General features: G+C 40.4%; 1 protein-coding gene across 2 annotated transcripts; it reads left to right on the plus strand.

The window, feature by feature from the left end:
* Positions 1–10194: 10194 nt before the first annotated feature.
* On the plus strand, positions 10195–37071 carry TMCC2 (transmembrane and coiled-coil domain family 2). Of its 2 annotated transcripts, none has more exons than XM_074222484.1 (4): positions 10195–10424; positions 29200–30134; positions 33014–33149; positions 33949–37041. In XM_074222484.1, exons 1-4 carry the CDS (start codon positions 10398–10400, stop codon positions 34258–34260), a joined length of 1410 nt encoding a protein of 469 aa, XP_074078585.1. In that variant the 5' UTR covers positions 10195–10397; the 3' UTR covers positions 34261–37041. The 2 variants fall into 2 exon arrangements, with proteins under 2 accessions (XP_074078585.1, XP_074078586.1); XM_074222485.1 differs by lacking the exon at positions 10195–10424 and adding an exon at positions 11342–13292 and having other exon boundaries at positions 33949–37071.
* The last annotated feature ends 35018 nt before the right edge of the window (positions 37072–72089 follow it).

The raw sequence follows: 72089 nt of genomic DNA on the forward strand, positions 1-72089 counted from the left end.
GGATGGAATGCTGGTAGCATGGGGGAAAACAAAGTCCCAGTGGGTTTAGGGAATACAAATCTAAAGGATTCTGGAGAATTATTCAAGGGCATAATTGGCACTATGGGACTGATCGAGAGGCATACAAGTTACGCCATCTCCTTTGAAACCCTAGTGTTGAAAGGGAACTGAGATCACTCTCAGTCTTAGGGGACCAGGCAGGCAAAGGCGGAGCTTGCTTAAGATACCCTGACTGGGCTTTTTCTAACATCCACACCAGGGTTTTATCTCCAGGACCCATACAGGGAGACTATAAGGAATCAGTAAATCAGTAAATAGGGGAAGACCTCAGGTTTCCTGGACTTTTAATTTCCTTCTCCAGCTTTAGCAACTGATTGAGATTTTTTTTTCACTGCATTGGCATAAACAAATACCCGTGTTTACCATGAGAGATGGCTAGTGAGGGACAGGCCCCCGGTTGGAAGCCGTTGCCAAGAAAAGGCTAAGATCTTGGCAAGGCCTGAGGGATTCCTGCTTGTTTATATATCTAGAGTCCAATGGGTGGGGGAAGGGTGAGATTGCCTTTTTTGAGAGTTGTTTTTGAACATCCTCCCTCTTCTGTTTGGGATGGGGGGGGATGGGGGGCTGGAGGAGAAAGGGGGCTAATGGTGTAAAATCAATGGTCACAGAGCCACCCAAGTCCAACCTGGCCATATTGTCATTGGTAGCATCCAAACCTATAAAGCCAAGTTGCTTATTAAGCAGCTTAAGTAGACATCAACCTCAGCTACTGAAGGTTGAGAGAGCAAAGTAATTTGGGCTGAAACTAGGACCTCCTGGCCTAGATTCGGGTGGGAAAAGAGCTGTTCAGTTACTGTATACATATACACATGCATTGTACAATAACTGTAACTGTGTAAGTGCTTTCATGTTTATCACAACAATAACCTTTTTGAGATGCTGAAGGAGGTAAGTTCCTTCCTTCTTCCTCTCCTATGCTTAATGGATGATCTGCTTTTCCCCTTTGGAGCCCTTTCTCTACATAGAATCAGGAGAGTAGCATCCAGCATCGCCCAGTAGGCAATCTTCCTTGGCAGTGCCCTGCTCCTACTAGCTAGGGAGGAGCAGTTTCTTTGATCTGCCAGAAATCCTTATTCATTAGTGATTAAAAGCTCCTCCGATTCCCAGAGGTCTTCAGGCTCCAACACAACGGTCTGCCCTTTTGAGATTTAATGGCCCTCACAGTCAGAAAGTTCTTCCTTAAATCTAAATAGCACCCCTCATGCTTCAGTCGAAGAGATCTTAGAAAGTGGAAAACTTTCCCTTTCCTAAATAGATAAGCTTTGAGGATCATAAATAACTCTTTTGATTTTATAGAATTTCACTCCCAAACATAGGTTCAGTTCCTGCATCTGACATCCTGGCTGCCCTTGGGCAAGTTATATAAACGCCATCTCAATGTTCTGGGCAACTCTCTAAAGCTATAAACTTGTGAAGGGACACTTCTAAACAACTTCTTTGTCCAGTGACAAAGAAATAATGAAATTACAAGGCCATTTTCTACTTCTATTGATCAGTCCCTTGGTGATGCATGCTTCCTGTTCAACCAAGCTTCTAGAATTAGGCTGCATTCCTCTCTTCTTCTTCCTCTGTCATTCCTGATTTTCTGCCCCATATTGTTCTGAATTTTTTAAGAAGACTTACTTCCCAGCATCCATAAAAATATCATGTCAAATGAGAGAATATTTACAAAACACAGAACCTATCACATTAGTAGCTGTTTAAATGCTCTTTTCTTCTTTTCTTCCTTCCTTCCTTTTTTCTTCATTCCTTCCTCCTTTCTTTCCTGCCTTCCTCCTTTCCTGCCTGCCTTCCTTTTTCCTTTTCTTCCTTTCTTCTTTCCTTCCTTTTTTCTTTTTCCTCTCTTTCTTGCCTTTCTCTCCTGCCCTCCTTTCTTCCTCCTACCTTCTTATCCCCCCTACAGAGTCATGGTTTCCAGAGAGGTATGGAGGGGGAAACTTGGGGTACAGTGGCTGGCTTATTCCCAGCAATCTGGCCTAGAATGGGTTTTGATCCAAGCTGTTTATTTCCCGAGTCCTAATCTCTTAACTCAAGTCCATGATTCTTCAGAAGAAGCTACCTTGACTAACAATGGCAATGGAGATTTGGAGGTGAAGCCAATCCAAACACAGCATTGAGCTGTTGAACACTTAGCTCTCTAGTCTCCTCTCCAGAGTTCCATCTATTTCAGCTTTGGCTCCCTCACCACCCACCAACTCTCTTTGCCTGGGAGGAAGGAATACTGGAGTCTCAGGTGTCAGACCTCTCAATGCCAGAGCCAATAGCAGCCAGGGGTGAAGAAACTCTCTGGCATTGAGTTTCAGACCAAGTGGAGCCTGCTCTGGAAGGGTAGGTGGGGGCCGTGGGAGTTAGCTCAGTACTCCTGGTCACCAAGGCAAATTCTTCCCTGGATCCAGCCACATCTCTGAGAAGTGAAATGTGACCCTGGACCCTTCTGCTGTCTGATGAGGCAATGGAAATACAGTATCATGAACCTGATCCTTGCTTTTCTCCTTCCACTCCACCCCCCCCCCCCTTTTTTTGTATAAACTATGTTTGGACTTTCTCTAGTTATGCTTGGAGGAGAATAATTACTTGAAATAGAAACAAAGATGGACACACATTCATAAGTCCTTCCAGTTCCCTGGGAAACTAAGGCATTCCCTAAGCTTCATTGAAGTGATCTAAGCTTCCAAGGATAGTAGGCCCTCAGCAAATCTACAGCAGAGTTGGGGGCTGGGCAGGGGATGAGATTATTTTCTAGGGAGTTGCTGCCATTAACTCATCTTACAGTTATTAGAACTTTTTGGCATCTTTGTCTAAGTGACCAAGACATTCCTTGTTCCTTTGGTCCCCTTTAACCTCCCTATTGGTCTATCTATTAGAGGGATCTGAATGAGGGAACATTGAGTCTCTATTCTTCTCTCTTTATAGCTCACTGCCTGGACCCCCTCCCCCAAATCAAGGTCTATCTTCACATCTGGTGAATTATTTAGTAAGTCTCACAGCAAAATGCAAAATCAGATCCAAGGCGATATTGTGAGTAGGAGGCCTCCTTAGGGCTGTGGAAAGGTGAACCCTGTCCTAGAAAGACAACTGCCTGTAACATTAACTCCATTACATAAGGTTTCTCCATCACCCGAGAAAGACAACTTCAGCCCTACACATAATCTGGGCTCTTTGCCTTTCTATTAACTCCTTGAGGGATGGATGGCATTGTGAATATATTCCCTACTAGGCAAACCCCTTTGATAGTGCCCCCAGCACAAAGATAGCCTGTGACAAAAAGCTGAGATGCTGAGTTGGAAGGACTTTATAAAGGTCTATCTCCAGACTGAGTCCAAGAAAATGATGTTAATGGAAAGATTCTCTCTTTTCTTAAAGACCTCCAGTGGGGCAGATAGGTGGTACAGTGGATAGAGCATTGACTCTGTCAGAACAACCTGAGTTCAAATCCAGCCTCAAAACCTTAATTGCCTAGCTGTGTGACCTTGGGCAAGTCACCTGCCCATTACCTTGAAAAAAATTTTAAAAATAGAGGCAGCCAGGTGGTGCAGTAGAGAGAGCACTAGCCCTAGAGTCAGGAGAACCTGAGTTCAAATCTGACCACAGACACTTAATTACCTACCTGTGTGACTTTAACTCCTTTGCCTTGCAAAAAAAAAAAAAAAAACCAAACTAAAATAAATGAAATAAATTTTTAAAAAGACCTCCAGGGAAGGAAATCTGGCTTCCTCCCTGGTCCTTGGCTTTTGACCAGCCCATCCTTCCCTTTGGTAGTTTCTGTGTATATGAAGGGCGTGAAAACAAGGATCTTTTCCCTTGCCTGGCACAAATTTTGCTTTGCTTCTGCCAACTCAAGTGAGTGACTGTTTCTATGGAAGAGTCTTTAGTACCATGTAGGTGTTACACCCTCCCCTACCCACACATTACCCAAGAGAAACGTCCACAAACAGAGAGTTCTGTCCAAGACACATTTGTAGATACAACTCTCCCTGTATGTCCCTAGTCAAAAACCTCAACATAGAGAGCTTCCCTACCACCATTTGTTTTGAGCGTGCGTTTGTTGGGTCACATGTGGATAGGGTTCCTTGCCTACTTTTGGTACAACTTTTGCTGTCCTAATTCACTTTGAAGGATATATGTGTATATATATATATATATATATATATATATATATATATATATATATATATGTACACACACACACACATACAAACACACACACATATCCAAATAAACACACACATACATATGTGTGTATATATATATATATATATATATATATATATATATATATATATATATATATATGTATGTATATAATTCCTTGCTGGATTTCTTTGGGTGATGAAGAGAGCTTCAGATTTACTTATTGATAGTCTCCTTGGCCCCATTTTGTTTCTTCAGGAAAAAACCATTCTATTTCTCTTTGTATCTTCAGTGCTTAGCATAGGGCTATGTACATAGTGAATGTTTCCTAAATTATATTTGATAGCTTAAATATGACACAATAGAAAAAAACACTGGCCCTAGAGTGAGAGAACTGAATCCAAATTCTGCCTCTAAGCATTTCTGCTTGCGTTACCCTGAACAAATGACTTAACCCCTCTGGGCCTTGGTTTTCTCATCTATAAAATGAGGGTGAGGGCTCTTGAAGTTTCTTCCAGCTCTCTATCTAGGATATCTATGAGATTCCATTTAGGCAGATCTGGCTGCAACTGTAAAAAGTATGTAGAAAAGAGAGAATAGAATGAATATTGATTTTCAGAGAGAAAAGAAAGTTAAAAGTTAAAAAATAAATAAATAAAAAGGATTGATTGATTTATCATGTGTAGACACAGAAAACACAATCCAACAAAATCCTCCAAAGTACATTTCCTAAAAAAATTATGCAAAATAACCTGAGAGAACAATTACCACTGGTACTACATAACACTTTCCACTTTTGTCAGTGATATTTGTCAACAGAAAAGGATAATCGCTTTCACTCTTATTTTGTGAATCCCTAGCTTTTGAAGGAGGAAGCTTAGGTGGCAGATTTCCTTGCTGTGGTCCAGACTCCTGGAGCTCCAAACTGTCCTGTTCTCAACCACTAAATTTAGCATCTTTGGATGCCATTTGCTCCCACAGCCTGTGTTTTCTCCTGTCCATTCCCCTCTCTTGACAATGACTTGTGTCTTGGTATATTGTTGAAAATGAAAAAAAAAAGGAAGGGAAAAACAGACAGGAAGTGGGGAAGAGGGAGGAAGGAAAGGTCAGGAAGGAAGGAAGGAAGGAAGAAAGGAAAGACTGAAAAGGATGGAAGAAAATGAGGCATACTGCTTGAGCTGAAAAAGACCTCAGAAACCATCTAAATCCCACCCCTCATTTTACAGATTAGGAAACTGAGACCTAAGGAGGGATTTGCCCAAAATCATAACAGATGTGAAGGGAGGGAGAGGCTGAAAGAAAAGTGAAAAATCAGCAAAATAAAGAAAATGGAAAAGCAACAAAGGCAATAGAAACCAGGAGATTCTGAGTTTCTGTCATCCAAGATTCTGTCATCTGAAGAATGACAATATTTCTGGGAAGATACAATCAAATATAACTAAAACATTTATTAAGGTATTTAAATAGTGCCTACTCTGTGGAAAACACAGCACTAGGGAAGGGTTATCATTTCATTTAGTAAAGAGCTGAGGAGCCAGTAGAATATCACCTTCTGGCTAATAGTTTTGATTTTTTTTTCCCTTCGGGATCTTGAACCTAACAGTTTCTTGCATACAGAAGTAGGCTATTAAAGGTTAAATTAAATCTCTTCTAGTCCCCTCATTTTATAGATGGGGAAATTATGACCAATAGAGATAAAGTAACTTGCCCAGGGTTGTGCAGGTACGCCAAGATGAAATTCAAATCCAAGTCTTTTGATTCTCTGTTTTTATGCCACACTGCCTTGTCTCAGGTATCCCTCCAAGGTCCTGCTCTGAGGTAGAGAGAAACCCATTTATTTTATTCACTCTCACTTTCAGGTAAGTGAGATAATGTGGAAGCTGCAGTACCTTCCTATAGCCACTGGTAAGGAAATCAGATCATATTTTATTAAAATTCAGTTACATCGGAGCGGCTAGGTGGTACAGTGGATAGAGCACTGGCCTTGGAGTCAGGAGTACCTGAGTTCAAATCTGGCCTCAGACATTTAATAATTACCTAGCCGTGTGGCCTTGGGCAAGCCACTTAACCCCATTGCCTTCAAAAATCTAAAAAAAAAAAATTCAGTTACATCTCTGAGACCCTACAGCGTTGTGAAGCCCATGTGTTTTGCCTGAATCATTGCAAAAGAGAGACAATAGGCCATGGGATTTCCATTCCAAGTTCAGATCCCCAAAATTAGGAGTTACAGGGTTAGAATTTCCAGTAAATAGCACTTTTATTTGCAGAGCTACCATTATTCTATATCTTATTACATTCTTCTCTATACCAGTTTGCTTTGCATTTTTGTCATTTTTCCAAGTCTTCCTCATTCTTCCTTCTTTCGTTGCTGTTGAAGTTATATTTCTGACTCCCTCTGACTCACTTAGGTTGGGTCTTAGTAGATAACTATTGTCTCCTTCCCCTCTCCCAGAAAAAAAAAGTTATGTAGATGGAACCTCAGGACAGATTAAAACTAGCTTGTAGTCAATCAACAAGCATTTAAACCTTTTTTTAGTGGCTGGAGAGTCCTCTGACTCCAGAGAGTGTACCAGACCTCCTCTTTGAGAATGCTACCCTGCCTAATTCCCTGTCAATCCCTAAGCAAGAATTTACTCTTATGTAGACTTCTGTTATTCTTTTTTTTGATTTTTCTTTATTGTTAAAATTTTTTTTCAATTAATGAGTAATTTTTTCCTTTCTCCATCTTCCCCTCTCCCACTGGAAAAAAAGAAAAAGAAAACCCTAGTAATAAATACACAACCAAGCAAAACAAATTCTTACATTGGACATGTCTGAAAATATGTGCCTCCTTCAGAGCTCATCATCTTTGAGTCAGAAAATGGGCAGTTGACTTCATTGTTGGTCCTCTGGAACTGTAATAGGCTGTTTCATCAATCAGCATTCTCAATATTCAAAGTATGAGTTCATAGGGAAGAAGTTGGTGAGAATGACTTTGTTCTGCCCACCTTGAACTTTGGCCTGCCTGCCTTCCTTCCTTCCCTTCCCTTCCCTTCCTTCCTTTTCTTCTTTCTTCCTTCCTTTTCCTCTTTCTCCTTTCTTCCTTTTTCTCTTTCTTCTTCCTTCCTTTTTCTCTTTCTTCTTTCTTCCTTTTTCTCTTTCTTCTTTCTTCCTTTTTCTCTTCTTCCTTTTTCTCTTTCTTCTTTCTTCCTTCCTTCCTTTTTCTTTCTTCTTTCTTTCTTCCTTTATCTCTTTCTTCTCTCCTTTTTGTCTTCTTTCTTCCTTTTCTCTTCTTTCTCTCTTCCTTTTTCTCTCCCTTTCTCTTTCTTTCTTTCTCTCTCTTTCTCTCTTCCTCTCTTTCTTTCTCTCTCTCTTTTTCTTTCTCTCTCTCTCTCTCTCTCTCTCTCTCTCTCTCTCTCTCTTTCTTTCTCTACTCAACATATATAGAATCCCTGACTCATTTCAGGAGCAAGACATTCTACCACCTTGTATTTTAGATCTTTCTCTGCATCTGAAAGAGAAAACCAACATTTCAACATCACGTTAATGCTTGTAAAAAACATAAATATATGTTACCTCATGTAATCCTTATAATTACGTATCTAAGTATCCATGGAAGATGAAGGAACAGAATTTCAGGGAAGTTAAAAGTGTCTTTCCACTGATCTCATAGCTAGTTGATGATGCTTGTCCTTTAAGACCATGACATCAAGAAAATGATGCTATGACAGGCAGAGAATTGGATTTGGGGGGGGGGGTGCTGGGCTAAGTTACCAACCTCACTTTCTTCTGCGGAGCCATCTGGGTGCAGGGACCAGATAGAAATCAGAATGATTGGAGACAGCCTTGTATTTGAGGCAAACAGGCTTAAGTGATTTACCCAAGGTCATCTAATTAAAAAGGGCCTGAGGTCACATTTGAAGTTAGGTTCTCCTGACTTCAGGGCTGCACTATACCACTAGTTTTCAGGAAGTTGGATCTCAGTTTCCCCTGATACTCAGGAAGGGAACAGAGCTATGGAGAGAAGTTTAAGATAAGTAATGTTCTCTCTCCTGTTAAGACTGTCAGTCATTACCCTATTGCTTCCTTCCCTTTTAGCAGATGGTGATTTCTTTCTCCCACCTGCTGCTGAGTAAATGTGCTGAGCAGAAAGTTCTCCCTAGGGTGGAACTGAGACTGCCAAACAGGGTGATGGCAAAAGCCTAGGGGAGGCTGGAAAAAAATCCCCAGAGCATTTACTGATATGCTGTGGGCTAGGTTGCTGCTTAGGAATTGTAAGGATCCCTAAAGCAGGTTCTTAGCATAGTGAGTGAAGTCTCTGACTACAAAGATTTTCTGCTCATTCAGCCCTTCTGTCTTTTCCCAAAACTGTTGCTTCCTTTCAAGAGGTTAACAGTTAAAGGTAACAGTTTTGTAGGACCTGAAAAAAGCAGATGTAGGGGGTCCCTCTGACCTCTCTTAATCAGGAAGCTAGGTAGTGCAGTGGACAGCCCACTGGACCTAGAGGTAGGGAGATGTGAGTTCAAACCCACCCTGGGTAGACACTGGGTATGACCCTGGGCAAGCCATTTAATCCGTTTGTCTTAATTTCCTCAAGAGTAAAATGGGGATAATACACCACCTACTTTGCAGGAGTGTACTGGGGATCACATAGTTGGAATATTGGAAAGCTCATAGGTCCTATAGAAATTGAATTCTCTTCTCCCCACCCTGAGACCTCTTTGAAGCCTTCCCAGGTCCCTAATGTCAGCAATGATCATTTTTCTTCTGACCTTCATGTAGCACTTTTGGGGGATCTAATTTTGTGTTTTATTGTTATCTGCACATCTCCTTCCCCCACTAGACTATAAGCTCCATAAGACCAGGCATCCCTGCTTTTTCTAAACTTTGTCACCTCCAGCACCAAGCACTTCATACCTTTTGACTGAATTGAAATTAGCTAGGAGTTCCTAATCTGAGACCCCACTTTGAGAGTTTATTTATAGATTTCTGGGGGTCTCTGAATTTGAATGGGAAAAATATATCTTTATTATAATATAATTGATTTTCTTGATAATCTAATGTAGTTTATTTTATGCAACTAAAAGCATTACTCTAAGAAGCCTTCACCAAAACCAAAATAAGATAACAATGCTTGGAATAGATTGAGCTCTAAGGTCCTCTCCAAATTCCATGAGACTGTGGTCCTCGAACATAGATTTCCTTGTGATATTTCTTTTGTCATCTTTACTATTTATGTATTATGTATTTCTTTTACTATGTTTATGTCTTCTTTCTAATCCAGCTGTGAAGATAGGGATCTTGTGTTATGCTTCTTGTGGCTCCCACAACATTCTAGGCCAGGTCATGTCACCCAGTAAATACTCAGTAGGTATGTGAGAATGAGCCATTTGATTTGGCTAAAATTCCTGCAGCCATTGCTCCTCTTGACTTTACTTATAAATATTTGTCTTATAGATGAATTTGTGGCATACATTTAACCTAGGGGTCTTTAATCCTTTTTGTGGAATACCTTGTCAGAATCATGTTTTAATATGTAACATAAAATACATAGTATTACAAAGGAAATCAGTTATATTGAAATGAAGACATCATTTTTTCCCATCCAGTTTCACACATTCCTTGAAATCTATTTGTGACCTCTGGGTTAAGACCCCCTAGGTTTAAAGCTGTGGTAGTTTTCTGGGATTTGGGCACTCTTCCTTTCCATACTCTTCACCTTGACTGAGTTCTATTCTCAGAGTGTTGTACAAACTAACTTTTAACCCAGCTCCTTGACCTCAAGATATCCCAAGTCATCATCAATGACAAATATTTATTGGACTCTGTAAAGCTTATGACTCACATTTCCAGGTCATCATGGGTGCAGGATGATCTTTCCTCATGTACCCCCTACCCCCACCCTATTTTTTGGCATCAGGGAACCCAAAGATATCAACCAGTACCTCTTATCTCCCTGCTCCTTCTTGAGCTGTTGGATACTGACAGTCAACGTCATCTCACTGACTGTATTTAAGGACCGAGTCCCTGGTTGGGACCTCAAGTGCAGAATTGGATGACTGCGTGGCCCTGTGGATCTGTGGTTGAGAGTTCATTATAGAGACCTGGAAATTCCAGCCTGTCAACTCGGCTACTTTCATCTCTTGGCTGTCTTCCCTCAGTTCTGTGGACTCCTGGCCCCCTCTACTGGCTACATAGAGTTTCTTTTGCTGATTGAAAACGTCCCGATGAAGTCCAGGGAAGCAGAGAAAGTTGTATGTTGACCTTCCTTGTTTCTTCTCTTAAGCTGCTTTGCTAGACAGGGATTGGTACAGGTCAGGGAAAGCTAATAATCTCTTGAGAAAGGGTCAAAGTGAGGGTGGCATTCCAGCCTCAGCAGCCCAGTATGGAGGAGGTGTTAGGACACTGGATTGGATGTCAGGAGACCTGGGTTCTAGTTTCAGCTCTGCTACTTCACTACTCATTTACTTCACTTCTCTGGACCTTGGTTTGCCCATTTGTAAAAGGAGGGGGTTTGGATTAAATGCTCTCCGAGGTTTCTTTCAACTCTTACATTCTCTAGTTAAGAGAAATCTTGGGGTCAAAGGAAATTGGCTGTCTCCCAGAGGTCTTGATATTAGTAGGATACTTTGGGTCCAGGTTGATCTGCTGAAATCAGTTGGAAGTCACTTAATTTCTCACCTATAAAAAGGTAAGAGTTGGACTAGAAGGCTTCTAAGGACCCTTTAAGCTTTAAAACTAGGATCTTAAGACCACCCTATGGCTCCTAAGACTTAATATAGTAGACATTTATTAAACACCTAATGTAGGGAAGTCAGCAAGTATGTAGTCAGCTTGATTCAGAGACGATCACTAGCATCAAAGAGTTATTGATCCAAAAGGAAAAACAAGTAGAAAGTGGGGTCAGGAAAATCTGAGTTCAGTTCTGTCTCTGACTCTTACAATATCTGTGAACTTAGACATCACAATTAATTTCTCAGTGTTCCAGGAGACTCTAAGTATATAGAGTTTGAGGGGCAGGTGGTGGTCTGCATTGGTGAGGGATTTCCTCATTGGGAGTTCTCTACACCAATGAAATCACATAGATGGTCCAACCCCCCAGCCATATCAATAATACACAAGATTATAGGATATGTGAGTTATCAAAAAAAGGGGAGGGAGGGATGGGGAGGAAGAGGTAAAGTGAAGGCAGTGGGAAAAAAGGTATTTCTCAGAGGAATAAGGAAAGATTTTCTTTAGGAGGTGACATTTGAACTGAACTTTGATAGACAGAAATTTGGCAGGTAAAGAGAGGCAGGGCAGATATCCCTCCAGGACACAGGGGATAGAGAGCCAGAAAAAAGGAACAGAAGTGGGAGAATAGAGATTGTTGGTAAACTGAAGAAAAGGAGAGACGAATAATTCTGGTTAGCTGGAGCATATGTGCGTGGAGAAGAGTGATATGAGATAAGGCTGGCAAGGTAAGAGGGTCCCCTATTGTGGAGGACCAGAACTGTGATCTTTGGGTAAGGAATATGTATCTGACAGGAATGCCAAAGGCAGACTGGAGTTGGCAGAGGATGAGAGCAGGAATAACACTTACAAAATTAGGTCAGCATTTCTCAAACTTTTGGGTCTTAAGAACCCTTTATCCTCTTAAAAATTACTGAGGACTATCTAAAGAACTTTTGTTTACAAGGCTTCTAAACAGTTAACAATTTGGAAATAAAAATGTATTGTTATTATTAGAAAAATCATTTTGATCTTGTGTACCCCCTGAAAGAGTTTTAGGGACTCTCCAGGCTCCTTAGATTTTATTTTGAGAGTTGCTAATCTAGGTAATAAGGGCATGTCCTAGGATGTGGCAGTGTAAATACAAAAGAGAGGGGGGATGGATATAAGAAATATGACTATGGTCAGCCTTCAAAGTTTTGAGACCTTGCGGTATGGTAGAAAGAGTACTACTGGTTATTTAGTCAGAGAACCTGAATACAAATCTAACCTTTGATGCTCATGGCCTTGGGGAAGTCACTTGACCCATGGCCTCAGTTTTTTTTATACTAGAGCAGGTTTATACTAGAGCAGAAGTTCTTAACTTGGGGATCTGTGAACTTGCTTTTTAAAATATTTTGATAATTTTATTTCAGTGTAGTTGGTTTCCTTGATAATCCTATGAATTTCATTTTATGAATTAAAAATATTATTTTGAGAAGAGTTCCCTATGCTTCATCCCAAGAGGTTCAATGCACAGAACAGGATCCAGAACCCCTAGAATATATGATCCCTTACAGGGTTCATTTCATTCTATAGTATGGTGTAAGCTCTCTGAGGGTAGAAATTGCTTCTTCCTTTGTATTATTATCTCCAGCCCAACATAAAATAAGTGCTTTATTAATACTTGTGGTTTGATTGATGCAGCTTTACAGAGGGAATCACAGGTGTATATATGTCAATGAGTGTTTGTAGGGCTTTGAGGTTGAATGTGATATGTTCCTGTAAGAGGCTGCTTCTATGTCATAAATAGGAGTGTATATGTGGAAGTGTATAGGGCTGGTTTTGCACATACATTTGCATATGTGTGTTTGTGTGTGTGCATGTATGTGTGCTGTTAGCTGGGAGAAAGAATTGTTTCTATGAGTGGTGTATTATCCACGTGTTCCTGGAAGTAGCTTTACTGCTCCCACCTCAGTCAGGATGGCTGATTGTCACATTTATTCATCCATGTGCTGGCTGAGTTCCTAGTCCAGCTAGCTGGAATTAGGGCTTGGGACAGCCCTACTTGAAGAACCCCCTACTGCAGAGCTAGGTTCAACTTCCAATGATCCCTCCTTGGTGACCTGCCAGGAGGCTGCCAGATGGAAATGCACAGTACCACCAGTGCTGGGGGAGGGGTGGGGGAGGGATGGGAAGGCTTGCAGATCAATCCGTCCCTAATCCCCCAGGGCTGGTACTCAGATGAGACAACCACGGGACACATCAGACACCCTGCTGTGCCTGCTAGAAGGTCCCTTCTTCCCAGGGCAAGGCTGGCGCTTCCCATAGGCAGTGATATCCTGAGCCTGACCCAATCCACAGAGAGCTGGGGGGTCCTAGAACCTGGGACCTCATCACCAGCACGACTTTTGGAGATGGTACATGGGCAGGTGAGGTTCTCAGTATTTGGAGGAGAGATGCGTTCTGAACTCAGGGGGGATGTGGAGAGAAGCCACCTTAGATCTACAGGCTGATCCATCTTAGAGGTGTGTGCATGGGTTTGCGTGTATGTGTGTGTGTGTGTGTGTGTGTGTGTGTGTGTGTGTGTGTGTGTTCGTGAAGACAGTGTGGTACATGGAAGAGACAGGTCCAGAAAGATATAGGAGACAGGGAGTGATTAGTTTTTTTTTTTTAATATCATTATCCTAGGAGAACCTCAGCTGTAGCCTTATCTTCTCTTTGAGAATGTTAGAAGATGATGGAAATCAGAAAGCGGTATGACCCACTGAATATTTCCAGGATGTGAAATCTAGATGGACCAGGAGAGACAGGACCAGAAACTTAGGCTGAGATAGGTATGGTAAGGATGAAAAGTGTAGGAGAAAATTGATAAGAGCCATGACCTGTCTTAGAGGAAATATGAAGGTAAAAAATATCCTGGCAGGATTGATGGGGGTGGGGATTATGTGGGGGATGAAGGGAATGGTTATTTGGTACACAGAGTACAAGTTTAATAAATGTTTGTTAATTATTGACTAGATGAAATGTGAAAATGATACTCCTGGGGAGGGATGTCAGTTGAGTTATTTGGGCAGGGGGGAGTTATGGTAGGACTAGCTAACTGTTCTCTCCTTCTCTATGAGATCTTGTGATCAACAAAAGACATAGCCAGTCTATCTTGAACTGGAGAAATGAATTGTAGAGAAGTGAATGATTATAATGTTTACCAGAGAAGCACCATCAGATCAATAGGGGACTGGAGATATGGATCCCTTCAGGGCAATGTGTTTATCTCTGTTGGGAGACTGGATAAACTTCATAATCAAGTCATTTATTAAGGACCTACTGTGTGCCAGTGACTATGCTAAGCCCTAGAGATACAAGGAAAGAAAAAAATAGAACAAGGAACTCATGACTCATAACTTGATGCTTTTAAAGGATAAAGGAATGGAGAATTTTAAGAGTTCCACAATGGGTGAATGGAGATTGGTGGGGGCATTTCAGGACAGCTGAACAGAGCCCTGTTCAGAAGAGAGATTAGTTTAGCAAATTCCTGGGGTGGGGAGAGGAAGTGGAGTCCACAGGACAGCTGAATTGGGGTTCAGGTGATTATTAAAAGAGCAGATTTTTCTTGAAACTGATGATTGGACTTGGAACTCAGATAGAAAAGAGCCCTGCACTTTCTTGAACCAAGGGATTGGAGAGGAAGAACTCTGGCCATGGACTAGAATTAGCAAGAAATGACGAGAGACCCTCAGAGCTAGGGGGAGCCCATGGGAAGAAGGGTGAAACCGGAAATGCCTAGAAAAGATTAATTCATGTTGGAATCCTGGGTCAAATGAATAAAATAATGTGAACATGAACCTCTAACAGAGTAGACATTGAATAATTTCATTTGTTGTTTTGCCTATGTTGGAGGCTGTCAAGGCTTTTGATCCTCATGCACCTAATAGAAATAAATATGACATTGATAATTCACATTTATATCTTGCTTTAAAATATTGATGGACTTGATCCAATCCACTGAGTGTGCATTAGATGTCTTGGGGGGGGGGGGTGGGATAGGTCCAAATAAATTAAAGGGGAAAAATCTCTCAATCCTGGTGGGATATGAGGGGGGCTCTCCTCATTTTCCAGGGCCATGGGGATACTTAGACCAATCCTGGTGAAACATCGTACTCTAAACCCCAGACTTTGGAAGAGAAATCTAGAGAATTTGTAATGGAAAAGATAATAAGGACTCATGATGCAGAATAAATATGCATTTTTGGACACAGGCTTTGTAGGAATTAATTTTTCTTGACTATGCATATTTATTACAAAAGCTTTGTTTTTTCTCCACCACCACCCCCTGCCACTCCCATCCTCAACCCAATGCAGGATGGTGGGAGGTAAAGGACAAGAGGATAGGGCAGTAAGATAAAAAAAATAAAATGATCATTGAGGAATCTTTTTATTTTTTAATTCAAAATGGTCAAAGGGAAACACAGACAAGCAGGACAGCTTCTATTGTTTGTCTAGGTTGTATATATTGAAAGGCTGGATGATTGTTGTATAGGGTTGTATATATCGAAAGCTGTTGTATATTGTTATATAGGTTGAAATTATTATTTACTTAAGAAAAGAAAAGCAGGCTATGCAAAATAGAAATGCACAGTTCCATGCACAGACCTTTTTCTGTTCTACTATGTATATGAAAGTATGTCTAGTGTATATACATAAATAAACGTAGTATATATCCATATAATAAATAAACATCATGCAAATACATATATACATACATAAACAGAAATACACATAGTGTATATACATATTCAAAGTGTATATATAAAAATAAAAATACATTTTTTAAAGCTAAAATACCCTCGGGTTTTAACCATCTGTAAGCCTTCTCCTTGAGAATACCTTTTGTCTGACATTATGCTACAGGGAGGGACTGTCCTGCCTTAAGCTTGTCTAAACAGTTGATTCCCACACTCTAAGGAAGAAAGCTTCTTAAATTTCTAGGGCAATCTCCTGGTATCTGGGTAGTTCAATGTCTCCCTCCCAATCCTTACTCTCTGCAGTAAAATCCTGGGAGCACTTTTTAAGTCAATGTTTCAGAAGCACCTGGCTGTGGGCCTTTATTACTATATGGTGTCCCCACTGGGAGTGAGATGGGATGTCTGTTCCCTTCTCCCTCAACAAAACCAGGCCAGGAGAATGCCAGAAGCCTGGGCCCTTTTCTGACTTCAGGACCGGGCTCCAGAAATATTTGCCCAACCCCCATCCACAAAGATATCATTTGATACTGGAATTAACAGACCTTCTCTTCCCTCTCTCCCAGCTGTTCCTATGGAGCCATCAGTCGAGATTATTAAGGGACGAATGATTTCTAAAGCCAATACTTTTTTTTTTTCCAGTCCTTGATGTGGTGGGGAAAGAACCAGATTTGAAGTCATTGCATGTGAAATCAGGTCTGTGCTCTAAGTCTCTTAACTAGCTTTGTGACTTCTCTGAACCTCAGTTTTCCTCATATAAAAATGGGGAGACTTCTTCACACTAACAGTTATTATGAACAAATGCTAAAAACTATAATTGTGAAATGCTATTATTACTCATTTTTCTAACCTTTTCCCCCTATGAAAGGAGGAATAACAGGGAAATGACAGCCTTCAAAGTACTTACATTTCATGTAAATCTTCACATCACCCTATAAGGGAGGCAGGGAAGTTATTTCCCTTTTAGAGAAGATGAAAAGGTTTTGGAGCTGTCATTACTTTCCCAAGGTTACATGGCTAGTAAAGTGTTGGGTTTGGGGAGGGTGGGCAGTTAATGGCCTGAACTTTTGCTATCATACCATAGAGCAGAGGTTTTTAACCTTCTTTGAATCACAGACCTCCTAGACAGTGTGATAAGGTTTACAAACCCCTTCTCAAAATCATATATTTAAATGCATAAAATAGTTTTGGTTTTGAGTCATTTTTCAGTCACATCCAACTCTTCTTGACCCCATTTGGAGTTTTTTGGTGAAGATATTGTATTGGTTTGCCATTTACTTCTCCAGCTCATCTCCAGCTCATAAAAAAAGAAACAAAATGGTCACAAGGAGTCTTTTTTTTAATGCAGGATGGTCAAAGGGAAACTCAGACAAGCAGGACAGCTTTGAAATCTATTGTTTGTCTATTGTATATATTGAAAGGCTGGATGATTGTTCTAAGGGTTGTCTATGTTGAAAGCTATTGTAAATTGTATAGTTTGAAATTATTTACTTAAAAAAAGAAAAACAAGCTATGCAAAATAGAAATGCACAGTTCTATGTACAGACCTTTTTCTGTTCTACTATGTATATGGAAGTATATCTAGTGTATATACATAAATATACATAGTATATATCCATATAATAAATATATATCATGTATATACAAAAACATATAGTATATATGCATATAAAAATATATAGTGTATATATAAAAATAAAAATGCATTTTTCAAAACTGCATTAAGGAAACTGAGGCAAACAGAGTTAAGAGACTTGCCCAAGGTGGCACAGCTAGTAAGTGTCCAAGGCCAGAATTGAACTCAGCAAGATGAGTCTTCCTGATTCCAGGCCCTAAATAGAATTATAAAATAGAATATCTAGGAGTAAGTAGGAGCTGAAATATAGCTAAGCAAAGATTTTTTTAATACAACAAACAAGTACATGGATTCAAAGTTAAGAGATTGATGATGATGATGATGATCTCCACTGAGAGGTGAGAAGTTAATAATAATAATAATTAGCACCTTAATTAGCTAATAATGGCAGCACCTTAAAGTCTACAAAACACTTCATGTATCTTGTCACATTTGTTGATGGTCATAACAACCTAGTGACATGTCATTATTATCCCCATTTTACAGATGAAGAAACTGAGGCTGAGGAAAGTTACATGACTTGCACAGGTAGGACGTGTCCAAGGCAGGATTTGAAGTCACATCTGTTCAGCTTCTTATTCTAACTTTCCAGATGACATCAGCTCATTTGTCAGGTGGCTGGTAATGGGAGGGTGAAATTTTTTTTGCCAGTGTTTGCTCTTACTGCCAGACCCCAGAGTCAGTAAAAGATGAGCTGAGAAATTCCTTCTGAGTGAATCTCTAGGGATAATTCCAGCTGGAGTCCTGTACCTTGGAAGAAGCCTCTGGCATGGACCCTATGTCCTTCCTGGCCCATTTCTGGCTCTCCAGGAACATCCTGCAGGTTCAGAGCAGCAGAGTCCACAGCAGACCTTGAAATCGTTGTTCCCAAACCCTAGGAGGCACAGCCAGGTGGCTCACAGACAGTACTACCTCTTTCCTGAGATCAGTCTTGACAGACTGAAATGAGAAAGGCCAAGCGAGCCCCACATGGTTTTTCTTCTTGGTCTCAGATTTGCTTTTGATGGGAAGCTGTTCAGTTCCTAATAATAGCCAGGATGACTGTCTGCCCAGCTCTTGGTACAGATAGTTAAGGTACACAGCTCCCTTCGTAGCCTTGATACACAATGTCATAACAAAAATATTGAATCTAGGTTCAGCTCCCAGTTCTGCTACTTGCTAACTGAGTGATCTGAAGCAAATCACTTCCCCTTTCTGGGACTGTTTCCTCATCTCTAAGGGCAGGGTTCAAGTAAATGAACTCTAAGATCTCTTGCTGATTTAAACCTGTTTTTCTTTCTTCCCTATCTGACCTCAAGAGAAGTTGACATCCTTGAGAGGTTGAGGAGTTTGCAGGAAGCCCCTTCTATTAGCCTATCATCATCAGAAGGACAGTAGCATTTAGTGTCTGCCACTGTATAGATCCTTTGCTCAGGGCATGTGAAATTTTTTAAAAATTATTAAAAAAATTTTAAAATATAAACTAAAAAAATCACCACAAACATTGAGAGTTTACATATATACAAAGATCAGAAAAAGATGGTTCAATATGACCTAATGAATCCATTACAGACAGCTTGTTTTTCAAAATATTTATTAAATTTGATATGATAATATCAGTACTGCCCTGCTTCTCTGTTTCCCCTTATAACTTCTTTCTCTCCTCTGTGTATTTTTAAATGTTTCATTTGGTTTTTTTTCTTTTTTAATGTCATTTGGCCACCCTCCAAGTCTCCCCCACAAGAAAAAGCTCTCCCCTGTAACAAATAAGTATAGCCAAGTCAAATAAATTCATGTTGAATTGGTTGTCTGAGGATGGCTCATCCTCCATCTTTCTCCAGCAAGGGGTAGTAGGTAAAGTTCATCAAATTCATCTGGAGTTGTGATTGGTCATTGCATTAATCAGAGTTTATTTTATTATTTTTTTAAAAAATCAGAGTATTTCAAAGTTTTCCTCCTTTGATGGTGTGATCATATAGTTCTGCTAGTTCTGCTCCCTTTAATCCTCATTAATTCATACAAGCATGATGCAAATGTAAGAGATGCAGGAAGAAGCATGGGGTATCATATAGATGGAACTAGGTTAATACCAGGAAACAGACCACACCTTAGGAGGCAGAGGATGGAGGAGACCATGTGAGCTTCTGAAAGGACCATGCAGGACTGGGTAGGCAGGTCTGACTGTTCCTATGTGGCAGGGTGCCTCGTTTGTTTTCTTAGTGCCTCTGGGAAGGAATCCCTATCCTCTGAAGAAGCCAGGTGGCAATATGGATAAAACCCTGGAATTGGGCTCAGGAAGATGCTAGTTCAAATTCTGCCCACTAGTAGTGTGAACCAGAGACATTATTTAACTTTTCAACCTAAGTTTCCTCATGTAGAGAATAAGGATGTTGGACTCTATGGTTTCTAAGGTTTTTGTGCAGCTCGAAATCTATTAGGTTGATGTTTATATGAGCTACACTGGACAGGGCACAGCTCCCCTTAGCAAAGAACACATAGAAGAAGGGTACTTCACCTCATGATAGGTATTTCTAGAGCCTCAATTGGATTCATTTCAATTCATCAATTCATTTAATTTCAGGCAAACATTGATTAAATGCCTACTTTGTAGAAGGCTTGGCCCTAGAGGCATTATAATGGGACACTAGTAGCCCAGCCCCTCACCTTTATGGAGATCATCAGCCCCAATGGTATCATTGGCCGCCACCCAGAAGCTGGTTTCAGGTATTATGGTTAGAAGAAGAAGCTGGTGCTGGGAGAAGAGACTTGTAAGATTTGTAAATTAGGAAGCCTTGAAAGAAACATTTTCTCTCTAAACTAGGACTGTAAGAAGGGCTGGGGTGGTAAATAAATCCTCATGCTGGAAAAGAAGGAGAATAAAGAAAATGATCCTTAGTCCAGATGGCTTTCCTCTGTCAGCAGCCAGACATTGGATGGAGGTACCCAGGAGGTTGGCTCTCAGAGCCTGCCTGGCTTAGCAGGTGGGAGTTGTCCAGTAGGACTTATTGCCTGCTCGGCATCTCCCGGGAGCCTCGTCTTTATCTCTTGTGCAATATCACTTGGATTGGACTGGGGAGGAGGGAGGGAGTGGTGATAAAGGAGAGTGCATAGTATTAGTAGAGACAATTCCAGATATGGAGGCTGACAGCTGGGTGCAGGCATTTGGTGGGATTTATTTCCAAGATTCATGCAGAGAGCTGAACTGCCTATTGGGTGTATATGTGCTAATCAGAGGAGCTAGAAGGGGATGATTCTGCAAATGTGTGTGCCCAGGTGTCTGTGGCAATGGGGGAGCCAGGAAGGTTCACTTCCAAAGCCCCGGTAATCAGCTGTAAAGCATTGCAAGATCCTGGGAGCTCCTAACCTTGACTGTATTAAGGATTTGAATTGAAAAAACAAATGTTTGTTGCTCATGTTTCTTCTGATAAAAGTTTGAATTTATTATTTTAATTAACATTAAATTATTATATATCATAACCTTGCTTATGATAGCTCTATTGAAATAAGTTGTGGAAGTGTTATTATTCTCATTTTTTTAAATGAGAAGATTGAGGCTTATAAAAGTGAAATGAATTGTCCAAGATCACACAGTTGGTGAACAGAGTCAGATCCAGAATGCAGTTCTCCAGATACCCACCTAATCCAGTACACACAATCTTTTATCTGTATCACACTGGTTTTGGGGAGAGGGGTGCTCAAAACCATCCACCATCAAGGTACAGTTTTTATTTCTTCTAACTCTTCCTCTCCCCACATCCCAACAGTGTTTCAGCTTTGCCAAATACTTGTCTTTTTCCTCTCACTGACTTATTTCGTCACCCTTTCCATCTGTCTCCTTTCCTTTTCCTATTTTCTCAACTCTTGCTTTGTCTTGGAATGTGGAGCTCATTGCTTCCCTCTCCTCTTTATCTTTCTTTGTTTCCCTCTGTCTCCTCCCTCCCTTTCTCCTTCTTCCTTCTTTGTTCTTTTCCTTTCTCCCCTTTCCCTTCCCTCCCCCTCTTTTTCTTCCATCTCTTCTTTCCCTTTCTAAACTTCCTCACTTCCCTCCCCCTTTCCCTTCTTTATTTCTCCCCATCCCCCACTCTTTCCCTTCTCATTCCTCTTTCCCCCTCCCTCCATCCCCCCCTCCTGTGTCTGTGATTGAAAAGTTTAGAAACAATTGCCTAGTGCTATCCTCAGCCCAGCCTCCCTCCCTCTTGCCCATCCTGGGAGAGGAGCTGTTGGCAGGGCTACAAGGCTCGCAGCTGAACACTGACTTGTTCACATTCTCTTCGAGCTTAGCCAGGCACAGCCAGTGGTTCTTTGGACTCCCTCTGAGATGGAGGTAGGAGACCCTGAGCAGAGGGGTGGGCTTTTGGTTAGAATATATGGAATTTTTTCATTCTCTAGAACCCTAAAATGGTCCCCTTTCCAGGTTCCAGGTTCCTAAGTTCAGATAGTCAATTTGTCTTGAGTATGGAAGAGAGATCAATGTCAGGGTCTATGGAAGACTGGAACCCTGGAACTTCGAGAATAACTTAGCTCCAGGCTAGGGAGCTGTGAAAAGCTCTGCATCTCTGTTTCTAGAGCTTCCTTCCTTCTCCTGCTCACCAGTGTGTTCAGTTTAGCAGTGACTAATGGAATTAGTGACATATTGCCTGAGAGCTCCTGATGGGTATGGGTGGAACTATGTGCACCTGGGAAGGGTTGGAGTGGATGGTGGGGGAGGATCTGTCAACTTCTGTGAGATTTTTTTTTTTTATTTAGCCCTTCCCCTCCTACTCACCAAAGGTACGGCTGTCACCCCATATGCCTAGGCCACCAGGCAGGATAGTGGCTGAAATGTTGAATCAGGAAGACCAGAGTTCCAATCATACCTCAGATACATACTAGCTTTGTGATTCTGAGCAAGTCACTTAACGTTCATTTGCCTCAGTTTCCTCATTTGTAAAATGGAGTTGATAATAATAGCACTTTCCTCCCAGGATTGTTTAGAGGATCATATGAGGTAACCTATGTAAAGCACTTTGCAAACTCATAAAGAGCTATACAAATGTTTACTATTATTGTTGTATTACAATGGGTTACCTCCTAAATGAAGGACCTTCCCTTAAGTAGGGATGGTAGAGATGCTCAGCTGTCTCTCTTCCCCTTTTTGCAATTGCTGTGTCACTTGGCACACTGGCAGGATACAGTAATGCTGGCTTCTGTAGAGTTTTCCTCCCTCCCTGTTTCTGCCTCATGAAAGCCCAATATGGTTGTGTCCTAGCACAGTCTAGAGATGGCTACAGGATGGCATCTAGGGAGGCAGCCAAGGAGAGAGATACTGAAGGAACCCTCCGGACAGTTTACTTTCCTGCTTCCAGGCCAATTTAGGGGCAAATGACAAGCAGATATGACTTAAAAGGGGATTCCTCATGCTGCTAATAGTTACAAAGAAGACTTTTAAGCATGGGAGGATAGAAAGAGACAGGAGACCTGGTTCTTGTTCTGGCTTGACTACTTGGATCTATCAATAAATTGATAAATTGATTAAGCACCTACTTTATGACCAAGTCCTCTGCAAATCTCTGAGGATTCAAAAAGAGGCAAAGGAGTCCCTGCTCTCAGTGATGCTAATCTAATAATACTGATGATTCAAATTAGCTCTTGGACTTTGAGCAAACTCTTTAACCTTTCTGAGACTCAGTTTTATGTCTATAAAATTAGGAGTTTGGGTTGAGTCGTAAGGTCCTTCATAATTTTAACATTCTATAATTTTATTAAGGGAGGAAGGATGGTACAGTGGGAAGAGCCCTGATTCTGAAGTCAGAAGACCTGGATTCAAATCCTGTTTCTTTTTTATATAAATATTTATGTGTTTTCCAATTATATACAATAGTAGTTTCTACTTATCAGTTTTGTAAGGTTTTGAATTTTACAATTTTCCTCCATCCTCCCTTACCTCCACTCTCCCCCCCAACAGAAAAACAATATGATAATCTTTACATTGTTTCCATGCTATGCATTGATCAAAATTGAATGTGTTGAGAGAAAAAACATATCCTTGGGGAAGAAATCAAACATTAGAGATAGCAAAATTATGTAGTACATAAGACACTTTTTTTAAAAATTGAAGGTAAATAATCTTTGGTTTTTGTTTAAACTCCACAGTTCTTGGGGCGGCTAGGTGGCTCAGTGGATAGAGCACCAGCCCTGGAGTCAGGAGGACCTGAGTTCAAATCCGGCCTCAGACACTTAATAATTACCTAGCTGTGTGACCTTGGGCAAGCCACTTAACCCCATTTGCCTTGCAAAAATCCTAAAAACAAACAAACAAACAAACTCCACAGTTCTTTCTTTGGATACAGATGGTATTCTCTATCACAGATATGCTAAAATTGTCCCTGATTATTTCACTAATGGAATGAGCAAGCTCGTTAAAATTGTTCATCACCCCCATGCTGCTATTATGGTGTACAATGTTCTGGTTCTGCTCATCTTTCTCAGCATCAGTTCATGCAAGTCTTTCCAGACTTCTCTGAAATCCCATCCCACATGAATTACTAATAGAACAATAGTGTTACATCACATACATATACCACAATTTGTTTAGCCATTCCTCAATTAATGAACATCCCCTCTATTTCCAATTCCTTGCCACCACAAACAGAGCTGCTATGAATATTTTTGTACAAGTGATGTTTTTACCCTTTTTCATAATCTCTTCAGGGTCAAATCCTGTTTCTAACACTCAATTCCCAGTGTGACCTTAAGCAAGTCACTTAACTGTTCCTCCCCAGCCTTAGTTCACTCATTTGTTAGATAAGTGAGAAGAACAATTTACACAATAATACCAATATTGGTAAAGAAAACCATCTGTGGGGCAGCTAGGTGGCATAGTGTACTGGCCCTGGTGTCAGGAGGACCTGAGGTCAAATCTGGCCTCAGACACTTATTAATTATCTAGCTATGTGATCTTGGGCAAATCACTTAACCTCATTGCCTTGCAAAAAAAAAAAAAGGAAGAAAAGAAAACCAACTGTGAAAGACTTAGTAACTCTCATGAACACAATGATCCACCATAAGTTGTGATTAATATTCTCTTTTTCCACATAGAGACCTAATGCACTCAAGTACAAACTGAAGCATTTTTTTCTCTCTTAACTTATAATATGTCTAAGATGGACTTTTGTTTTGTATATCTTCATATTTATAATGGGTTTCATATTTCTTGCATTCTCAACTGGGGAAGGAAAAGAAGTTAGAAATGAAAATAAAATGGGGGACAGTTTGAAGGATTGAACTGGAGACCCTCTGAGATCCCATCTAAGAGCTTTGATTTCAGTATAAGCACTCTTCCCTTAAGAGGGCAAAATAAAGAAGGGTAGAATGTGAAGGTGGAATTGAATGCCTTTAGTTTTCCTTGTTTCATTCTATGTAACATTAAGTTGCAGAAGAGGGTTAAAGCCCATTACACAGCATGGTAGAAGGGAAAGAGCATTGGGTTTGAATTCTAGCTCTCCCATTTATTAACCATATGACTTTGGACAAATTGTTGTTTTTGAACCACTCTAGGACTCTGTTTTCTCATCTTTAAGTCAGGGAATTGGAAGGCCCTTCCAACTCTCCATCTATGATCCTCTAGCTTCGGGTAAAAAAGGGAGAACTGAAAAGCTTGTAGGAGCAAGAAAGCCTAGTAGATAGAACCAGGTTCAGAAATCTAAGACATCAGTTAGCAATAACGGTCTAGGACCAAGGGGATAGTTTTTCTCCACTTCTGAGGTTTCTGTTGGTCTATTCATCTGGGATAGTTTCAGGGCTCCTCCCCTTTTCAGGGCAGCTGTTCCTTCCTCTGCTTCCAGGACACTTAGAATAGCAACTCAAGGAGAAGAACAAAATGCTGACTATGGCAGTAGGCAATCATGGTGCTTGTAGGAGTTCTTCATCCCACTCTCTATATCCACATTGAAATCCTCCCTCAAAGGAAATAGCTGCATGAGTAGGGGCTCTTTTGTGAATGGAGACCTCAAGGGCAGCAGCAGCAGCAGCAGTTTAGTGCTGGGGAGGAGCAGTGAGGTTTTAGCTTCATCCCCTCTAAAATACAGTTGAATTTGAATTGCTTGTATTGACCTTGGTGTTTGAGCAATCTGCTCTCTTCAAATCCCAATCCTAACCCACTTGGGGTCCACTTGTCCCCTTTGGAAGGAAAAGGATGCCCAGTAAGATTGATGACCAGATGTCTTTCTTTGATCTCCAGTCTTCTACCAATCAATCAATAAGATTTTATTAATTATTATTAAATTTGTTAAATTAAATAAGCACCTATTAGGTGCTAGGAACTCTGCTAAGTACAGAGGTGTGAGACAATCCCTGCCTTCAAGGAGTTTATCCTCTCTTTAGTTGGTTTTGTATAACTCTCAACCCTTCTGCTCCTTCAACCTAGCCACTGAAAGTAGTGTGTGTCTGACCCACAAATAGACAAGGAAGAGGACATGTGTGTTAGAGAGGACATGGGCCAAACTTGGGGCTCTGCTTTCTTGTAAATGAATACAAAGGGTTTACCAATTATCAAGCACAAGCACAAAAAGATTGTCCCTCTTCACAGCAACCCTGTGAGGTCATAAGGACTTTTCCCCCATTTTCCAGATGAAGCCCCTGACATTATTAAGTGGCGTGCTCAAAGCTCATTGATTGTAGGATTGGGGAAAGAACACAGAACTAGATGCTGGAAAACACCCAACTCTGCCACTTAAAAGTACCCAGACAAGCTGCTTTACCTCAAGAACCTGGGTTTCCTCATCAATGAAGTGAGGAATTAACTCTAGATTCCTTTTAGCTCAAAAATTCAATTATTATGATGAATTAGTTAATGAAAGGAATCAAATATTTATATCACTCCTACTATGTATCAGTCACTGAGTAAAGCTCTTTACAAATGCTATCTCACTGGATGGTCACAACAACCTTGGAAGGTAGGTTTTATTATTATTATCATCCTCATTTTACAGATGAGAAAACCAAGGTGGGTAAAGCTTAAATGACTTATCCATGATCATAGAAGTACTAAGTGTTTGGGGGCAAGATTTGAACTCAGGTCTTCCTAAATCCAGATCCACTGTTCTAACACACTTATCTGCCCCTAGAAAAGGAAAAGGATTATTTATGAGAATAATAAGAACTGACATTTACATAGCATTGTATATGACTTTAAAAGTATTTCTTATATATGACCTAATTTATTACCTTGTATTTCCCTCATATAGACATATATGTATGTGAATATATGCACATATATCTATATATGCTTATAAAATATGTGTGTTTATATTATGTGTATATTGTATATGTGTATATATATAGTATCCATATCTATATATATAAATATATATATATATATACACATATATGGAGAGAGAGAGAGAAAGTATTTATATGTAGACACGTTGTTTCCCTGAAAGAATGCAAGCTCTGGGGCAACTAGGTAGCACAGTGGACAGAGCACCAGTGCCGGAGTCAGGCAGACCTGAGTTCAAATCTGCCCTCAGACACTTAACAATTATCTAGCTGTGTGGCCTTGGGCAAGCCACTGAACCCCATTGCCTTGCAAAAAAAACAAAAAAAGAATGCAAGCTCTTAACACAGTGCCTGGCCCTTAGTGGCTATATAACAAAATTTCACCTATTAATGACTTGAGTCTCACAACAGCCTCGTGAGATAGGTAGTGTAATCAATATTAACCCCATTTTATAGAGTTGAAGAGCAGCCAGGTGGTATAATGGATAGAGTGTTGGACCTGGAGTCAGGACAACTTGCATACAAATGTGACCTCAGATACTTGCTACTGTGGGACCCTGAGCAAGTCACTTAAACCCGTTGGCCTCAATTTTCTCATCTGTAAAATGAGCTGGAGAAGGAAATGGCAAGCCACTCCAGTCTCTTTGCCAAGAAAACCCCAAATGGTGTCACAAAGAGTTGGACACAATTGAAAATGACTGAACAACAGCATAAAGGTGAAGCAACTTGTCCACAGTCAAGAAGAAAAGCTGCAATTCAAACCCAGGTCCTTTCACTTCAAATTAAGAAACTAAGGAAAAATTCAGTCTCCTGGTAGTAAGTGATCAGAGAGTCTGAGGAGCAAAGACTAGTTATGTGAAAGGTTGGAGGAGGGAGAGTGAGAAAGAGAAAATATCAAAAGAAATAACAGGAAGGAAAAGACTTGGGGTCTTGTTAGGGAGCCTTGTTGGGGGTCTTGTTGTCCAAGGCGGAGCAGCAAGTTAATGACATATTCATCAAAGGCTAATGGGACCATGAACTAGAAAAACTGAGGGGTCTCTGAGGCCTCTTGTCTCAGGGCATTGACAAAGCCAATTTTTCCAATAATTTTGCACCTTGGTGGAAATTAGGTCCTAGTGGCTTCAACATTTAATTGGAATGAATCTATTTCCTGTCACAGGGTGTGAAATGGGGCTTTTCTTAGCTTTCACCCCATTGTCTCACTCACCTTACTCCCTCCCCCAACACATAAACACATAGAAAAAGCCAGCTGACATGGCAATGTACGTAGGGTGTGCTGTGCGTAAAAATACCCGAGTTGAGCCATTTCCTTCTGCTTCCGTTGTTGCTTATGATAAGATACCCCAGATCCTCCTAATAGGCTGATCCAGGCAGCCTAGAGTTTGGTGCCACTCGGAAAAGTCTCCTTTTGGTCATTTGGGTGGGTTTTTTTTCCCCCTTTCTTGGGTCCTTTTTTTCACATTCTTTTTCCATCTGCCTGTGTTTTTTTTCCCCTTCTCTCTAACTGCTTTTTTTCTTTGTTCTCTTTTCCTGTGGCTAAGTGACATTCTTGATGTTCTTTTTAGAGCTCTGGGGTATCTTAGAGGGGAAGGGAACAGTGTGTCTATTTTTTCCCTTCAATTCAGCTACCTCCCTTAAGAAACTGATTCCTTTGGGTCCTCTGAGCTGTCAGGAACCTCTCACTTGACTTATCCCACCTGGTCTGGGAGTCAGTCTTTTCAACTTTAGTTCTTGGGGGCTTCTAACCAGCTGACTGGGTGTTTCTTTGTCTGAATTCTTCCCAAAGCCTGGGGTAAGGGGGAGGGACTTGGATGCACCCACTACCATGAAGCGGAAGATACTGGTGACTCCGTATTTGAACTGGAAGGTAACATCACTCATATCCCAGAGTGCTTCAGGGGTCACATACAGACCCATCAGCAACTGGAAGCTTGGTGGGGATAGCAGGAGGTTGAGTCTGGGGAGGGCAGGCCTTTACTGTAATTACTGGATTGGAGGATTGGAATAAGTTTGACAATATCTTTATAATTCTCCAACAAAGAGTTGGACTTATCCGGTATCAGAACTGAGATGTAGGAAGTTTGTTCGTCCTTCCCCAGAAGTTTCTAGTGCATATTTTATTTACATGGGAGGAAATCAAGACTCCAAAAGACCATGTGTAATTTGTTTTGCTTGATTATGTATTCTTGTTAGAATTTGGCTTTTCTTTTTCTTTTTCCTCATGTGGGACCTATGGGAGAATGGGGGAGGAATAGAGAGTTGATAGTAAAAGGAAGAAGGAAGGGAAAAAGGAAGGAAGGCAGGAGAAAAAAGGAATGAAGGAAAGAAGGAGGGAAGGAGGAAGGAAGGAAGGAAGGAAGATCGATTTTTTTGTTATAAGATATGGTTCTCTGGGAGAGTGAGAAAAGGATATAGGGAGAAATTGTAAAAACAAAAAATGTCAGAAAAAAATTATTTTAGAATAGTAAGATGTATATAGTAGTTATCTGTAGTTTTAGATACAAGTCTTTTTTCTGTCAATATAGATTTATATTCCTATTTTATTTTGTGTTTACTAAATTCAGAATAAAGATAAAATTGAAAATACAATAAAAATCACAAAAGAACTAAATAAGTGGAAGCCACATCTCCTTCTAAAGAAATAGAACCACGAATATCCCAATAACCCCAGAGCTTCTCCTCCGAATCTATTTCATCCACTTCTTTCCTTTTTTTTCTCATCTCCAGGCAGAAAAGGGTGATCTCATCACACTTCCCGGTGGCCCTGGCCATGGTGACTCAGATGGTCCCATCAGCCTGGATGTCCCTGAAGGGACTCCAGATCCCCACCGGACCAAGGCCGCCATTGAACATCTACACCAAAAGATTCTCAAGATCACAGAGCAGATCAAGATTGAGCAGGAGGCCCGGGATGACAATGTGGCTGAGTACTTGAAACTGGCCAACAATGCAGACAAGCAGCAGGTGTCTCGCATCAAGCAGGTGTTTGAGAAGAAGAACCAGAAATCAGCCCAGACCATTGCCCAGCTACACAAGAAACTAGAGCATTACCACCGGAGACTGAAAGAGATTGAACAGAATGGACCCTCCCGGCAGCCCAAAGATGTCCTCAGGGACATGCAGCAGGGACTGAAAGATGTGGGTGCCAACATGCGAGCAGGCATCAGTGGCTTTGGGGGTGGTGTGGTTGAGGGTGTGAAGGGAAGCCTGTCAGGGCTCTCCCAGGTGACCCATACAGCCGTAGTGTCCAAGCCCCGGGAATTCGCAAGCCTTATCCGAAACAAGTTTGGCAGTGCAGACAATATTGCCCACCTTAAGGACCCTCTTGATGATGGTCACCCGGAGGAGGCAGCCAGAGCGCTAAGTGGCAGTGCCACCCTGGTGTCCAGTCCCAAGTATGGGAGTGATGATGAGTGCTCCAGTGCCAGCGCCAGCTCAGCTGGAGCGGGTAGTAACTCTGGGGCAGGGGCTGGTGGAGGACTAGGGAGTCCCAAGTCCACCACTCTGTATAGTCACCCCAACAACCTAGATACTCTGTTGGAAGAGCTGCGAGAGATCAAGGAGGGGCAGTCACACATGGAGGACTCCATGGAGGACCTGAAGGCTCAGCTACAGCGAGACTACACTTATATGACACAGTGCCTACAGGAGGAGCGCTATAGGTAGGAGACTCCATGATCACACCCTTTGGGTCTGCAAACCCAGATTCTCTTTCTTCTCTCTATGCGACTTCATACTTATCACTTAGCTATCTCTCCTCTGAGATGTCTCCAAATAGTTTCTCTATGAGATGAGGATAGAGAATGAGGAGACCAGAAGTGAAGTTTAGGGCCACCTAAAGTCATAGGGGTAGATTAGGATGATCTTGGATGAAGTTACATATACACATAAATTTTTGTGTATATGTGTATGTCTATGTGTCTGTGTATATACACATAGACACACATATATGTGTATGCCTCTGTGTGTGTGTGTGTGTGTGTGTGTGTGTGTGTGTGTGTGTGTATGGCAGTGAGGTGGCTTAGGGAATAGAGCACTAGACCTGGAATCAGAAGGACCTGAATTCAAACATATACTAACTGTGTGACAGTGGGCTAGTCATTTAACCTCTAATTGCCTTAATCTGCTGGAGAAGGAAATGGCAAGCCTCTCCAGTATCTGTGCCAAGAAAATTTCATGGACAGTATTTATCCACAGTATTATAAAGAACTAAACGCACACACACACACACACACACACACACACACACGGATCAGTCTATTGATAACACCCATTCCCGGACTATCTATACTGCAGACTTGCAAATATATACACACTTGCCTTTACCAGTCTCCAGACTGCATTCTCAGCCTTGCCACAAGGAGTATTCTGAGCATATAGTTGTAGAGCTCTTCTGATTAGAATTGGATCAATTTACTCCCTTTCTTAGGCTCTCATCCTCACAATCATAAGTGGAACAGTCCAGATCTAAATTGTATATAGGCAAAACAGAGGATATAGTCAGAAGACATCGTCCCAGTTCTGCCCTTAACTTGCTGTGTTGACCTTAGACAAGTTATTTCTCCTCTCAGTGCCCTAGTTTTCCTATCTGTCAAATGAGGGAGTTAGAATGAATACTCTCCAAAGTCCCTTCTAGCTATTAATTAATGTTAATCTGGGAGCCCTTTTGTACCCCTCCCAGTGTTTTGAGACATTATACATTTTGATCTTCCTAGTGTGAGGGTTTTAGCTAAGATCTATTCCCTTCCTCATATACATATACATACATAAAATATCTATTTTATATTATTTATATACTTATATATTGTATTATATATATTATATTATATATTTTATATACCTGTATATTTTATATGTATGTAGGTACAATAAGATGAAATGGGAAGGATATTAGCCTGAGAGTCAAGTGATGTGAATTCTGTCCCCAGGTCTACCACTAATTAGCTATATAACATTAAGTAAATGACTTCATTTCCCTAAGCCTCAGTTTAGCTACCTGTATAATGAGGAGAATGAACTAGATGATCAATAGGCCTCCTTCCGGCATTGACATTCTATGCTTTTATGAGCTGAAGGAATGAGGGAAAATAGTGGCAGGTTCATGGAAAGAATATTGGATTGGAAGTCAGCAGTTCAGAGACCTAGCTTGATCTTTCAACAGCTGGGTAACCTGGAACAAATTGCTTCCCCTCCATGGGACTCACTTTCCTCCTCTGCAAAACCAGTGGGGTGGATTCATTGACCTCTAAAAGTTTTTCTGGCTCATAAATTCTACAAGTCTATGAATATCCTTAAAATAACAAACCTAACTTGGACCAAACAAGCAGAATGCCCTTGGACATTACATGGATGGGAAAATTAAGAATAGAACCAGTTTATTGTTCTAGTTTAGAATTTCTGATGCTAGGTCAGAAGCAGCTGGGACCTTTCTGTCCTATTATCATTGTCATCATCATAGATCTTGTTTCATATGGCATTCTGCTTTTTCAAAGCAATTTATTTGTTCTCATCTAATTGATCAAGAACTATTTAGTAAGCTCCTACTGTATTCTAGGCACTGTGCTAAGTGCTGGGGATACAAAGAAAGGTAAAAGACAGTCCCAGCCCTCAGTGAGCTTCTGGGTGAATGGGGGAGACACTGTGCTAGCAGCTAGATACAAACAAGAATGGGAGACAAGGATCAGAGGGGAAGCTACCTAGGAATTATGAAGTTATCCCTATTTAAAGAGGAAGATGTAGAAAGATAAAGTGACTTGTCTATGGGCACAGTGCTAGTAAGGTACAGAACCAGAAATTTAACTATGTCTTCTGTGAATATTGTAGTGCAAATATAGTGATATATAATAGAATTAGGTAATGTATAATTGTAATAGGAAATCACCAGATAGCATAGTTCATAGAACTCTCAACCTAGAATTAGGAAGACCTGAGTTTGAATCCCACCTCAAACACTAATTCATCACTCTGGGAAAGTCACTTAAACCTTTGTATTCCTGTTTCCCCATCTATAAAATGAGGTTAATAAAAATACTTACATCCCAGAAATGTAATGAGAATAAAATGAGATCATTAATGTAAATTGCTTTTTATTACTACTTATTATAAAGTTGTGAGGATCAAATGAGTTAACATTGAAAATCTTAAAGCCCTATATAAAAGCTAGTTATTACTATGTAAATATAAGCTGTCACTAAGTTCAGTGCCTGCCTTTCTCAGGTGACTTATTATCCTGCTTGTCTTTACCACTTCCATATTAGCATACAATACCAGTGGTTGTCTTTTTTTGTTAGATATCTTTTTCCAACAAATATCCTGTCTCCCCAACTAGATTATAAGCTTCTGGAGACCAGAAGCTGTTGTGTTTGTATTCTTCCCTTTTATTGCCTTGGGGTCAAACTAGGAGTTCATGAAATGTTTGTCAAACATGAATGAATGAATGAATGAATGAATGAATGAATGAATGAATGAATAACCAGACCGGGAAAGAGGGGAAGGCACTGGGTGAGTTGTAGCAGTTGAGCTGTCACCTCTTCTCCACCAGGTATGAGCGCCTAGAAGAGCAGTTGAATGACTTGACAGAGCTACACCAGAATGAGATGACCAATCTGAAGCAGGAGCTGGCCAGCATGGAGGAGAAAGTGGCCTACCAGTCCTATGAAAGAGCTCGAGATATCCAGGTATATAGACCAGAGATGGTCCTGAGAATGGTTTTTTCTTCCTGTAAGGACTGGTGATTACAATAGGATAGGCATGTTTTCTTTGATAGACTTGGGCAGAGAGTAAGGAGGATAGAAAGAGCAAGAAATGCAGAAAATATTGTAAAAATATCCAGCAAATATTGTAGAAATAGAGTGAGGGAAAACACAGGCATAAACAGATAGACGCATGTGCACAGTAAGAGCTAGATAGGTGCAGGTGCATCAGTCTACTGATAACACCCATTCCTGGACCATCTATACTGCAGACTTGCAATTATACACTTGCCTTTACCAGTCTCCAGACTGCATTCTCAGCCTTGCCACAAGGAGTATTCTGAGCATATAGTTGTAGAGCTCTTCTGATTAGAATTGGATCAATTTACTCCTTTTCTTAGACTCTTATCCTCACATTCATAAGTGGAACAGCCCAGATCTAAATTGTATATAAGCAAAACAGAGGATATAGTCAGAAGACATAGTCTCAGCTCTGCCCTTAACTTGCTGTGTGACCTTAGACAAGTTATTTCTCCTCTCAGTGCCCTAGTTTTCCTATCTGTCAAATGAGGGAGTTAGAATGAATTAATCTGGGAGCCCTTCTGCACCCCTCTCAGTGTTTTGAGACCTTATACATTTTTATCTTCTTAGTGTCAGGGTTCCAGCTAAGATTTATTCCCTTCCTCATATGTTATGGGGTGGGGGCAGTTAGAACTTTAAGGCAAGCTTCCTGGAGAGGTAGATCTCCTCTCTTCCTCATCCTTATCTTCCTTCCCATTCCCAGGAGGCTGTGGAGTCCTGCCTGACAAGGGTAACCAAACTGGAACTCCAGCAACAGCAGCAGCAGGTGGTCCAACTGGAGGGCGTCGAGAATGCCAATGCCCGGGCACTGCTGGGCAAATTCATCAATGTGATCCTGGCATTGATGGCTGTGCTGCTGGTATTTGTCTCCACCATAGCCAACTTCATCACACCCCTCATGAAGACCCGTCTCCGTATTGCCAGCACCGCCCTCCTCGTCCTCGTTCTCTTCCTCCTCTGGAAACACTGGGACTCCCTCAGCTACCTCCTGGAGCACGTGCTACTGCCCAGCTGAATCACTAACCCAAGTAGTTAGCTGAGCTCCCAGGCAGCTTCTGTTCTGTAGTGGGGAGACCTGACCCCTTCTTGGACTTTTTCGTGTGTTTGGTTCAGGTTCTTGCCCCAGATTCCTGCACTCTGTTGCCTTCCTCCCATTTCCTTGTGTTTCATTCATATCTGATAATGTTTCCTGCCTCCCAAGGGGAAACTCCTCCCTGGGTGGATGGGAAGCTGCCTACTTCCCTCCCTCAGCACAGATATGGGAACCATAACAGAGTGGAGAAGAAAACCAGGAATTCTCTCTAGTTGATTAGTTAAAAGACATTTGAGGTCATCTTCCTGCGGACCTAGAGTTGGCCCCAAGCCATTGAGAGAGGGAGAGAGGAGAGGTCTCTCTCTGCTTTGAGCCCCTTGGGAGAACTCTCTCTGGAGACCGCTCTCCATTTGAGCTCAGGACAAGCAGACCAAGTGGGAAAAAGGAAGAAGTTCACAGACCCCTGTGGTCTAGGACCAGCCATTGGAGGAGAGAGGTCTTTAAAGGGGCAGGAAGCGTTCCCTAGCACCCCAGATGTCTGCAGGGCAAAAGGGGACTGAGAGGAGCTGGTTCCCAAGCCCCGCTCAGCCCTGTCTGTTGCAGAGCTGAACCCTGTTATGCACAGAATATGGACTAGAGGATGAGGGAATTGTGTGTGTGTTTTTTTACTGTTTGTCCTTTTCATGCTGTCATGGGCCTGTCATTTTAAGAGAAATACAGACCCCCTTCCCACTACCTAATCCCCCCCTTACTCCCTGTCTCCCCACCACCACTGCCACCTCAGGGTCCCAAGCCACAGGTTTTGGGTTCCTGTGAGTACTGTCAATTTATTTATTTATTTATTTATGACGACATTTCTTCTTTCCATCCTGAATTTCAGGGAGGGCCCCTCCCCCCATTCAGTATCTTCTTGTCTGCTTTCCCTGGAACGAGGGTCTTATTACCCTGGGGATTTCCATTTGGGTGATAATAGTCCTTTCATACAATTTACTTTCTGGATCGCTGAGTTCAGATTGGGAGCAAAGTTATCATCCCCCTTTACCCTTTGGGAGCAACTCCCCAACTGGGACAGGAGGAGACAAGCCTTGGCCTCCATTTTTAATGTCTATTTATTATTTGTATATGTGTGTTGTATGCGTGTGGTTTTTTTTAAATTCACTGGAGTGTTGTGTGTGGTAGCCATTCACAGTCCCTGCCTTCCCATTGGCGCTTCCAGGAGAAAAGGGGGTTCCTGGGAGAACGAGCAATGGAATCCTCCAGGGATTGGAACTTGACTGAGGATTTCAAGAGAAATAAAGAACCTCCCTAAATTCTCAAAACCATATTGTGTTGCCTGAGTTGATTGTCAAGGGGGTTTCCATGAAAGCCACTATTCCATGTTCTCTTGCACTGCCAACCATAGTAAAATAGATCCAGTGAAATGGGTGGAATGCTTGGGAAAATACTACCACTACTGATGAAGATGAAGAGGATGAGAAGAGTAGTAACCAATGTTAACTTCTGCAAAATGCTTTTCCTCACAATAATCCAATGAAGTAGGAAGGCTAAAGTTGTCTCTGTTTTTACAGATAAGGAACTCAGATAAGGCTTAGACAAGCTAGTGTATTGTCCCTGGTCACAGAACTGGCGAATATCAGAATATTTGAATTCAGATCAAAAATAAAGTCTTATACTCTTTCCACAATATCACATTGCCTCTAATCAGATAGTTATTAATTTTCTTGAGTCTCAGATTCTTCATCTGTGAGCTGGAACTAATGGTACTTGCACTACCTATTTCATAGGGTCATAAAGGAAAATGCTTTGCAAATATTAATTGTGAGCAGCTGTCATTATTATGATTATGATTATTATTTTCCCAAGAATCCAATTCAGTTTACCAGTTGGCCCTAAGGTCCCTTCTGGCCCTAGATCTTTGACTCTAAGATTAGTGTTCTTTCTGCTACACGGTTTCAGTTCCAAGTTTCTTTTTATTTACTTCTCCCTCTATCAGATTTAGGATGTTGAATTTTTAGATGGTCCCTAAAATCATCTCTGTTGCAGGAGTCTACCTCCTCTCCCTTCCCCTGGAGAGATGGGGACAAGCAGGGAATATATGCACAAGAGGTCTGGTGGCATCATCTATAATTATGAGGGCTCCAGAAATTGGCATTCTCAAAAAAATAGTCCATATCCCATAGTTCTCTTTTCTGTCCATATTTTTTTTTTTCATCTGGGAAGGTTTCTTGGAATAGGGGAATTTAAGAGAAGGGGAGCCGCCAGTTGATAACAAAGAGCCCTCACAGTCATAATCGGATATGGCCACAAGAGGGAAACAAAGTCCTGACTTTTCCTAGGGACACTAAAAATCTTGCAGCCTCAGAAGCTACACTTAACCTTATACCCCAGCTCTGCCTCAAGAGGGAGCCTGTCTCTGACTCTGCTTTTTCATATTCCCTTACCAAGCTCATTGGCCCAAAGCCTTTCTCAAGGCTTTTTGAGCCTTAACAAGGAGGCCATCTGGTCTGATAAGGACTACGTTTCAGCCCTAATCCTTTCTCCAGCTTACCATGGTTTTCGAGCATTCTGGCCCAGCCTCTGCACCCACAGATGGAACTGCTATGGGAGAGGGGGAAAGAATGGTCCCTTCCAGCCCACTGTGAAAAAGAATGATGGGGTACAGCAATCAAACTCAAATAGAAACAGATTCCTGTGGGCTATATTAACATAGAAAAACCACAAATTAGTATTATCTATGTTTATTGTATTTTTATTTATTTTGTTATTTATTTATTTTGTTAAGAATCTCCCAATTATATTTTCATACTCAGGAACTTTGTGGGTTACTTTGGCACCTGAAGTTGGGGAGTCTGATACCTCTGAGGAGAGGTAGGCTTCTTAACCTGGGGGTCTACAAACTGATTTTTAAATTGATAATTACATTTCAGTAGAATTCAATATAATTTCTAGATTTTATTTTTTGCATTTAAAGACATTAGTCTGAAACGGGGTCCTAGGCTTCTCTCATATGCCAACATACACACACATCCAAAAGATTAAGCACTTTGTTCTATTGTACTAGGAAGTTAGGAAATGTGATGTTCAGATTCACTTAGATCTAGTCTCATTATTACTATAATGTAAAATAAAGTCTTTTCTCTAAGCTTCTGATCCTGAAATCAGGAAACTTGGATTTGAATGGAGGGGTGGGGGAAGATTGGGAAGGATCTCATTGGGTCTTGGTAGTTTCAAGCTTGGATGCTGTCTAACTGTGTGACTTTGGCTACAATCCTTTCCCTCTCTGATTCATCCAGTTGCTCCTCCATGAAACGAGGCTCTAAAAAAACAACAAATATTTATTCTGTGTTCAAGCACTGAGAGCTTTAGATTAAAACTGCCCAAATTTTAGATTAAAATTGTCCTCAGAGTCAGAGAGTTTGCCATTTAGATAGGGGATAAGAACTGTTAGTACCCAGTTATATGGTACCATATCCATATTGTCTTCTTAGATGGAATGTCAGCTCCTTGAGGGCAAGACACAGTTTTATTTCTTTGTATTGCCAGTGTCTAGACAACTTTGTAGCACATAGCATGTTCTTTAAAAATTCTTGTTGACTGATTGAAGTACCCCAGAGAGATACAAAACCAAGTGTTGCTGGAGAACGGAGGAGGAAGGCTGTGAACTGATTGGGGAAGCTCACTATGTATCTCACAGGTTTTCAAGGGAACTGCCTAAACTTTAAAGTGCTCTGTCATAATAATGTCATCTTTTTGTGTCATTTTTAAGGCTTACAAAAGCTCTCTCACAAACAACAATTCTGTGAGCTAGGTAATGTCCCTAATACTCTCCCCATTTAATAGCTGAAGCAGCTGAGGTGAAGGAATGTCAAAACCTGCCTTGGGTTACTCAACCGTTAAATGTTGGAGCTCAGATCTTGACTCCAAGATGAGTGTTCTTTCTACTACACTGTTTCAGCTCTAAGTTTCCTATTATTTATTCTTCCCTGTGTCAAATGAGGGTATTGGATTTCAGATGGTCCCTAAGAGCTCTTCTCATTTTGCTCTTCAGTGATTCTCTTCCGTCTAAGAAGTCTACCTCCTCCTCTCCTCTCTTCTCCCCTAGGGAGATGGAGACAAGCAGGGAGCCCACATTCCTGGGCCCAGGTGGGGGGTGGCTGTTTTTTGCCACAGACATTTTACACATTCCTCTTCAAGGTCAGGAGGCTTCTGTTCATTGGCTCTCACAAACAATTCCCTTGCTGCTGTCCTGGCTACCAGGGAGGGAGAGAGGGAAGGAGGGCAGGACAGGGGGGTCACTGTCTCCTCAGCAAATATGGAACTGACAGAGCAAACAGCACAGAGGACATATCCAAATAGCAAAAACTGTCCTGCAAAGAGAAAGAACCAGACTTCTGAGCCACTGACCACAGACCATTGGGCTTGGAATTAACTATTTCAGAAAAAAATAACAATGTGGTCAACTGATCCCCAAGCTGGGAATTGAGACTCCTTGGTTCAGTCTACTGTAGTGAAGAGCATGTTGGATTGAACAAATTTTGATTTTTTTCTGTATTATCTCAGTGAGCTAGGCAAGTCTCTCCCATTAGCTGGGCCTCAGTTTCCTCTTTTGAAAAATGAGAAGGTTGAGTTATATCAGGAGCTCTTAATCTTTATTGTGTCATTGACATCTTGGCAATCTGATGCAGCCCCTAATATTATGGAACATTCATGAAGTACTACATTTCAATTAGAGGTTAGTGAAAATAGTTTTTTCTCATCCAAGTTCATGAACTTCTTCAAATATATCCATGAATTTTAGATTATGAACCATAGCTTAAATAATCTCAATAGTATATTTTAGCTCTAAATCCTATGGATACTATTTGAATTATTTTAGTCACGAACTCTCCTGGGTTATTTAGATTCAGTTATTTGCCTAGCTTGGGCCCTTGTGTCCACTTATAAAATGGGTTGGATGCTCCCTCTGTCTGTTTTTCTTTCAATATGGGCAAAGTTGAATTTGGAGCTATCAAGACTTGGAGATTCCTCCACTTGGGTGAAGAGAAGGCTGACCACTCAGGGGTATTTGCCCCAGTAAACTGGATATTTCCTAGAGCTCTTGTCCCTTCAGATCTCTGTCCCCTGCACCTGGCAGGGATACTACCTCTCTTGGGAAGGGCCATGGCATTGATCCAGATTAGCACACAATACACCTTAGACCATCTCTAGGGTGGGGATGGGTGAGAGAGCTCTCTGCCCAGGGCCATCTCTTCATCTCACTGTTGGGCATTAAATAGGCAGGTGTCCAAGGCCTAGGGCAGGCTCTTGTGGCATGCAGGGCCTGTTAGAGCATGGTTAGGATGCCTATGGGGAATTTGGGTGCTTCCCCCACCCTCTTGTTTAGAGAAAGTGAATTCCAGCATGTGGGGCTTATACAATCACCACTGGGTTACAGTGGTGTCAAACTCAAACAGCAACAGGGTCATTAACCTATACATAAAGATCCCTGCCAACTGTATATTGACTTAGAAAACCAGACGAGCATCATCTGTATTCTATTGTATTCTTTTTTTATTTATTTTGTTAATTATTTCCCAACTGAATTTTAATCTGGTTCAGGAATGGTGTGGTACCCATGTGCCTAGGATTGTTTGGCACCCATGGTGAATGGAAGATGAAATGACTGAGAAAACAAAGGTTTGAGATTACCAGCATATTGATTTATTAAGCCATGTATGCCAATTGTCTAACAATTTAGAGCTAGACCCTATCTACAAAGGGAGATAGACTTTTATGCATTAAAAACAATTAATCAAATAAAACAATTAATTAGAGAAAACAATGCAACATTAGGTAATATGATTTCTATTAGAAGGAAAGATTAGGAACTTTCCAAATTGGGAGGAGGAAATCAAACAAGTGCAATTCCTTGAATTCAGAAAAAAAAAATCTGTGAACACCCAAAGGAACTTGGAAACAATAAGCAATTGATCAGTATGGATCAATTTTCAAATAAGACGTTTGGGTTGTTTGAGATGTACAGTTGTGAGAAAACTATTTGCATCAATCTTTGGATCTGACTGGGTTTCTGGTCAGCATAACCTAGGTCTTAGTTAACAGTCTTTAATAAAAAACAAACAAACAAACAAACAGTCTTTAAAAAGCAGGTTGAGGTGGTCCAGCTTCCCAGTTATGCAAATCTTGGTTCAACCAATACGATAAAGATTTCTTCCAATTTCCACAATTAAAAAATTTTTTTCACAGGACAGACTTTGAACTAGACCCATATTTGAATAGAAAGGTAACTGAGCTAGCTCCAGAACTGAATTATTAGATAGAGTCAGTGTGGTTCACTAAGTTCCTACAATTAGCCTCTTGCAATCCCTCACATCTCTGAAGGGTAGCTCCCAATTGGTAAAGGGACCACAGATGTAACTTAGACATCTACTATCAAAGGTATTGAAGATTTAACTAGGAGACCCAGGTTTGAATCCAGGAGAAATTTGTAAACAGATACAGACAAGATCATTTAAGGAGAAAGCACTGATCGGATCAGGGAAGACTTGTGTAGGAGACAGCCAAGCCTTGAAGGAAGCTGGGGATTCTAAGAGGCAGAGGTGAGGAGGGAGGGAAGCTGAAATTTGGAAGGGACCATAATGACTATCTAGCCCCAACCTGTCCTTGAATGTATTCTCACTAGCTACGTAGCCCTGCATAGATCACTTCAGCCCCAAGACTCCTCTTCCTGACTTCAAATCTGGCTTCAGACACTTACTAATTGGATGATCCTGGCCACCTTGTTGGCCTCAGTTTCCTCATCTGTAAAATGAGCTGAAGAAGGAAATGGCAAATCACTTCAGCATCTTTGCCAAGAAAAACCCAAATAGGGTCATGAAAAATCAGACATGACTGAACCCCCCAAAAAACAATAATGGATAAGGCACTAAGACAAATATTAAGGATACAAAGAAAGGAAACAGTTATTACCCTCAAGGAATTTATGTCCCTCTGGGAGATACTTGTAAACAGATACAGTCATTTGAGGACAGAGCATGGACACCTGGTGGGATCAAGGAAGACTTGTGGAGATAGTCCTGCTTGAACCTTGAAGGAAGTGGAAGATTTTAAGGGGCAGAAATGTTGGGGGAGAAATTGAAGAAGACAGCTCTTGTGAAGGTATAAAGGTGGAGATGGAATGCTGGGTTCAGAGAAGCAAGTAGTCCAACTTGACTGGAAAGTTTAGTATAAAGACAGACTAATGTGAAACAAGCAGAGAAGGTCTAAGAGCTGGCAAGGACTTCAAAGACCATTTAGTCTATTTAATAGATGAGGACCCTGAAGCCCAGGGACTTTTCCAAGGTGACAGGATTTGAATTGAAACTCTTCAATTTCATAACAGGACTTCTTTAAATGACAAGCTGAAGAGTTTTTATTTTATCTCAAAGGCTTGTTACCAAGGATATTGCATGATTAGGAAAGATTTAAACCTATGCCTCAGGAATAATAATGCTTTTACTACCCATCTAACAAGGTTGTGTGAAGAAAGTCAAAGGACCAGAGAAACAGGAACTATAGTGATTATCATCTCCTCCCTCAGCTTTCTCAGGTCAGTGAGAGAGTATTCAAGAATAATGGAATTAGAAGGTGGACAACTGAAGTGACTCCTTCCAGGCACAGTTTCATCACTGTGCAGTAGAATCTTATTGAGTGCTGGGGACACTAAGAAATCAATTGACTGGGGTGGCTAGGTGGTGCAGTGGATAAATCCAGTCAAAGACACTTAATAATTACCTAGCTGTGTGGCCTTGGGCAAGTCACTTAACCCCATTTGCCTTGCAACTCCCCCCCCCCAAATCAATTGACTTGCCCGGGATGATACAATTAGTATGGATCAGAAGTAAGACTTAAACCCAGGACTTTCTGACTAAAAGACTTGGACCCTAGCCCTTAAGTCATATTACTTCTAGCATTTGAAGAATTACAAAGTGCTTTCCTCCCAACAGAGAACTCTTTAAGTACAAGCATTATTTATTATTCCTATTTTACAGATGAGGAAACTGAGGCTCAGAGAAAGGAAGAAACAATTTTCCCATGGTCATCCTCCTACTGTATCAGAGCCTTAGGGCCTCCCAAGTCCAATGTGATGCTTCCCCTCTTACCCACCAGTGGTTCCAGGAGAGAGGGAGAGGCTGTTCTAGGTCATTCCACAATAGCATTCCTCTCTTTTTCTACCATCCCTTCCCAGAGAAGTAGCCTGGGTACTTGGTGTGCTGCCTCTCTTTCCTTATGTTTGCCCTTCATTCTCAAAGAAGACCAGAACATCAAGGAGATGGCAACATGGCAAGCATATGAATTGGATTTGAGTGAGGGGATGCTGGCTGTGCTAAGTCACGTCTCACTTTCTCCTCCAGAGCCATCTGACCAGATGACTAGAGATGTCTCTGGATGTGAGGCAATCAGGGTTAAGTGACTTGTCTAAGCTCACACAGCTAGTAAGTCACATTTGAACTCAGTTCCTCTTGACTCCAGAGTTGCACCACCTAATTGCCTCTCCTTCCTAAATACACATTGAAGGCTATTTCAATTTTGATCTGGCCTCACAATGTCCCTAGTCTAGAAAAGGGCTGAATAGCATTGCCTTGGACTAGACTGGCAACACAGCCCCTTAGTCTTTAGAGGTGAAGATTAGGATCAAGCTACTAGGCATTTTTTTAATTTTTGCAAGGCAATGGGGTTAAGTGGCTTGCCCAAGGCCACACAGCTAGGTAATTATTAAGTGTCTGAGGTCAGATTTGAACTCAGGTCCTCCTGACTCCAGGGCCGGTTGCTCTATCCACTGTGCCACCTAGCTGCCCCTCTACTAGGCATTCTTTATCAGTGTTGGGGCCCTTAATAACTTGCATCTAACTGGAATTTTAATGTTTACAAACCCCTTTATTCACAGAATCACAGAATTTGAGAGTTAGAAGGGACCTTGGTGGTCATCTAATTCAAACCATACAAAGAGTAATCCCTACTACATGATGAAGGCACTTTTGTTATTTCTCCACCTGAAAAGCTCTGAAGAAGGGGAGCTCCTCAACTTTTAAGTCAGTCCATTCCATCTTTTTGGACTCAAAATATTCCTTTGAGGTAGAGAGTAGAAGTATTATCCTCATCTTACAGGTAAAGAAACTGAGACTCCAAAGGAATTAATGATTTGTCTAGCTAGTATTGGTTGAGTATCTTTATTATAGACTTGGTCCCAGCCCGCACTGGGGAGTGGGAAGCCTGTGGGGATGCCATCAGACTCTCCTGAGAGCAGAGAGGAGGAACAGATTTCATCAAACATTAATTAGAACTACTAGGAAAAAAGTAATAGATAGAGGAGGAAGAGAAAGGAGGGCAGCCTTGATGTCGCTATAAAGAAAGAAACTCAGAACCCACTGGACTGGTTTGAAGTGGCAGAGTGGGGTGTGAGAAGACAAGAGAAGGGATTGGAAGGCACAAACTTGTACTAGCACATCCTAACGCTGACAGTAGGCTCTGAGTCACAAGCCTGCAGGGCCACAAGTGGAGATGACGAGCTACAGTCATCAGTCAACTCCCCATATCCTTGTTGCTTGCTTCACTAAAATCTCAGAATTTCTTAGTTGGAAGGGAAATTGAGTTAAGTAGTTCTCCTCTATAGAGCTCCCAACAAATGATCATCCACCTTCTGCTGAAAGACCTTTAGAAACAAATGGGTCACTACTTCAGGGATTTCTACTTCATTTGGGGGCAACTAGAATTGTTTCTCATAGACACCTTTTGCTTTTATTTTGTTGTTATTGTTTAGTTGATTAGTCATGTCTGACTGTGACCCATTTGGGATTTTCTTGGTAAAGGTACTGGAGTGGTTTACCTTTTCTGGAAACAAGGAAAGTGAGGCTAACAGGGTTAAGTGACTTGCCCACAGACAGCTAATAAATGTCTGGGGTCATATTTGAGCTCAGGTCCTCCTGATTCAAGGACTGACATGCTATCTACTGTACCACCTATCACCTTCATTTCCAAATATAACCAGGCACTCTATTCAATATCAACAATTCAAAATAAGTACTGTAGGTCTGGGAGGGAACTCAAGAGGTCATCAGATTTAGAATTGGAAGGGACCTAAAAGGTTATCTAGTCCAATTGTCCCATTTCACAGATATGGCCATCAAGATTCAGGGCTGTTCTATGATTTGTCCAAGGATAAACAGGTAGTAAATAGCAGAACAGAAATTTGATCCAGATCTCTGTCTTCAAATCCTGTGCTCTTTCCCCTACTACCACACAATCCTTACTTCAACCATTTCCTTTTCTCCTAGGTCTAATCTCACTTAACTCAGCTCAGACACCATCCTTTTCTGTTTTTAGACTAAGGGAAGAAAAGATCCCAGAAGTCCCCGATCCTCATGTTTCAGTAGCTCTTAGCCCTTAGCTGCTTTAGCTCCCATTCTTGAAGGGAAGTGCAAGGTCACTTTTTGCCTAGAGTAGGAATTGCTAACCTGGAACATGTGAACTTTAAAAAAAAAGTTTTGATAATTCCCCATATATTTTATTTAGTACTTTTAAAATATTTTGAAAATAGGTCCATTTTTTTTAACCAACTGCAAAAGGAATGGCCTGATAACAAGCATCTATTAGAAGTCGTACTACCGGAGCAGCTAAGTGGCACAGTGGTTAGAACCCTGGAGTCAGGAGTACCTGGGTTCAAATCCGACCTCAGACACTTAATAATTACCTAGCTGTGTGGCCTTGGGCAAGCCACTTAACCCCATTGCCTAGCAAGAACCCCCCCCCAAATCTTACTACAGGGCAGCTAGGTGACAGAGTCAATAAAGCACTATCCCTGAAGTCAGGAGGACCTGAATTCAAATCCAGTCACAGACACTTACTTGGGCAAGTTACTTAATCCTGATTGCCTAAAAAAAAAATCCAACTCTTACTATGTTCCTAACACAGTATTGAGAGCTGAGGAGACAAAGAATGGCAAAAGCAGTTCATGCCCTCAAGAAGTTTACATTCTAATGGGGAGACAACATGGAAGCAACTATATCCACACTGGATGTAGATGGTGTACACAGAAGGAATCTCAGAAGGAAGGTACAGATGTGGAAGGGGGACAGGGGAAGGAAAATAGGAGAGACTTCTTACAGAAGGTGGGATTTGAGTTTAGTTTTGAAGGCACTTGCAATGGAAACAAAGAGGCAGAGGGGAGGAGGAAGAACATTTTAGGTATAAGGCACAAATCAATAAAAAGGCAAGTTGGAAGATGGCATCAGGTTCAAGGAAGGGCAAGGAAGCCAGTGTCTTCACATCATAGAGTATGTGGAGGGTAATAAAGTATAAGAAGATTGGACAGGTAGGAAGGGGACAGGTTGTAAAAGGTTTTAAAATTCAAAAAGGATTTTATATTTGCTCTTGGAGATGAAAGGGATCCATTAGAAGTCTATTGAGTATGGATATGGGGGTGGCTATCATGATCAGATCTCAAAAAAGCTAAGAATTGCTAACCTAGAGAATTAAATGCTCCAAGATCTAATCTCTCCTCCTTTGCTCCAGAATTTCTATCCTCTTTTATTCCTGCTTCATAGAATCAGAGATTTAGAGCTGGAAGATCCTCAGAGGTCAGCCACCCTTCCATTTTGCAGATGAGAAAACTGAGGACCACAGAAGTAAAACAACTTCACAGGAGTATCAGAACTGAGAGTGGAACCAGGTTCTTCCAACTCTAGGGTTAATGTTCTTTCCTATTATACTATATTATGGATACCACTCCATTCTAGGTCTATCTAGGCAGGAATCATCCACTTCTCTCTGGGTTTTTCTTGGGGGCTGTAACTGAGTTCTTTTTAGGGAGCCCACATTCCTAGACCATGTACTGGATAACTGCTTTAGGCCACAGACTTTGGCACATTCTTCCCCAAGTCAAGAAGCTTCTATGCATTGTTTCTCAAAGACATTCACCAACTGCTGAAGAAAGGAAGTAGAGGAAAGGACAGGCTCACCAACATAAGTTGTGGGAATGTAACTATCAAAGGTATCCAGTGCCAGGACCTCATCTGACTCCTTACTTAGTATTTTAAGTATGTGGACAGCAATTAGTAATCAGAAATAAACCCCTTATCCTCTCTGAAATACCAGATCTATGGGGCAGCTAGATAGAGCAGTGGATAGAGCGCTGGACCTGAGTTCAAATACAACCTCAGACACTTAATAATTGCCTATGTGACCTTGGACAAGTCACTTAACCCCATTGCCTTAAATAAATAACATTTTTTTTAAAAAGTATGAAATACCAGATCTATTTCCAAGACACCAAGGAGCAAGCATTCTGGTCCTGCTGACATGAAGGTAATCTGCTCAGGGCTCCAGATGCTTTTCCCTACTGACTGGACCAGGAGCCCTGAGTTTATAAATTTTTCAGGGATCTTCTACCAACCATCTGGAATCGTCTAAGTTGCCTGCAGAGCCTCCTCTTCACGGTTTTTATCTTCAACCTCTGCCCCTATAGACCAGGGGTAGGTAGGGAACCTTTTTTCTGCCAAGGACCATTTGGATATTTATAACATTATTTCCTCCACTATACTTGGTCAAACATTTAATTAATTCACCCCTTTAAAAGCACCTAAATTTAGAGAATTTTGAATCCTGCCTGTAAGTACCATGACAGCATCAGACTAAACAACCTGCAGGCTAGAAATTTCTCACCCTGCTGTAGACTCTTCTACTCTCTCACCCTGAAACCTCTTTCCCAAGAGGCAATATAGAATGAATCCTGAATTTGAAGTTCAGAGAGATCTGGATTTAAGCTTTGGTTCTACTACTGTCTCCTTGGGTAAGGAAAGTGTGAAATCAATATTTCTTCTCTGGATATGATTTCTAAAGGAAGGGCATTCTACCAGATGACCTCTCTAAGGTCCTTCCAGTGCTGGTAGTCTATGAGTCTATGAACATTATTTCACAGATATTTGTGTAAGTGAATAGTTTATGTAATTTTTTAAGTGACCTTAAAGGTTGTTATCAGAGAGATGTATGAATGGAAAACAAGGTGAATTGATCATACAGCAAGCAAAAGAGATGTGCAGCCTGTATGTTCCATTGATATCCTTGCAATGTCAAGAAGTTTAATGACATCCAATATTTATATGGAATTTTAGTTATTACATCTAACTGTCTAAAAGTCAGGAGACCATGATCTTGCCTAGATGCTTAATAGCTCTATGATCCTGGAAGAATCAATTAACCTCTCTTAGTTTTTTTTTTCTCATCTATAAAATGAGAATAATAATAGTACCTACCTCAAGGCATTGACATGAAGACTGAATAAGAATATATGTGTATATGTGTGTATGTGTGTGTGGGGGTCCAGCCTCTGCAGGGTCCTTGGAACCTGACAGCAGGGATAGAGACTGCGAAATGAATTGAGTCAACAAGTGGGTAAAGACAGGAGCAGGTTGACTGACTGTCAGCTGCTTAGATTTATTTTTATAGTCTCAGAATCATATCAAACAAGAAAACTAAAATCATTTCCTTGGTTACAAAAGTGTACAATTTTCATCATTAATCATATAGTTCATATGGTTACAAGTTTTATCATGTAGTGGCTACAAGTGTGATTATCAATCATGTAGTTAATTTTCTTGTCCCTGCTCAGACCGTGATGACCTCAACCTGCCTGTTGCCTAGTTTGTTGCTACATAGTAAAGTTATTAATTAAACATAACTTTCCTTATAATAATCTTTGATATAATTTGTTTAATGGAATGCTTTTATGTATTTGTGCCGCATATGTAATATTTTTCGCTATGCTCCCTTGACAACCTATAGTGAGGGTAGTTATGTTTGTCCACCCATCTGTTGACTCCTTCAATAACCAATTTTCCTTTCAGCCCTTGTTGCTAGATGCTCCAGTTTCTATGACTTTTTATTCTTTCCCAATAAACTAAGGCTGTTAGAGTTCACAGATTGGTTACCTATACTAACTATTCTCTCATCATCTTTATCATATATTCCTGTGTATGATAAGGGGGGCAAAACTGTTAATTTCCCTGGAATTCTATCTAACCCATCTTGTATCTGTTTTCCCTGTATATATTCTGGCATCTCCTTGGAATTCCCAGTGTTGGGTTTTCCAGAGATTTCATAATGTTGAAGCCTTTTGTATGTCTCAGGGAGAGGCAGTCTTGTTAAATTTGGACAGAGTTTACAATCTGTTTTATTCAAGGAATTTTTCTGAAATCCTTCCCTTATAGTCATTCCAGTATTAGGATGAGTAAATATTGTAATCAATAATAAACCTATAAATATTGGTATGTATGAAATCCCTATGTATATTGAAGAAGGAAATGTTGTTCCATCAGGCAGTGTGACTGCCTTGAGTCTTCTTGCTGCAACTGTGTCAAACAGCTTAGAGACCCTGGCTCCCAACATGTGTATAATTATAAAAATAGGTGGAGAATATTTTCCAGCACTATATATAAAATCCTGATTATTATTACTGTTTCTAAGACTTCCAAAAGATGACCCTACTACTTTGGGAGACCTCCTCCCCCATGAAGGATTTATAGGAAGACAGAGGCAAGAGTCCTTCAGGGTGAAAGGGCAAGGGTGAATGTACAGTTATATCAATAAAGAGAGTACACCTTACCCATAAAATTTCCAATTTACTTTGTCATTTTTTTTCTTTTCTGGATCCTTCTCATGCAAATGTTCAGAATCTGATTCTCATCAATTTCTTTGGCATGGAGTCTAGAGGGCTGACCCCAAGGAAGGGTGTGAGGAGGCTGATGTCCAATGTAGCATAATTCAACAAATATTCATTGAGTAATTTGTGCAAGGCTCTATGTCAAGCATCAGAGTATGCAAATAGAGTTGAGAATCTCTGTGGTACAGTGGGAAGGTCACTGGATTCACAGGGAGTCAGACAACCTAGATTGGAATCTTATCTCTATTAATTATTCTCTGTGTGACTTTTGGAAAGTCACAACCTCTGTGGGTCTCAGTGGTCTCATCTGTAAAATGAAGGGAATGGACTAGATGACTGATGAGATCCTTTCCAGGGGCCAATGACAAGGAGCCCAGAGTACCAGGATAATCCCTTAAAGAAGAGTGTAGTTTGTATTTTTCATTCCAGCAGTCACTATCCTCACTGGAATCCTCTCCTTACCACATTATCCAACTTTTCAGAGATCAGGAAACAAGCTGTGATGGAAGAGAGGGGAGGATATTCATCAAGGGACTAGGAGAAGGCTGGGTCTTAGACCAAAAAGTCAGGTATGGCTCATTTTCCTGGAATCAAAGGAAACTGCTGATCCTTGATGGGATATGTGTGTACCAGGGCTATGGGTATCAGAGGAATGAGAGATGGAAAGAATTCATGGACCCTAAAGAATGATACCATAGCATTTTAGATTAAGAACTGGAAGAGACTTAGAAATCACCTTTTCTAGTCTTTTCATTTTAAATATTAGGAAACTGGGGCGGCTAGGTGGCGTAGTGGATAAAGCACTGGCCTTAGAGTCAGGAGTACCTGGGTTCAAATCTGGTCTCAGACACTTAATAATGACCTAGCTGTGTGGCCTTGGGCAAGCCACTTAACCTCATTTGCCTTGAAAAAAAAACCTAAAAAAAAAAAGAAACTGAACCTGCTTTATTAGAGAGCACCTGCTTCCCTAGCAATTTGGCAATGTTAACTTTCATTAATGATTTCTTATCTCCACTGAGATGCAGTTTTCTCTTCTGAAAACATAAACAGTGACCCTGAGTTCTGAGGGCCTCCAACTCTAGAATTGTTTCTTTTAGGTCTGTAGAGAGAAGGAAAGGTTAAGGGTAGAGAAGTTAGGGCATTAACTTAAAATTGCTAATAAAACTATGTCAGCAATTTGTGCCCACTGGGGCCTGAGACTTTAGTGAGTCCATCAAGGTCAAGGTGTCCAGTTAAGGTTCAGTATGAGAACTCAACTCCTCAGCACATATTTCCATTTAACCACTGATCTAAATGCTTCCCCAGCCATGTTCCATGCTTGGGAGGCAGCGCTAGTTGTTTTCCCACATCTCCAACTAAAAGGCTGCTCCTGGGTATCATGAGCTCTCTTTAGGAAAGGAGATCCATCTAGCCTTATTTGGACCCCAGGCCAGGAGCAGAAGGGAGACTAGTGTGTATATGACCCTGAGTTACCCCAGGTTCCTTCAAACCTTCCTCATGAGGAAGCAAAGCTGGAGACTAGGTACTCCGGCTGGGCAAGAACTCCTTTCTGAAAGGAAGGGTGGGGTGTGAAGAATGGGGGGGGGGGGGGGTGTTCTGGGGAGATGTGTTCCTGCAGGCTCATAGTCTCATCATCACTTTTGCAAGGGAGCTTGTCAGAACAATTTATGGTGCCAGATAGGACAGGGTGGAGCAGAGTCCTCAACAAAACCCTAGCAAAACCTTAAGATGCTGGGCCACCAGACTAGGTTCTATTACTACTGCTACTTCTCCCTAACTTCCTTAGAAGAGTCCAGCCACAGCTGCCCTTAGCCCTTCTGGGACTTGAACTGCTTTCACAGGGAGCTTCACCCCATTGTAAGTAAAGGAATATTCTTAGCTGTCCCTTGGGGCTTTGACGACCGGGATTGGGAATCTGTTTCCACAGGCCTCACTGACCACAGGTCCCAACATTTCTCACATGAGAGCCAGAGAGTAGACTGGAGCCCTGGCTGACTCACAGCTGAGACAGACATCCCCACCTCCAGCTCCTGCCAGGGGGCTGGGTGGGGAGGACAGCTTTGGCTCTGGCTCTGGCTCTTCCTCTCTGGCCGGTAAATCATCTTCTATTGCTGCTAGCTTTCTCCCTCTCTCCTTCAAAGTTCCAAATGCTGTTGGGTGTGGACATTTGGGGTCACAGATATAGAGCTAGGAAGGGCTTGTAGAAACTATCTAATAAACTTCTTTATTTTACAGATAAGCAAACTGAGGTCCGATAAGGTTAAGTGGCTTGTCTGAGGTCACACAAGTATTAAGTGGCAAAGAGCAGGGATTAGAAGGTCAATACTCCAGGTTCAGAAGTCTTTCTGTTGTTTCATGCTACCTGCTGTTTCCACCTCTATTAGCTGATCTCTAGCACAGGATCACAGAACATAAGTTTAATCTATTTCAAGGTGGCATGTGCTGACATGGCCTGGCCAGGTGGCAGGTATGGGCAGGAAATGAAGAGTTCTGGGCGTGGCATCTAGGGAAGCATTGGGTTAAAAAGACAAGATCAAAGTCATGGGATATAGGAATGGGCTGCACCTCAGCAGGTCCTTCAAACAACTGAGCCAGCCTTCTCTTAGCCATTTCCTATGAAAAAATCAAAGAATCGTAGATTCAGAGCTAAAGGGTCATTGAGATGCCACTGAGTCCAATTTCTTCATTTTTGAATTTTACAAAATAATTTCTGTCTTATAATACTACTTTCATTTCCCTTTTCTCCTACTCAGAGGACCTTGAAACAACAAAGGCTTAAACAATAAAAATAAAGAGGGGGAAAAAAAAGCAGTCCAGCAAAACTGATCAACATATTATAACAGAGATTGACAGTATAGGCCAGGTTCCCTACTCATTTGCCTGGGAAAAGAAGAAAGGGAGGGGCATTTGTTTCTGCTCTTCCTTGGGGCCAACTTTGGTCATTAAAATTACAAAACATTGAGTTTCTGGCCTTTTGATTTCTATAGATAGATAATTGCAGTCATTATACATTCTGTTTTCCTGGCTTGGTTTATTTACATCAACTCATATTGGTCTATACACACTACTCTTCATATTCATATAATTTTCATATTTAGCCTTTCTTTGGATAGAGTGCCAGGCCTGGAGTCAGGAAGACTCATGTTCCTGAGTTTAAATTCAACCAAAGATACTTACTAGTGGGTGGCCCTGGACAAGTCACTTAATTCTGTTTGCCTCAGTTTCTCATCTATAAAATAAACTGGAGAAAGAAATGGTAAACCACTCCAGTATCTTTGCCAAGAAAACTCCATATCAGGTCATGAAGAGAGGGACATGATTGAAAAACAATAATCCTTTCTTAACAATATTCCATTGTATTCAAATGCCACAATTGGTTTTTAGTTATTTCCCCAAATGATGGGCACCTACTTCATTTCCAACCAACCCCCTTCCCTTATTTTAAAGATGAGAAAACAGACCTGGCGAGATTATATGACTTGCTAATAAGCAACTAGTCAAGATTTGAACCCAGATCATCAGACTTCAACTCTAGCACATTTTCCCCACTATAAATCAGCTTTATATTCCCTCCCACAATTTTACCCTTTTTTGTGAGTGGGTAGTTTTTGAATGACTGAAGAGTGTAAGTCCTTTCACTTAGAACCTCAGAGTTGGAAGGTGTCTAGATGATTACTACATCTAATTTTCAATATCCTTACTCTATAACTCCCTGAAGCCAGAAGGGTCAGGCAAAGGGAAGGTGTCCTTCTCAGCTATCTTGGGCTAGCTGGACTGTTGTCTGATTGGATTAGACATCATCCTGTCCAACTCATACCTGGAGCATGAATCTCCTCTTCAGCATCCTGAATTTTGTTTAAACATCTCCAATGACAAAGCAATGAGTCATGAGTATTTTTCTCATCTTCTCTCTGGCTATCAGGGACAGGCTGAAAGCTGTTGATCTGGTCCTAATAATAATAACTGATATTTATATAGTACTCTCCTGTACTTCATCTCATTTGAGTTTCACAACCACTTTGTGAAATGAGATTGATAGGTATTATAATGCTGATACTATGGATGAGGAAAGAGATGAAGTGACTTTAAAAAAATAGTCTTATAGTTAGGAAGTGTCATAGACAAAATTCCAACACATCTCTTCTGACTAAGCTGTTGTGATCTACCCATTCTACTTACTGCCTCTCTTTGGCACAGTGGGAAGAATATGGATTCTCTTGGATTTGAATCTGGAGTCAAAAGACCCAAATTTGAATTCTCCTACTATTTACTATATGTGCAACCTTGTACAAGTCACTTAAATTACCTGGACCTCTCTTTTCCTCTTTTGTAAAATAAGGAGTTAGAACTGCATGATCTCTGAGGTTTCTTTCAATTCAAAATCTAGAAAACTTTGAAACTTCATTTCATACCTCAGTTCAGGGTTCTTCATACCCACCCTAGGACAATGGGGCAAAGACCTAGAAAGGAGGAACGGGGACTGGAAGCCTTAAATACTCTGCTTGGCACTATGACCTTCTTCAGGCTTCCTTGGCTAACTGGGGTGGAAGTTGTACCACCTACCATGAAACTCTGCCCCATGGAATTCTGGGGAATATAAGATATGACCAGGGGTGGCTAGGTGGCATAGTGGATAAAGCACGGGCCCTGGAGTCAGGAGTACCTGGGTTCAAATTCAGTCTCAGACGCTTAATAATTACCTAGCTGTGTGGCCTTGGGCAAGCCACTTAACCTCGTTTGCCTTGCAAAAAACCTAAAAAAAAAAAAGATATGACCTTGACAATAAATAGTTTTTCAGGAGAGTAGTCCTTGGACTCAGGAATCCCTGAGTTACATTAAAAGAGCCAATAGAGATTGGAAAAAATAGAGATACCATCTCAATAGCCTGTTTTTCCCTCGAACTCAAAACTGCTGGGTCTCAGCCTGTTTTCTACCTTGATCCCTACCTCTACTTCTACTCCTTGTGTCCAGGAGATAGTATGTGGGATGCGATGGTTCATTCTGGTGTGCTCAGTTTGACAAGGGAGAGGATCAGATTGTTTTTTGGGGTTTGAAGATGGATCAATAGCTACATCAAAGCCTGGATAGTTGGGTGCATTTGAGTGCAGTGAAGCAGAGTTGAGATGGGGTGAGCAGGTGTTTCCTCTATGGAGGTTGATCTACAGGAAACTAAAATTGAAATTCCTTTATTTGCATGTACTTTGCTCATGTCTTTATATAAATACCTCTGTTTTCTCTTTTTTTATTGTAGACAATTGTTAAATTACCATGATATTTTTGCCCTCCTAAATATTTTTTCTCATGCTTTCCTTCTTTCCTCCTCCCTTCTCTATCATCCACCCATTATGGTCAGAGGACCAGAGTTCAAATCCGAGTTCTTCCACTTTTGACCTGTGCGACTGACCTCAGGCAAGATACTCAACCTCTGTTCCTTCATCTGTAAAATGAGAGGTTGTTTTTTTTTTTAAATGGTCCCTCCCATTTCTAAATTTGTAATTCTAAGAATTTCTCACTAGAAATATAAAACAGAGATATATGAAGGGAGAGGAAACATATATCCAGCTTTAGGAGACAGGTATACCCAAGATATATGAAATATCTCACAAAATGCATTAAATATACAAGATATATCAAATATACCCCATACTTGAAAAATATACTGTACATGAAGTTCACGAGATACATAAAACATACAAGATACTTGAAACAGATAAGATATGGGAACTATACGAGATACATGATGTCTACATGTTACATGAAGCTCACAAGATACATAAAACATACAAGATGCTCAAAACAGATAAGAGATGGGAACCATGTGGGATACACTATGTCTACATGTTTCATGAAGTTCACAAGATACATAAAACATACAAGACACCCAGAACAGATAAGATATGGGAACCATATGGGATACAGGATGTCTACATGTTACATGAAGTTCACAAGATACATAAAACATATGAGATACTTGAAACAGATAAGATATGGGAACCATATGAGATTCACGATGTCTACATGTTACATGAAGTTTACAAGATACACAAAACATACAAGACGCTTGAAACAGATAAGATATGGGAACCATACGAAATACATGATGTCTACATGGTACATGAAGCTCACTAGATTCATGAAATAGACCAGTAGAATGTCTTCTCCTGGCATCCACCATGTGATTTCAGCCTAAATCCTAAACCTCTTTTCATTCCTTTTCCCTCAGCATCCAGGACCAGATGAATCAGCTTCTGCCCAGTCCTGAGAGGACCATCTATGTGACTTGATCCCTGATGGGGTGGCTCCTGAGATGGTTACAGGTTCTCATTATGACCATGAGTAGCCTGAGATAGCTACTTTAGTTAAGACAGCTGCCTCTCCTGGCTCTTCTGGCTTAAGGGGTTAGAGAGGATACTGAGATTTAGGAGCCTAAACTCCCTGCTTCTGGCATTTTCTCTATGATTTAAGGACTGTAGACTTAAAAAGATTCAATGCCTAGGGATGGCTAGGTGGCCTGGTGGATAGGGCACCAGCCCTGGAGTCAGGAGGACCTGGGTTCAAATCCGGTCTCAGACACCTAATAATTACCTAGCTGTGTGGCCTTGGGCAAGCCACTTAATCCCATTGCCTTGCAAAAACCTAAAAAAAAAGATTCAATGCCTCCTTCAGTTCTTCTGCTAGATGAGTAGTTTTATATGATTGTGATAGAATACTATTGTACTATAAAAAATGATGAGATGAAATGTTTCAGAAAAACCTGGGAAGACTTAAATGAACTGATACAGAGTAAAAAAGAGCAGAACCAGGATATGATGTATATAGTAACGACAATATTATAGTTAGCTACTCTGATCTATATAATGATCTAATACAATTCCAAAGAACTCATGATAAATTCTGTCCACCTCCAGAGAGAGAACTGATAAATTCTGAGTACAAAGTGAAAAATATTTTTTCACCTTCTTTTGCAACATCTCTAATGTGAAGATATATTTTCTCTATATAATTGATAACATTGCTTGCCTTCTCAATGGGTTGGGGAGAGGGAGAATTTGAAACTCATTATTTTTAAAGAATGTTAAAAAAAACAAATGACTAATTTGAAAAAAGAAAAGTCTCTAGGAAGAACTCAAAAAACTTTTTGGCTTACCAATACAGTGTTCAACATTGCCTAAATGCTTTCTTTTGGTTTTGTCTCAGCTTCTGAATAAAGCTAAATTTTTTAAGCAATATGAACCTGAATGTCACTAACAAGCCTATGGGAAGAAAGATTCAGGAATCAAGTTACCATGCCAGATATATAGCATCATTTCCCCCAAACTTGGGCTTTAATCCTAATACTAATGTCTAAACTTCTGCCGTGTAGTAGCAAGGTGGTGCAGTGGATAGAGCACCTGGCCTAGAGTTAGCAAGAAATGAGTTAAAATCCAACCTCAGATGCTGTAGGGTGACCTGGGCAAGTAGCTTAACCCTGTTTACCTCAGTTTCCTCATCTGTAAAATGAGTTTGGGTAGAAAATAGCAAGCTACTTCTTCAGTATCTTTGGCAAGAATACCCCAAAAAACATCATAAAGAGTCAAACACAATTGGAAAATGACCAAATGCAAATTTCTGCCAACCCTACCCCACGTCCATCCAGTTTATTACCAAGTCCCAAACTATATAAACATAGACTTTTGTTAGTTTGAGACTTTATAAATATTTATAACATTTTCCTGTGTGAGGTCAATAATATAAGTATTATTATTAGGAGGGACAGCATGGTGCTGTGGATAGAGTACTGGATTTGGGAGACCAGGGTTCAAATCTTACCTTAGACACTAGCTGCAAGAGCAAGTCATTTAACTTTATGAATCTGTTTCCTCATCTCAAAAATAAGGATAATAAGACCACCTCCTACTTCACAGGGTTATTGTGAGTCAGATGCCCAGATGAGATTCGATTAAATTCAAACAGCATTTATTAATAAGCATTTATTTATTAGGTGCTGCACATACAAAGACCCAAATGAAGTTTTTGCCCTTAAAGAGGCAAAACAACTAGAGGAAAATCTTACCTTTCTAAAGGAAAATCACATGTACAGAAATAAAAATAAATACAAAATAGAGACGGCTAATAAGGATTTATTAAGCTCTTATAAAGTGCCAGTCATAACTCTAAATTCTAAGAATAAAAATATAAGAAGATATTATCTGCCTTCAAGAAGCTTATATTCTAATGGAGAAAGACATGTTATTTTCTTTTTAAAAATTTTTTTAAATTTATTTTTTCCAACTACATGCAAAGATAGTCTTCAATAATTATGATTTTGTAAGGTTTTACATTTCATGTTTTTCTCCCTCCCTCCAATATGTTACATTCTAATAGGGAAAGCAGAATGACTAGGGTCAGTTCCTGTCATGAGGCCTGATGAAGGAGTCCAAAGTACAACCAGGGAAGAAATAAAGAGATGAGAGTATACTTTAAATACAATTTCAGGGAAGAGCCAACCAATCAGAGGGAGGAGTCCCAAGGTGGGGAATATAAGCATTTATTTAGCTCCCCTAATATGCCAGGGCTACGCTGACTTGTTTTGTTTTGTTTTTGCTTTAAGAACTATTATGTCATTTGACCCAAGGGTACTTCTGAGGTGTGAATTCCTGAGAGGAGATGAGCTTCCAGAATGAATTTTTCTGGGGTATGATGGAGGAAATATAAAGTAATTTTGAGGGATGTGGGTGGGGAGTAGGGAATGGCAATTAGGAAATTTAGGAAAGACTCTTAATTGAAGCTGTTACTTGAGGTAATGTAGGTAAAGGAATTTGCAAATTTAGAATAGTTGTTTAATAAATGTGAGCAATTATTATAATAATATCCATTTTTAAAAGTAAGGAAATTGGGCCTTACAGAAGTTGTGACTTGCTAAAGGTCACATGGTTAGTAGAACCTGGTTTCAGAATTCTGGACTTCTGACTTCCTAAATTTATTTTCTTTCTCTGACACCACATTGTTGCTTAAGAGTGCAACACCCATAGGGCAACTAGGTAACACAATAGACAGAGCACCAGCCCTGGAGTTAGGAGGATCTGAGTTCAAATTTGACCTCAGATACTTAATTACCTGTGTGACCTCAAGCAAGTCACTTAACTCCACTGCCTTGCAAAAAGGAAAAAACAAAATTAATATTTTTTTAAAAGTGCAACACCCCTCTAAGCCCACATTTGTTGTGTCTTCCATGTGACTTCCCCCAGAGAGCCCTCTCACTTCTCTCTGCTCTGCCCCATAATAAGCTTCTGCTCTCTAGTCTCTGCAAAGACCAAGTCAGATAAATTATTTTAAGCCTGGTATATTGGGGGGAAGGGGACCATATGACTTCATTCCCTTGAGTATTTGACATTCTCCAGGGACTACAAGTTCAAGCCTGTCCCCACTCTCCCTAGTAGACCTCACTTCCTCTTTTGAATAATCATAACATAGCTAGACACAAATCCTGCTAATTGTTCATCACATAGGTCTATGCTTATCTCCCTAGCTTCCTGGTTGATGAGAGACTACTCCAAAAGGAGGAAGATAAAACTCAAATTGGGTTCAGAGATTGGTAAAGATCAGAGAGCAGGTATTCAAACCCAGAACTCTTTCCACTGTGCTCCAATGTGTTTTCTCAATAGCCATTTAATAGAATCAGAACCTTAGAGTTGGAAGGGACTTCAGAGGTCATCTAGGCCATCTCGTATGTAAACAAGAATCCCTTGGCAATGATTCTAACAACTGCTTATCCAGTTGCCTGAACACCTCCGGAGACAGGCAATTCACTTTGGAACAGTTCTAATTATTAGATATTTTTCCTCCTATTCAGTAGAAACTTGCCTCTCTATAACTTCTATTATTCACTCCTAGATACATCCTTTGTGAACCAGGCAGAAAAAGCCTGTTCACTGTTGTTCACTGTTTAGTCATTTCAGGCATAATCCTATTTGGGGTATTCTTGGCAAAGATACCGCCATGGTTTGCTATTTCTTTCTCCAGTGAATTAAGGCAATCAGAGGTGAAATGACTCAGATAGTAAGAGCTGAGCTTGGATTTGAATTCAGGTCTTCCTGACTTTAATTTAAATTTTTATTTATTTACATATTACTAAAATAGTCTTGTAAGAGAAAGCATAATCCCCCCTCCCCCCACAAAAATAAAAAAAACCTCACAAGAGATAAAGTGAAAGAAAGAGAAAAGAAAATGTGCTTCTGTGTTCTGATACCATCAGCTCTGTCTCTGGGGTGGATGGCATTCTTTATCATGAGTCCATCAGAGAAATTACTTCCATATTGGTCTTCCTGACTTTAGCAGAGGAGGCAAGTTTGAACTTGTGACCCCAGGGAAATGTAAAATACTTAGGGGAAATGTCATCATATGGTCCCTCTTCCCCAAGCTAAACCAAGCTAAAAATAATCTGTCTGACTCCAGTCCTTGGAGAGAAGAGAGCAAAGGCTTATCATGAGACAGAGCAGAGAGAAGTCAGAGAGCTGTGGGTGACTCCTGACTTCATATGCACTGTTCTACCTAGCTGCCCCAATCCTTCTCCTGTCAATACTTTATATTCTTAGGGTTTTTTGTTTTTGTTTTTGTTTTTTTTGCAAGGCAAATGGGGTTAAGTGGCTTGCCCAAGGCCACACAGCTAGGTAATTATTAAGTGTCTGAGACCGGATTTGAACCCAGGTACTCCTGACTCCAGAGCCGGTGCTCTATCCACTTCGCCACCTAGCCACCCCTAGGTGGTTCTTCTTTAGTCAAGCCCTATAGGGCACAACATACTACTCTGCTTCTTCTATTAATGGAGTCAAGAATTCCATTAACTTTGGGGCTTGCTATTAATACAATATGGACTGCAGTTGCTAATTGTTTCCAGTAGTTTTTTAGTTGATTTTCTAGGGTTCTCTAAGTATATCATCATATCATTTCCAAAGGGTGAAAGTTTTGCTTCCTTATTGCCAATTCTAATTCCTTCAATCTCTTTTTCTTATTGCTAAAGCCAACATTTCTAATACTATAGTGAATATACAATATGGACTGCAAATGGAGCCTGTGAATCCTTGAAAACCACCAGTTTTTTTTCCACAGAAACTGTCTGTTTAATCTCTTTATCCCCTAACCATGTGGGTGAATTTTTGAACCCCTATATAGAACTTGCATTCTTCCCTATTAAATTTCATCTTACTGATTTGATTTGTTGATGTCTTTCCAAGATAATTCCAATTATTACCTAGCATATTTACTGTCCCTCCCAGTTTCATGTCACCTACAAATCTTACAAGCAAATTATCCATGTCTTCATTTATATCACTAATAAAAAGGAACAAAACAGAAGCCTGTGGCACTCTACTAGTGATGTCATCCACTTCCATTTATGTGTCAGGAAATCTAGGATTTGATCCATGTGAGAATTCCCTTCACTGGTACAGGTATCTATTCATATATTCTATCTCATTTGAATTTTACTCAAGTTCTCACAGGTGAGTCACTTATTAAGTCCCTAGTATGTATTAGAAGTAGGTAGGTGGTACAATGAATAGAGCCCTGGACTTCGAATTAGGAAGACTCGTTACAAAATGGGGTTACAAAATGTTGGATATGACTGAAACAGATGAGTAGATGAGTAACAACTGTGTACCAAATATGTGGTTTGTTCTTTGTATTTATGTCTTCGTCTCCAGAGACTGTAAGATCCTCAAGAATAAATTGGTTTAATGGTGTCTGTGATTTCCCAGAATAAAATCTTGTATCTCCTATTTGTCTGAGAGTACATATATCTATATCTATATCTATATCTATATCTATATCTATATCTATATCTATATATATATATATATATATATATATATATGTATATATATGCTTTGCTGATAGACTTCCTTGGGGGAGAGGACAGTGTCAGTTCTTCTCTCTTCTCAAGATTAATTAAATCAAGGAGAATTTATTAAGTGTCTATTTAACACTGGAGACACAAAAAATCCCTGCTCTCTAGAAGCTCACCATCATGAATTGGAGCAGCGATATGCAAATAACTATGTACAAATAAGATCTTGACAGGATGAATTGGAGATCACCTCAGAATGGAAGATCTAAGATTAAAGAGGATTGGCAAAGGTGTCTTGCAGAGAGTGGGACTTTAGTTAAACTTAAAGGAAGCCCGAAAACAGAGATGAGGAAGGAGAGCATTTCAGACTAGGACAGTTAGAGAAAATACCCCAAATGTTAGAAGAGTGAGGAGACCAGAGCCACTGGATCAAACAGTACAAAGTGGGAAGTAAGGTCTAAGAAGCCAAGAGAGTAGAGAAGGGTGATCCCTCTTTAAAAGTCTTTAAAAGACAAGCAGAGAAGTTTGCATTTTGTCATGAAGGTAATAAGGAGCCAGTGAAATGTTTTTAATAGATCCATAAAAATTCTGATTGTTGCATGGATAGATAGTAGATAGATAGTATGGATCCATATAAACTTTATGAAGAATTCACTCACTAGAGGCCAAGAGGTCTTTTTCTTTGGTTTTTCTTTTGTATGTTATTTGTATTTTTTCCAATTTCATGCAAAGATAGTTTCCAATATTCATCCTTTTATGGGGCGGCTAGGTGGCGCAGTGGATAGAGCACTGAGTTCAAATTTGGCCTCAGACACTTAATAATTACCTAGCAGTGTGGCCTTGGATAAGCCACTTAACCCTATTGCCTTGCAAAAACAAAAACAAAAATTCATCCTTTTGTAAGCTGTTGAGTTCCACATGTTTTCTACCTTCCTCCCTTCCTTCCCTCCTCCCCATGGCAGTGAACAATCTAATATGCATTTTGGTACAAACATGTTTAACATGTGTCTATATTAATCATGTGGTTAAAAGAAGAATCAGGACTAAAAGGGGGGAAACCAGGAGAAAGAAAGAAAAACATAAAAGAAGATTCAAAAAGTGAATGCAATATACTTTGCTATGCATTCAGACTCTATAGTTCTTTCTCTGAATGTGGATGGTGTTTCCATCACAAATCTTTTGGAATTGTCTTTGATCACTCTATTGCTGAGAAGAGCTAAGGCCATCGTAGTTGAAATTTTACAATGTTGCTGTTAATATGTCAGTGTTCTCCTGGTTCTGCTCTATTCATTCAGCATCAGTTCACGCAAGTCTTTCCAGGTTCTTCTGAAGCCCACCCACTCATGATTTCTTACAGAACAATAATACTCCATCACATTATTATATCATAACCAGTTCAGTTATTCCCCAAATGGTGGGTATCCTCTCAATTTTCAATTCTTTGCCTCTACAAAAAGAATTGCTAAAAATGTTTTGGTACATGTGGGTCTTTTTTTTTTTCCTTTTTTATTTCTTTCGAATATAGAGTTAGTAGTGGTACCTAGAAGCCTTTTTCCCTAGAATTTTTCTGGGTTATTTGTCAATTAGCTCTTCCTCTAACTAAATAACTGGTCCCCCCAAAAAAGAAGTAATTTCTTTTACTTCTGGCCCCAAAATCATCATTCAAACTCTGTTACTAAGTAGCTGTCCAGGTAACTCAGAGGCATAGTGGATAGATCATCGTACTTGGAGACATGAAGATCTGAGTTCAAATCTAATCTCAGATATTAACTGTGTGATCCTGGACAAGTCATTTAACCACTCTCAGTTTTCTTACCTATAAAATAAGATAGTAATACTACTGACATCACAGGACTGTGGAGATGTTCAAATTAGATGTATGTAAGGTGTTATTAAATATGCTTGCTATTAATTAGCTTTGTGACACTAGGTAAGTGATTATCTCCCTGAGACTCATTTTACCAACTCTGAAATCATCTGGAATGATCTCTTAGGACTAACAACCAACATTAACATTCTACTACTCCAATTGAAGAACCTCACATTTTTTTGGCATCTACCCCAAATTCTTTCTACTATAAGCCAAGTTTCTAGTGCAAGAGTTTTTAACATGGGCCCATGGGTCCCATAATACATAAATAGCCTGGAGGGGGCAGTGAACTTGAATAAAATATATACACATAAAAATATGTATGTGTGTATATATATATATATGTATATATATTCACTGAACTCTAACTGAAACTTAGCATTTCCTTTGATTTTGAAGGTGTGATCATAAAGCAAAGTAGCATAAAAGTCCACAGGGCTTTACTAGATTGCTAAAAAAAAAAAATTTGGGACCCTGATGATACTTCCTTTCCTCAGGACAAAGCCTATGATTTTCATGAGAACCTGATAAATAGGGAGAGGGAGATTTCCTTTTAATGTAGTTTCTGTCAAGTCTGCATTTTGAGACAACTAGTGAATATAGAGATCAGAGAGATAGTGTATTGAGGTCTGGTTTTTTTTATTTTTTAATTTTTGGTTTTTGCATGGCAATGGGGTTAAGTGTCTTGCCCAAGGCCACACAGCTAGGTGATTATAAAGTGTCTGAGGCCAGATATGAAGTCAAGTACTCCTGACTCCAGGGCAGATGCTCTATCCACTGCACCACCTAGCTGCCCGAGGTCTGCTTCTTTCAATGCCTCTGAAATGAAAGTGGTTTGAGCAGGTGAGGAAGCCAGGGTTTGAGTATACTCAAACTCCAAGAGATTCTAGGGCTAAGGAAGCCTGGCTCTCTCCAGTCTCCAGTCCCCCCGGAGATCCAGGTTGCAATCTCTGTCCTGTCAAATCAGCCTGGTGTTTTGTCTGCATCTTCAGACTTACTTAAAGAGACTGACTACTTGGGACCCCAGATCAGTTCAATGACTAAGCATGATCCCAAAGGCTTGAAGCTGTCTGAAAGAGAGGTGATGGACTCAAGATGGACAGAGCCAGCTTATGCAGGAATTGTTTGACTATGAACACATGATAAAAAGGCTTTTTTTTTTCCATTGGAGAAGGAAGAGGAGTGAAGTAAGGGATAAGGTGAAGTGGGTGGATAAGAAAGAAAAGAAAAGTGAGCTATTTTTTAATGAAAAGAAGAGACCAGAAGGAAGGCCAGAAAGAATAGAAAAGCATGACAGCTATGCAAGCTCAAGTTGAATTTATTGTAAACTTAAAAAGAAAAGCTAGTGTATATTACAGAGATCTGCTATTTCATGAACAGTCAATATATTTTAGACAAATTGATCAACTTACAAGATCATAGATTTAGAGATAGAAGGGCTGGAATTTAGAGCTAGGTTGAGTAGTTTGGATTTAGTGGCATTAGAGTCATTGAATGTTTCTTGAGCAGGGGAGAGACATGGTCAGATCCTTACTTTAGGAAGATTAATCACCGTGTGAATGATAAATTGAGAGATAATAGACTAAAAGCAAGGGGATAAGTTAGGAAGCCAGTAGGCTGTTGCAACTGAACAAGTGAAACGGCCTATGTTGTTAGTCAAATGAGAAGGGGCCCTGGAATAGAGTTGTTATAGAGGTCGAATCAACAAGGCTTGGCAACTGATTGGATAATGGTGAGAAAAGAATGAGGGATTGGAATGACCCCAAAGTTTTATACTTTATTAATTATTAAAATGGTGAATCCTCCACAGAAATATGGCAACTTGGGGAAAGATTCAGCCTTGGAAGGAAGATAATGAGTCTGTTTTGGACAAAGTTGATTTGAGATGTTAATGAGACATTGCAGTGGTGGAGATATTCTGAAGGTAGTTAGTGTTTAAGGACTGGAACTTAGGAGAGAAATGAGAGCTAGAGAAATAAATTTGGGAATTATCAGCACAGAGCTGATTAGCTGATAAGGTCCCTGAGGGAGTTGTATGTAGGAGAAAAGGGCCCAAGATATTTAAGAGGTGAGAGTATGGTCAAAGAGATGAACTCTTGGAAAAAAATGGGAGGGGGAAGGGAATAAATATGCAGATGGAGGGATTGGCCTTGGTAAGGAAAAGGACCACTTCTATCCTAGAGATCAGAGCAAGGGAAAGAGAAACAGGAGGTGCTGAAAGGAAGATTTGAGATATAGAACAAAGAAGAGGAGGGGCAATTGGATGGTGCAGTGAAGAGAGCACCAGCACTGGAGTCAGGAGGACCTGAGTTCAAACCTGTCCTCAGATACTTAATAATTAACCTAGCTGTGTGACGTTGGGCAAATCACTTAACCCCACTTACTTGCAAAAAAAAAAGAGAACAGAGAAGAGGAAAGAGCTCATGATACCATGATGAACAGTCTCAGTTTTCACAATAGATTGCAAAGATCTTTGCTGAAGGAAGGAAGTAGTTTAATGTGTATATGAAAAGGAAAGAGAAGGTTTAAAATAACTACTGTGTGTGTGTGTGGGGGGGGGATGTTTGATAGTCAATCGGGGAAATAAATTGATTCTTCTGGAACAGTGAGGGTCCAGTTAAGATTACATAACATAAATTTGTAGCAGACCCAGTTGATGTGGGGCAGTAGGTGGAACAGTGTGGATAGAGTGCCAAACCTGAACTCAGAAAGTCTCATCTTCCTGAATGCAAATCTGACCTCAGACACATATCAGCTGTGAGACCCTGGCCAAGTCATTTAACCCTGTTTGTCTCAGTTCCTCACGTGTAAAATAAGATGGAGAAGGAAATGGCAAACTACTTCAGTATCTCTGCCCAAATAGGGTCACATAGAATCAGACATGACTGATAAATGACTGAACAACAATAATCACAACAGTTGTGGTTGCATGACGTGCCCCTGAGGTATTCAATAGGAGCATAGAAAACAGGTGGTTGGTGTAACCCAGAGCTGGTGTTTGGCATTGCATGAGAGGCAATAGAACAAAAGAGCAAAAAAAATCAAGGTAGCTGACAATATATGCTTGACTATTTGGTGGGGATAAGCATACCCACTTTGTACTTAATTTTAAAATTATGAATTTGATAGACATAATATTGAAAATTTTCACAAAGAATAGGAAGAAATTTATATGAAACCAAAAAAATCTATTTATGACTTGTCTCTTTAAAATAAAGTAACTAATTTAAATATAAATATTAATTTATAATGAATAAATATAATAAACTTAACACATTAGTGTGAATACTATCCTGCTTGTTTAAATTTTCTGTGTTTTCTAAATATCTCATAGATAGTTTTTTCTTTGCATCAACGTCATTTTTCCTACTTGTCCCATAATTCTACCACCCTCAAAAAAAAAAAGCCTTTCTTTGTAGGAAGTGTAGTCAAGAAAGCCAAATGCATTTACTGGACATGTCTGAAGATGTAAGTCTTATTCTGTACCTCTCATTCCCCTAGACCTCTCTGCCAAGAACTCTATAATTTGTGACAAAACATTCTAGCAAACCTTGTTAGGTTTCAGTTTCTTCTTCAGTGAAATGGGGATAATAATATCCGTAATATACACTTAACAGAATGGTTATGAGAACCAAAAGGGCTAATTTATGGGAAGCATTTTGTAAAGTCTAAACTTTATCTTTAAAAAAATAAAATTATGTGAACTAATTTTAGTAGGTTCTGAGTTTCCTAGCTTTTTATAGAGCTTATATTGTTGGTGAATAGATAAGAAACTTAGGAGAGGCTGACCAGTATTGTTCTTAGACTGCATTTAAATTGTTTGATGTATTCTGCCCTGGTCAAACCATATCTAGCATGTGCCTTCAGTTCTGGGAACTTTCTTTCTTTCTTTCTTTCTTTCTTTCTTTCTTTCTTTCTTTCTTTCTTTCTTTCTTTCTTTCTATGTTTTATTTCTTGATACTTTTTGTCATGACATTGGAGTTTTTTATGGAAGCCCAGTACCTCCAGATTGAACCCTCCCTTTTTCCAGAGGAAACCAGTTAAACTCAATATTATGACTGTATCTGTCAATATATACAGCATTTTGGTGTACTAGTCTCCTGTTTCTTTGCCAAAAGGACTGTGGTATGTCTCATTGACAACAGATAATGCTCGGGGAACATCACTGACTTTTAGATTACTCAGAGTCTGGCTCCTTTTTAGTGAGCTTTCATTTACATTATAGTAGGTATTACTTATGGTTGGCTCAGTGAACAGAACCCTGGAAGTCTCATCTTCTTGACTTCTGGTCTCAGACATGGTGTGACCCTGAAAAAATCACTTAATCCTGTTTGCCTCAGGTTTCTCATCTATAAAATGAGCTGGAAGGGGCAGCTAGGTGGCACAGTGGATAGAGCATTGGCCCTGGAATCAGGAGGGCCTGAGTTCAAATCCAACCTCAGACACTTAATAATTACCTCCCTGTGTGACCTTGGGCAAATCACTTAACTCTATGGCCTTGCAAAAACAAAATGAGCTGGAGAAGAAAATGACAAACGATTCTGGTAGTTTCTTTGCCAAGAAAACCCCAAATGGGATCATGGAGAGTCAGACACATCTGAACAATAAAGTCATTATGTATTAACATTCTACTTATTTTATGCTATATCAGTTTATATAAATTTTCCCATTTTTTCTGAATTCTTTATAGTCATCATTTTTCAATGCAAAACAATATGTATTCACATACCATAAATGTGTCATGCAGCTAGAACTGAAAGATTATCTAGTCCTACCCTCTAATTTTAGAGATGAGAAACTTATATCTTAAGACTTAAAGTGACTTGCCTAAGGTCACATAAGGAGTAAGCATTCAAGACAGGATTGTACCCAGGTCCTCTGATTCTACAAATAATATTCTTTCTCTTGTACCATGTTACCTTCCAAATCCAGGGGTTGCCCTGTGTTATTTCAGTCATCAACTGACATCCACTTTCTTTCCCCTCCCCCCAGTTCTTATCTATGAATATTATAATGTGATTTTTGTTTTTGATCTTTTTGAAGTATAAATATTTGCCCAATAGTGAGATAAATGGATAAAAAAATGATCACTTTTCTTGCACAATTCCAAAATGATGTCCAGAAAGATTGGACCATTCCAACTGTGCCAACTCTGTATTAGTGCTAGCACCATATTTTATAAAGACAAATTTGTTCAAGAACAAATGGAAGGGAGATTAACCAGAGAGCTAGAGGAATGGAGATCAGACTGGCAAGACCAAAGATATTTAACTTAGAGTTAAGGAGACTTGAGTGGAAGGTGGGATCTGAGAGCCTGAAGGGCTATCTTGTAGGAGAAAGAGTACCTTTGTTTTGTTTGATTCAGAAGGTCATAACTAGGAGCAAGTGGGTTGGGGAAATGGAGACCGATTTCAGTTCAATGTCAAAAAAGTGTCCTACCAATGAGAACTGTCCAAAAGACATCTAGGCTGCTTTAGGAAGTGGTAGATTAGATATATTGCCCTTTACCAGATGTCCCTAAAGGGAGGTGGACAATGACCTCTAAATTTGGAATGACACAAAGCAGATTCCTGCTGGAGTACAGTAGTAGATTGCCCTTTACTAGATGTCTCTCTCTAAGAGGAGATAGGACAATGACCTCTAACCTGAGATGAGATGAAGCAGATTCCTGCTCAGGTACAGATTGTGCTAGAGCTCGTTCTGGGCTGGGCTACAGTCCATTTAAAGGTCCCTTCCTAAACTGGGGAAGGAGCAAGTCTCATGCATTGCAGAAGTCAGCAGGGAAGATTCAGGATCCTCCACCCCAGCTCTCTTCACACCCTCTCATCCCCCCCCCCCTTTCTCAATACTATCACTTCTGGGTTACTCAGGGGGACTTGGGTTTGACTGAGAGGATGAGTCATCCCCAGAGGTTTCAGATCCATAAACATATTCTCCCACTTGAACAAATTTGGAAAAATCAACTTGTTCATTCTCCTGCATCTGGGCAAGATGACATGGTCAGGCAGACCCCAGTGGAAGAATACCTTCTCTGCTAAGAATTCATGTGTGATAGTGGAAAGAACACTTATGAAAGCCAAGTGACCTGGGATTATATCCTAGCTCTAACATTGATTTCCTGGTATGACCTTGGACAAGTCACTTTACTCCCTCTGTGCCTTGGTTTTCTCTTCTAAAATGAGGAGGTTTGATGAGATTTATTGAGCTCTTAGACTCTTTCCTACTCTAACATTCTCCAATTTTTTAAAAAATTTTATTTTTACAAGAATTTATCAATTCTCCCTGTTATTTTCCCTATCAAACAAAAAGAAAAAAGAAAAAACTCTTAGAATTTTTCAGTTCTTTTACTAAGAACCCACCTGACACCTGAGCTCACATTCCAACCCTGCAGAACCCTTTGGAAGGAGAAAGTGGGTGAGCACAAAGGCCTCTGGCCCCCAAATCCAGAGACAGCAATAGACACTTCCGATCGGAAATCAGGGGGTTTGCCTCTAAGTCTGGGAAAGCCCCAACTTGGCTAACCGGCAGAGTCTGTTTATCAGAAGAGATGAGTCAGAGAGTGCTATCTCTCTCAGGGGCTGCTATTGCCAAAGAATTCCATTTGTCCAGAGCCAGCCTCAGGCTCTTTTTCCTATCTCTGGGGAATTCCTTTGGCGGGAGGAAAGGGAGGGCAGTCCAGACCCTTTCCATGAGACTTTAAGCTGGAGATATGACCATTTATGGATTTGAAGCCCCCTGGGGTGACTCATCCTCTCAGCCAAACCCAAGTCCCCCTGAGCAGAACAGAAGTGATAAAATTGAGAAAGAGAGGGAAGGAAAGGTGTGAAGGGAACAAAGGTGGGAGGGTTAGAGAAATAATACAGAGATAAAGCCAATAAAATTCAGGGAATTTGATAGGAAAGGAGCAGTAGGCTGGGGTGAAGGGAAAGAAGAGGGAGTCTTCTTTTTTGGAGGCAGTAGGAGTTAAATGATTTGCTCAGGGTCACACAACTAGTAAGTATCTGAGATTAAATTTGAACACAAGTCCTCCTGACTCCAGGGTCAATGCTGTAGACACTGTAATACCTAGCTGCCCCAGTTTAGTAATGGTAAATTCAAGGCAGAGTTCATATTGAAAACCTGACTGACTATCAATTCAACAGTTTCATCTAGCATCTATTATATATAGGGCACTGTCCTGAGCACTGGGCATAACATACCAAGACAAAATGAAAAATGGTCCTGGCCCTCATGGACTTTACATTCTACTTAACAGGTTTTCTTAACCTGGGATCTGTGAACTTTTTTTAAATTTTTGATAACTTTATTTCAACATTATTGGTTTCCTTCATAATTCCTATATATCTTATTTTATGTATTTAAGAGGGGGTTCTTAGGTTTCAACAAACTGCCAAAGGGGTCTGGCATACCAAAAAGGTTAGGAACTATAGTAGCCTACGATGCTTTCCTTGGCTTGGAATTCCAAGGCTTGGAAACTTTGACTTGGAAGGCTATGCTTTATGATCTATGATCCATATTGATCCTTGAGCAAATCACTACCTCTGTCTGGGGATTGGTTTCTACATCTGTAAAATGAGAGGTTTGGAAGATTCTTCTGTTTGAAGATATTCCAGAACCTTGCTACACATAAAGGATCCTTGGTAAAGGATCATGTGCCCTGTCACTCCTCCCCAAGGTCATCTATCTACCTGGTTAGCTCTCTTGTCTTAGTACTATGTTACCTTCTTATATGTCATATACAGAACATAAACTTGAACTTTCCTCTATGTGTTGTTTCACCCAATTAGAATGTGAGCCCCTTGAGAGAAGGGACTATCCTGATTTCCTATTTGCTTCCCTGTTATTTAATAGAAAAGGCTTAAAAAAAGCTTCTCCATTTCACTCCATTATCACTAAGATCTCTTCTAACTCTTCGTTCTAAAGATCCCATGATCCTTGGAGCCCCTGCCTCCTATGAAATGGCATTTCTGATGTTTTTAAGGCATAAACAACGGTTGCTTGGGTTTTTTTTTTAAAGATACAAAATGACATGAAGTTGAACAGGAAGGGACTTTAGAGATCAGATAGGCTTAGCCAAGCCCTGCAGAGAAGTAAATAGCACCCATTCACCTCACTGAACCTCTCAGTCTTTAGAGACAGAATCCAGCATCAGGAATTGGGCAATGAGCATCCCAGGGGTAGATGATTCAATGGTACTAAAAGAACAATAACAACAGTAGTGAGTATATATAAAGCAGGTAGGTTTTGTTATTCTCTCTATTTTATAGATATAGAAACTGAGGCATATAGAGATTAACTGACTTGTCAGAGTTACTCAATAAGGGTCTAAGGCGAGATCTGAACACAATTCCATCTGATGCAAGTGAAGAGTTACTGAGCAGATGCTTAATCTTGATGGTTGTTCATCAATCTCTAACACCCTAGCAGACTGTAAATGATTCTTGTCATAGTTTGCATCCTTATTCCTTCTCCCTGACCTTGTTTACTTATCATTTTCTCACAAAATTACTGCTAAGCAGTTCCTCCGCTGTGGAAACAGCTGTCCACTCTATTCATAGATTCACAGAATATTAAGGAAGAAACCTTCGATGTTACCCAGTTGTTTCTTTTCTACAATATCCTTAACTGTTGGACAGGTCTAATTTTTAGAATTTTTTTTTTTTGTTGTTGAGATAATTTTCACTTCTAGTGCCTTTCATCAATTGTCCTCGGGAACCATGCAGAAGTCTTGTACGTCTTCTATGATGCAGCTCTTCAAAATTTTAAATTATGTCTCCCCTCAGGCCAAATAACTCCAGTTCTATGAACTGTTTATTCAATTCAATCAGGGGGCAATATGGTTCAGTGAAAAGCTTACTGGATTGTAAGTCTGAGGACTTAGAGTTCAACTTCCACCCCAGAAATTGTTTTTTTGTGATCTTAAGAAGTTATTTAATCTTTTCTGACACTGTTTCCTCATTTGTTAAACAAGAGGGTTCATCTAGATGACCCGTTAGGTTCCTTTTTGGTTCTAGACCTACAAAAGAAAAGGAATATCAATTAAGTGCCTGCTTTGTACATAGCACTGCCCTACTTATCCAATATGGTTTCAAGGGACCCAGTCTCAGTGGTCTCCCTTTGGGAGACCAACCTGCTCTTGGGGAATGTGATCTTCCAGGTAAACTCAAGTGACCTGGTCTCACACTTTTGCATATGCTCCACTTTGCCCAAGTGTCTCCTAAAATATAGAACCCAAAAATTGAACACAGTAGAATCTCAGCACTAGAAGGACTATACCTGAACTATACCTGAGCAGAAACCCCTAAATTTCTCCTTGAGATAGGGTGGAAAGAGTACTGGATTTGGATTGAATTAGTTGGCTCAAAGGAATAGAACCAAGAATACTTTGTCAGTGACTACAATATTGTAAAGAAACACAACTTTGA

This window comes from Macrotis lagotis, chromosome 2 (genome assembly GCF_037893015.1).
Source record: "Macrotis lagotis isolate mMagLag1 chromosome 2, bilby.v1.9.chrom.fasta, whole genome shotgun sequence".
NCBI classification, from domain to species: domain Eukaryota; kingdom Metazoa; phylum Chordata; class Mammalia; order Peramelemorphia; family Peramelidae; genus Macrotis; species Macrotis lagotis.

Excerpts from the sequence above, each read along its gene's own strand:
- TMCC2 (XM_074222485.1), top strand. The coding sequence starts at position 13,005 with ATGGAAATGCACAGTACCACCAGTGCTGGGGGAGGGGTGGGGGAGGGA. Across the intron at positions 13,293-29,199 it reads TGGAGATGGTACATGGGCAG|GCAGAAAAGGGTGATCTCAT; the intron begins GTGAGGTTCTCA and ends TCTCATCTCCAG. Across the intron at positions 30,135-33,013 it reads CTACAGGAGGAGCGCTATAG|GTATGAGCGCCTAGAAGAGC; the intron begins GTAGGAGACTCC and ends CTTCTCCACCAG.